This window comes from Arachis hypogaea, chromosome 2 (genome assembly GCF_003086295.3).
Source record: "Arachis hypogaea cultivar Tifrunner chromosome 2, arahy.Tifrunner.gnm2.J5K5, whole genome shotgun sequence".
Classification (NCBI taxonomy): Eukaryota; Viridiplantae; Streptophyta; class Magnoliopsida; order Fabales; family Fabaceae; genus Arachis; species Arachis hypogaea.
Window position 1 is genome coordinate 43,632,199 of NC_092037.1, and position 72,089 is coordinate 43,704,287.

A 72,089-nucleotide genomic window follows, 5' to 3' on the forward strand; every position below is an offset into this window, starting at 1 on the left:
CTATTCTTTCGTCTTTTGCTCGAGGGCGAGCAACATTCTAAGTTTGGTGTGGTAAAAGCATTGTTTTTTTGCTTTTCCATAACCATTGATGGCACCTAAGGCCAGAGAAACCTCAAAAAAAAAGAAGAAGAAAAAGGGAAGACAATTGCTTTCACCTCTGAGTCATGGGAGATGGAGAGATTCATCTCAAGAGTCCATAGCTCAGTAATAGAGCATTTGACTGCACATCAAGAGAGCATGAGGAATTCTCTCATCAAGAAATTCCTGAGATACCTCAGGGGATACATGTTTCTCCACATAATTATTGGGAGCAACTAAGGATAGGAGCACCAAAATCACTAGGGATCATGCAACAAAGGCAAGGAAGAGACATAAAGGAGCTCAAAAAGCATCATTGGCTCTTCAAGAAGAAAGCACCACCATCACTAAGGTAGACTCATTCCTTGTTCTTAATTTTTTTCTATTTTTCTGTTTTTATGCTTTATGTTTGTTTATGTTTTGTGTCTCTACTTCACGATCATTAGTATTTAGTAACTATGTCTTAAGGCTATAAATAATTCCATGAATCCTTCACCTCTCTTAAATGAAAAATGTTTCTAATTCAAAAGAACAAGAAGTACATGAATTTCAAAATTATCCTTGAATTTAGTTTAATTATATTGATGTGGTGACAATACTTTTTGTTCTCTGAATGAATGCTTGAACAGTGCATATTTTTTATCTTGTTGTTTATGAATGTTAAAGTTGTTGGCTCTTGAAAGAATGATGAACAAAGAGAAATGTTATTGATGATCTGAAAAATCATGAAATTGATTCTTGAAGCAAGAAAAAGCAGTGAAAAACAAAAGCTTGCGAAAAAAAATATTGGCAAAAAAAAGAAGAAAGAAAAAGAAAAAGCAAGTAGAAAAATCCAATAGCCCTTAAAACCAAAAGGCAAGGGTAAAAAGGATCCAAGGCTTTGAGCATCAATGGATAGGAGGGCCCAAGGAAATAAAATCCAATCCTAAGCGGCTAAATCAAGTTGTCCCTAATCATGTGCTTGTGGCATGCAGGTCTAAGTGAAAAGCTTGAGACTGAGTGGTTAAAGTCGTGATCCAAAGCAAAAAGAGTGTGCTTAAGAGCTCTGGACACCTCTAACTGGGGACTCTAGCAAAGCTAAGTCACAATCTGAAAAGGTTCACCCAGTCATGTATTGTGGCATTTATGTATCCGGTGGTAATACTGGAAAACAAAGTGCTTAGGGCCACCGCCAAGACTCATAAAAGTAGCTGTGTTCAAGAATCAACATACTTAACTAGGAGAATCAATAACACTATCCAAAATTCTAAGTTCCTAGAGAAGCCAATCATTCTGAACTTCAAAGGAAAAAGTGAGACGCAAAAACTGTTCAGAAGCAAAAAGCTACAAGTCCCGCTCATCTAATTAGAATTAATATTCATTGATATTTTGAGATTTATAGTATATTCTCTTCTTTTTATCCTAATTGATTTTCAGTGGCTTGGGGACAAGCAACAATTTAAGTTTGGTGTTGTGATGAGCGGATAATTTATACGCTTTTTGGCATTGTTTTTAGGTAGTTTTTAGTATGATCTAGTTACTTTTAGGGATGTTTTCATTAGTTTTTATGCTAAATTCACATTTCTGGACTTTACTATGAGTTTGTGTGTTTTTCTGTGATTTTAGGTATTTTCTGGCTGAAATTGAGGGACCTGAGCAAAACTCTGATAGAAGGCTGACAAAGGACTGCTGATGCTGTTGGAATCTGACCTCCCTGCACTCGAAATAGATTTTCTGGAGCTACAAAACCCAAATGGGGCGATCCCAACGGCGTTGGAAAGTAGACATCTAGAGCTTCCCAGCAATATATAATAGTCTATACTTTATTTGAGGTTTGATGACGTAAACTGGCGCTCAACGCCAGTTCCATGCTACATTCTGGAGTCAAACGCCAGAAACATGTCACGAACCAGAGTTGAACGCCAAAAACACGTTACGACTTTGCGTTCAACTCCAAAAGAAGCCTCAGCTCGTGTAAAGATCAAGCTCAGCCCAAACACATACCAAGTGGGCCCCGAAAGTGGATTTATGCATCAATTACTTACTTCTGTAAACCCTAGTAGCTAGTCTAGTATAAATAGGATAGTTTACTATTGTATTAGACATCTTTGATCAGTTTATGCGATCTTAGACATTGGGGGCTGGCCATTCGGCCATGCCTGGACCTTCATCACTTATGTATTTTCAACGGTGGAGTTTCTACACACCATAGATTAAGGGTGTGGAGCTCTGCTGTACCTCAGGTTTTAATGCAATTACTACTATTTTCTATTCAATTCGATTTATTCCTGTTCTAAGATACCATTTGTACTTCAAAGTAATGGATGTGATGATCTGTAACACTCATCATCATCCATCCTCATGAACGCGTGCCTGACAACCACTTCCGTTCTACAAGCGAGAGCTAGGATGCGTATCTCTTGGATTCTTGATACACGACGCATGGTTGCCCCTCGCCTGACAACCGAGCCTTCCATTCCGTGAGATCAGAGTCTTCGTGGTATAAGCTAGAATTGATGGCAGCATTCATGAGAATCCGGAAAGTCTATACTTTGTCTGTGGTATTCCGAGTAGGATTCTGGGATTGAATGACTGTGACGAGCTTCAAACTCGCGATTGTTGGGCGTGATGACAAACGCAAAAGAATCAATGGATTCTATTCCAACATTATCGAGAACCGACAGATGATTAGCCGTGCCGTGACAGAGCATTTGGACCTTTTTCACTGAGAGGATGGGATGTAGCCATTGACAACGGTGATGCCCTACATACAGCTTGCCATAGAAAGGAGTGACAAAGATTGGATAAAAGCAGTAGGAAAGCAGAGATTCGGAAGGAACACAGCACCTCCATACACTTATCTGAAATCCCCATCATTGAATTACATGAGTATATCTATCCTATTTTATTTATTTTTGTTTACTATAATTTCTTAATACAGTTGAATCCGCCTGACTGGGATTTACAAGATGACCATAGCTTGCTTCATACCAACAATCTCTGTGGGATCGACCCTTACTCACGTAAGGTATTACTTGGACGACCCAATACACTTGCTGGTTAGTTGTGCGGAGTTGTGACAAAGTGTGATTCACGTTTGAGAGCGCTACCAAGTCTTTGGAGCCATTGTTGATGATCAAAATTTCGTGCACCAGTGCGCATCACGCACGCACACGCGTGACCCTGCAAAATCAACGTAAAAGATGTATGGACAGAGAGTTAGGATGGAGTGGTGTTGGAATGGTGCTGGAAGCACAAAGCCATATCACGCGTACGCGTCCCTGGCGCTTTCGCGTCATTTTCTAGATCAAACCATCTACGCGTGCGCATCCCTCACGCGGACGCATCAGTTGAATTTTTGGCAATAAATACGCATGAGACAGAGAGTTGCACGGGCACAATGCTCCTCTCAGGCCAATGGCACAAATCAAGTCACGCGTACGCGTGGCCCACGTGTACGCGTCTTCAGAAAATTTTGCAACTCACGCGAACGCATGCTCCACGCGTCCGCGTCGCCTGCGCTGCATAGCTTATCCAAATCAGCGCCAGAAATCTTATCTTTTCTTTACCAATCCTAATTTTTCCTTCCTCCTCTCTTCCTTACTTCTTCTTCCTTTCTTTCACTTCTCATTCTTCACTCTCATTCTATTTTATTTAATTTATTTGCATACTTTCATTCAATATATTTTAATTTTGTGCATATTTTTATTTTCTTTTCTAACTTTGTTACTTTTCCATTGGTGTTAAATTTTTTTTTCAACTGTTGTATCTTTTCTGGTATTCTTTTGGTGCTTCATGACTTGTTTTATTCTGATTGGGTATTATTATTCATAAGTCAATGATAACTTTTATAATACTAGTATTTCTTTTGCATTGATATGCACTTATACTACCTTTCATTACCCACACTCTCTTCCCCATTGTTGAATTTTTGCACTCTTGATATGCCATGTGCCTCTACTATTTTTTCACTTGCATGTTGTAGCTACCATGTAATTGAGACTCTCATTATTTGGCATTAAGCCAACCATATTTTATCTGTTTCTAATCTTTGTTTTTGGGTTACTTTTCTTCTTTTTCCTCTTCTTTCAGGATGGCCACCAAGAAGGGAGAGGAAAAACTTCTTAATGGGAAGACAAACAAGTCCATCTGCATAATCTTTGGAAAAAAGCGTCAGTTGGAGAAACCCGTCCACTTGCACATCTTAGCATGCACCGAGGATGGTACAATCTTTAAGTGTGGAGAGGTCGATACCGACTTCCGTGGGTTAGTTATTTCCTTCTCAACACCAATGTTTTATTTTCTTTGTTTGTTCATTATTGCATTTGCATGTTTGATTGCATATTTGTTTGATTTTCTGCATATTTTACCACCACTTGGTTAAATTAATAATATTTTCTTTTTTAAGAAACTTTTTATAGCATTTCACTAATTTGAATTAAAATTTTTATTGAACTTGTTTGAAGAAATATTATTTTGGAACATGGTTTTAGAGCTCGAACACACAAAACCTGTGAGATTTTTGAGCCTATTTGATTGGTTGCATTTTATCAACCAATATTTTATTTTTGGTGTGTGTTGTTCTCTTTAAAATTGTGATCTATATCTTGCTTAATTCTATATTTCCATGGTTTAATGTATGCATATACTTATATGATTGAGGCCTTGTTTCACTCAGCTTACTGACGTTAGGATTTTTGCCAGTAAAGAATGTCATAAAAACAGTCGCGTTGTAGATATAGTCTCTAAACCGTCAAAAATCCCTTCGTACAAACGTTTTGGTTGTCACAAGTAACAAATCCCTAAATAAATTGATAACCGAGTATTTAAACCTCGGGTCGTCTTCTCAAGGAATTTTAGGGAGGTATGTTCTTATTATTGGTTATGAGTTGTAAATTGGGGTTTTGGAAGTAAGGTGTGAATATATTATATGATAAGTAAAATAAAATAATACTAATAAAATCTCTTGGCAAGGTATAAGAACTGGAGATCCTATCCCAGTTATCCTTATCAATTGTGATAAGAATTGGATTTTTCTCCCACTTTGTTAACCTCTAACTATGAAGGTAAGTTAAGTGGATGAATTCCAATTTTCAGTCAACAATGAGTTTGATAACTCTAGAGTTACCAATTATTTAAGCAAGACCAAAAGGAAAGAAAATTGTAACTGCTGGAATAAAAATGCCTTCAGATGGAAAGCAATAATCATGTAAATAAAAGAAAGCAATATTAAACTGAAATACCACAAATATCATTAAATAAAAATGTCAATTCTAACACGGAAAATATCAACAGCCAATTGGGCAACATCAATCAAACATAATAAAAGCTTCAGAGTAATCAAAATATAAAAGAGAGATTTAAATAGAAAAAGGAATATTGAACCTGGATCGAGTGTCACTCTAGAAAGCTAAGAGAAGTCATAAATCCTAGTTTCTAAAAATCCTAATTTCTAATCCTAATCCTAATCCTAAGAGAGAGAGGAGAGACCCTCTCTCAAAACTAATCTAAATCATGAGAAGTGAATTATGAGTGAATCATTATGAATACATGCATTCCCCCACTTTATAGCCTCTAATCTGTGTGTTCTGTGCTGAAAACTGGGTCAAAAGCAGCCCAGAAGTCACTTCCAGCGCTTTCTGGTCCGTACAGGTCGCGGAAAAGTGACGCGGCCGCATGGCCCACGCGGCCGCGCGGGTTGCATTCCTGCCAAGTCACGCGTCCGCGTGACTCACGCGTTCGCGTCACCTGGCGTCGAGGCAGCTATGGCAAATTATATATCAAATCGAAGCCCCAGACGTTAGCTTTCCAACGCAACTAGAACCGCGTCATTTGGACCTCTGTAGCTAAAGTTATATCCGTTTGAGTGCGAAGAGGTCAGGCTGGACAGCTTAGCAGTTTCTCCAACTTCCTGTATTCCTTCCACTTTTGCATGCTTCCTTTCCATCCTCCAAGCCATTCCTGCCCTATAATATCTGAAAACACTTAACACACATATCAAGGCATCTAATGGTGATAAGAGAGGATTAATAATAAGCAAATATAAGTCCAAAGAAGCATGTTTTCAATCAAAGCACATAATTAGGAGGGAAAATGTAAAACATGCAAATAGTATGAATAAGTGGGTAAAGAGTTGATAAAATCCACTCAATTGAGCACAAGATAAACCATGAAATATGGGTTTATCACTTACATACCTATATGGCCTTACCCTTTCATTATCCTTTGCAAACCAAATTTGAGCCTATTTTATCCCATTCGCTCCTTATTTTATCACATCACTAACTCTAAGCGGAAACCAATAATGTCCCTAATTTGAATCCTTGGTTAGCTTAGACTAGTGAGAGTGCTCATGAATTAAGTGTGGGGAAAGTGGTTTGAAAACGTTTGGTTTGGGAATTGAGTATGTTAGACTTTCTGTGAAAATGTGAAAAATATTGAGAACATGTTTATGCATTCAATACCTTAATCATATGCATTGGAAAAAACAAAAGAAAAGGAAAAAAATAATACAAGAAAATCAAAGAAAAAGAAAAGTAAAAGAGCAAATAAATAAAAAGGGGGCAAAATGCCCCAAGTTAAAGTAATAATATCAATGCATATAAGTTGTACTTAAATTTGGGATGCATGAATATGTGGTAAATATAGTTAATGAGCAGTTAGATCTTGTATTGTGATTACATGGATTGTCTTAAGTTAGGTGGGAAAAGTTTAAGTTAATTAAGGATTCAGATTTTAGTCCACTTGGCCAAATACAATCATATACCTTGGCCCTAACCCCATTACAACACTTAAAAGACCTTTTGATATGTGTATCTGTGCATTAATTCTTTGTTGATTGGTAGAAGAAAAGCAAGCCTTAGAAGGCAAGATTAGTAGAGAATTGAGAGATCGAACCTTAAATACCTGAGCGATTAGAATGCATACACTTCTAGTGAGGGTTCGATGCTCGATTCCTTGTTCCCGGCTTTCATGAGCTATTTTCTTCTACAAGTCCACTTGTACTTTACTTTATGATTTGAATTAGTGAAATCCAGTTCATGTCTGTTCTTGGAGAATTTGATTTACTTTTAACCAAGTAGAATCATTTTTGCATGTAGTTGCATTCATATAGATAGGTTGCATTTCATACATCTTACCATTCCTCTTCATTCTTTTTGTTCTCTTGAGCTTAGCATGAGGACATGCTAAAGTTTAAAATGTGGAGAGGTTTATAAACCACTATTTCATGGTTTATCTTGTGCTCAATTGAGTGGTTTTTATCAACTCTTTACCCACTTATTCATACTATTTGCATGGTTTTACTTTTTCCTTTCGGATTTTGTGCTATGATTGAAAACATGCTTCTTTGGGCTTTAAATTTGCTATGTTTAATCCTCTCTTATTACCATTCGATGCCTTGATATGTGTGTTAAGTGATTTCAGGGATTACAGGGCAAGAATGACTTAGAGGATGGAAAGGAAGCATGCAAAAGTGGAAGGAATACAAGAAGTTGAAGAAATTGCTAAGCTGTCCAGCCTGACATCTTCGCACTCAAACGATCATAACTTGAGCTACAGAAGTCCAAATGATGCGAATTCAATTGCGTTAGAAATCTAACGTTTGGTGCTTCGATTTGATATATAATTCGCTATAGTGGCCGTACAGCAAAATGACGCGCACGCGTGAATCACGCGGACACATCGTTCTGCAGAAAAATCAGCGACCTGCACATGGCAAAATTCGCCCCCAGCGATTTTGGCCAACGTTTTGACCCAGTTTTCGACCCAGAAAACACAGATTAGAGGCTATAAAGTGGGGGAATACATCCATTCATACAACACAACATTCATTATTCACATAATTTTAGGTTTTAGATGTAATTTTCTAGAGAGAGAGGCTTTCTCCTCTCTCTTAGTTCTTAGTTTTTAGGATTTAGGATTTCTTCGTCTTTTCAATTCCAGGTTCAATGTTCCTTTAATTTCTCTTCTACTTTTAATTATTCTATTACTTTAGTTTGTTTATTTTCCAATTTGGTTTAAGGATTCCTATGTTTAATTTGCTTTTCTATTTAATACACATTGAGGTATTTCAGATCTATGATTGCTTTCTTTTATTTATTATATAAATAATTTGGATTTTTCTCCTTTTGGCTTTGGTTGAGTAATTGGTGACACTTGAGTTATCAAACTCAGTTGATGATTGAAAATTGAAATTTGCTGATTGATTTGGATCCCTCTAAAGCTAGTCTTTCCATAGGAGTTGACTAGGACTTGAGGAATCAAATTGATTAGTCCACTTGACGTTCCTTTATTTAGTAAGGTTTAACTAAGTGGGAGCAATAAATAATTCTCATCACCACTGACAAGGATAACTAGGATGGGATTTCCAGTTCTCATACCTTGCCAAGAGCTTTTCTAATTATTAATTTATTTTTCTTGCCATTTAAATTACTTGTTCCTTATTTCAAAAACCAAAAAATATACCTTTTTCCATAACCAATAATAAATCATACTTCCCTGCAATTCCTTGAGAGACGACCCGGGGTTTCAATACTTCGGTTATAAATTTTATTGGATTTTGTTACTTGTGACAACCAAACTTTTGTACGAAAGGATTCTCTGTTGGTTTAGAAACTATACTTACAACGTGATTATTTTTGTGAATTCTATACCATCATTTAATCCGCTCGTCAGGCTCCTCCCCTCAACCTAGGAGGTTTAGAAACTCATACTGATAGAAAACACAATGATACACGAAAATATGGCATAAAGTCCTTTAAGATTATGTAAAATATCCTTTAAATACTAAACTAATGACTAAGGATTACATAAGAAGGGAAAAACAGTCTTTTTAGTGCTAAAATCCACTTCTGAGGCCCACTTCGTGAGTGTTTGGGCTGAATTTGAATGAGATCCACGTGCTATGAGGCCTCTAGCGTGTTGAACACTGGCTTAGGGGACCCTCTTTGGGTGTTTAGACGCTAGTCTCTTCCTTTGGGCGCTGGACGCTTGGACTAGGGCAGGAGGCTGGCGTTGCACGCCAGTTTTGGGCCTTCAATTCTGAAGAAAAGTATGAACTATTATACATTGCTGGAAAGCTCCGGAAGTCAGATTTCCAAAGCCGTTTAGAACGCTTCATTTAAACTTCTATAACTCCAGAAAAGCTCTTTCGAGTGCAAGGAGGTCAGATCCGGACAGCATCTGTAGTGCTTTCTCTGCCTCTGAATCAGACTTTTGCTCCAGCTCCTCAATTTCAGCCAGAAAATACCTGAAATTGTACAAAAACACACAAACTCAAAGTAGAATAAAAAAGTGTGAATTTTACGCTAAAACCTATGAAAACTTAGTCAAAATTAAACAAAACATACCAAAAATTATATGAAAATGATACAAAAAAGCGAATAAAATATCTGTTCATCAGTTGATAAGGCCGTAATTAGGTGTAGGGCAGGCAGAAGATACCAAACTGATGCGTCGACCGGAGTCTCTGGTACAAACTTCTCCTCATCATCATCTTCAGAAGAACTACTATCGTTGCTATCGACAACATACTCCTCATTGGACTCCTCACCATCCACATCCATGTCTTCCATTGGACTAGCACAGTGTAGCGGTGGTAGTGCAAGAGGTGGGTCATCCTACACGAAATTTGAGTGGCAGATCCACTGGCACCAACATCATCACCAACCTCCGTAGAAAACTCCATCACTTATTCCGCAATGATTCTCACATAGATGTCAAACATAGGACGCACATGCTCATCGCCATGGAGTCAAAACAGATGAAACCGAAAAACTCCATTTCTCATCGGTACTAGCAACCTATACCAAACTCTTTCAACCTCTTTTCTTCCGCTAGCACTAATGCTCCTTAATATCAGGGTCTTTAACTCGGACAAAGAACTTACTCGCCGAGTGTGCAACAGAATAAAATTATCACACTCAAATATCATCCCAGTGTCATTATTTCTCATGTGACAATTGGGATACACACTTACAACCACGTATTCACTGCCACTAGACATTTTTTATTAATTTTTAGAAGAAAAACATAGGAGAAGAAGTGAAATATTTGTGGAGAATATAAATGATTGAAGATTCTTTTATAGCTGTTGAAAATTTGTTGTACCATATCTCATATACAATGTAAAAGTTGTAATTTATCGCTTATCTCGTTTACAGTGTAAACAAAATAACATTTTGTATGTCTCGTTTACAATTTCGTTTATCGTAAACGAGATAAGTAATAAAAATACTATAAATTACCTATATTCGTAAATAAAAGATTTTTTTATTTATTAAAAAAAAATCCTTTGTGTTGGGTCAAGTTTATTTAATTATTGCTAAATCAAACAGTTCCATTAATTAAACCACTAATGCAATGATCCTCCAAAGTTGATTGCAGGTTTGGCTTTTACCAACAAAGATAAAGGAAAAAGCAGTTTCCTATCATAGTTCCCAACGGATCCAGTCCATGAAGTTAACTCCAGTCTACACACAATCAGAACTACCAACTCGGTCCTCTTCTTTGTGTGCTTGATTCTGGTGTTCCACCATAATCGGACCTCCCCTCTTTTGTCTTTTTTCTTTTTTAAAAAAAATTTGGAGCAACTGAATTTGGATACTTGAAGCTAAAAGTTGAAGTAATCCATGGTGATGCGAAATCCTGTGGTCGATCCACAAGATCAGAGGTAGGATTTTAACTGCTAAGTTTTGTTTATCTATTTTTTTTTCCTAATCTTTTTGCTCTCGCTAAGTATTACTTTGGATAACATCTGGTTTTGTACTAGTTTGCTTCGGGAAATCGAATTAACAATAATTTTTTTATGTTAAATTGTTAGAACACCCCCCCCCCCAAAAAAAAAAAAAAAAACATCCTTCTCTTCGTTTTTTGTCTTTCTGTGAATATTTTTTGGGAGGCATGGGAAATCAAAGATATTTTGGTTTGTATGCTGTTGCTAAAGTTTGTTATTTATGTTGGGAATTGATTGAACCCTATTCGGCTTAATTATGAGTTAAGAAGGATTTTCATGATCCAGAGAAAGATTTAGAATGTAGAGCTAATGACCAATTGAAGATTCTTGAATCTACTGAATGGTGCTCCAAATAAAAGTCCAAGTTTTATGTTTGAGGGGATTTCACACTTATTGGATCTTGTCTTCCATTCAGTTATGTCACCAACCAATGGGTTAGAAACTTAGAATGCCCCATTTCAGAAGTGGAAGATTGATGCGTTAAGGTTTGGATATATTATGATGGAAAACTAGGGATTCTCATGGATATTTATAGTAGACAAATTTGAATCAGTGAATCATCAGTTCATCTATAATGATGACAAATGCATTAATTTAGCTGCAAGTTTTCGTTATTTTCTGAGTCTCCTCGGGTAGAGTTAGTAAGCGTTAGTCTTCCGTTTTCAGTGAGACATGCTAGAGCCTTTCTTATGTAAAATCATCAGTTTTCATATTGCTTTTGGAATTGTCTTTTTCATATGATAAGAGGATATATATTTTTTAGTTTAGAGTTTTATTTAGTATGTTACAAAGAGAACAGAAATTTTATGATTCATAGTTGAAAGGTAGATAGAGCATAGTTTGGTTAATTTTGCTCTGGGTCTACACAACGCTATTTGAATTACAAGCTTATTTGTAGATTACTTAACTCACTAAGCCTTCAAAGTTGTTTAGTATGTTCTGCTATTTATCCACATGTAGGCATTAATTTTGTTAATTTGTTTCAACGTTTAAATTACTTAAGTATGCCTTTGTATATTTCTTTATCTTGTTTCGTTTTCTTTTTTTTTTTACTGGATTCAGATCTTCTAAGCTACATTAATCATTTATGTGTTTGTCACATAGGAAAACTTCCAACATGGAGGATTCCTCTGCAATGACTATTGAATTCTTGCGGGCTAGGTTGCTTTCTGAAAGATCCATATCAAGAAGTGCTAGGCAGAGAGCTGAGGAACTGGCAGAAAAGGCATGCAGTTTTATCAGTGCATGAATGAACCTTATTGATGTGTTTTACTACCTGTATATCTATTTGAGCTGTGTCTTTAATGCGCCAATCAGGTTATTGAATTAGAGGAAGAGCTGAGGAAAATCACTCTGCAAAGGAAGATGGCTGAGAAGGCGACAGCAGATGTTCTTGCAATTCTGGAGAATCAAGGGATTGGTGATATATCTGGAGAATTTGATTTGGGATCAGAAGGGTCAGACCATGATATTACTTGTGATTCCAGTGTAAGTAATGGTTATGCAAATGCTGCCGAGAGGTCTACGAGCTCAAAAGTGAGAAGACATGCTTCAGAAGAGCTTTCTGGTTCAAATGTGGATCCATCTCCATCACCCGGTAGAAGCTTGTCCTGGAAAGGGCGTCTGGATCCTTGCTGTTCCCTTGAAAAGTACAAGACTTCTCATGTGAGAAGACGAAACAGTTTATCATCAAGCAGCTCTTCTGCAAGGCATCTAGCAAAGTCATGTCGCCGGATAAAACATAAAGAAACTAGGTGAGTTATATTCTTTTTATTTTATCATTTCTTGTTCTTGGGACTTACTTTTTGCAGATTCATGAATAACAACGCTCTTGTCTTCTATATTTGCTAGATGGTTAACTGTTGTGCTTTTAAGGTTTATGCTAAACGTACTCTTTTCTAGTGCTCTATGAAGCACGGACACTTTGCTGAGTTGCCGTGTCTGCGTATCGGACACATTTTGGACACGACACTCACCGACACTCGTCCGACACGCGTGTTTGCTATGTCCAAACCGTGTCTCAATAAAAAATAAAAAATTCTTCTTCGGACACACTTGAACACACTTAAATACCATCACGTGTCAGCGTGTCCGGTCTTATTCTTAATATATATTCTTAAAATAAATTTAGATATAATATATATTATTATTTATTAAAACAAAAAATATTTTAAATACTTAATATAATTAAAATAAGACATTAAAAATAATTTAAAAAATTAATTTATATTTTAATATCAATAAAATATTAAATATCATTACGGTTTATCTAAAAAATACTTTATATTTTATATGTATGCGTGTCCCCGTGTCATGTAAGATTTTAAAATTCGCGTGTCGGCGTGTCCCGTGTCGTGTCGTGTCCCGTGTCCGTGTCAGTGTCCGTGCATCATAGCTAGTGCTTAACTTGGTTCCACTTGTTTCATCTAATATATGGGATGGGGATCTGCAAATGCATTGTAATTGAAGCCTAGTTTGGATATATGTTTACCAATTTATGACATTAAACATATGAAATAAATAAACTAAATAATGTTTAACATGAATTATTTGTGTGGATATTGAGATAAAGTAGAAGTTCTTTGTATGACATTTAGATTTAGTAAAAGCAAGGTATTAGGAAGATGTTCTCTGTATGTTTTGGTTTAGGGTTTATACCGATTTTGTTCTTTTGTTGAACATCCACCTTTTATTGTATTGTTAATTATAGGAAATGTAGTGTCCCAGTTTCATCTCTTTACGGAGAACATGAAAAATGATTCTCAGATGCTTGTAATGCACCTTGTATCATTATTTTCTATTGCAACCAACACCTTGCGAATCATCCCTGTACCTTCATAGCTTATTGTGATATATGATCCTGCTTGTGATCCGTTGATCGTTGGTCCACTTCCTCTAGATCTTGTATATATCTTCAAATCTAACTTGTTGGTGGTCCTTGAATCCAACACTTGTGCTTCTATTATCTAACACAGAAGTGGAATATAAGCCTATCCAGTAGCACAACAGAAGTCTTGTGGATTAAGAGTTTGCTTCATGAACCTTTTACCTTATGGTATATATGGCCTCTCACTGCATTTTATGTTTGGTTCAGATTCAAGAGGAGCTCATTTGTGTTTGCATTACCTTACATGTCATTTTCACTTCGGAACAGTGTGTTTGATATTTTGAAGATTTTGGTTTCCTCGGTGGATTCACAATTCACATCATTCTCTCCTTTCTAAAATTAGACATTTTGATACCAATGGATTTTTTGCTAGTTCAAAGGCAACATATGGTTATTTTTTTGAATGGGTTTGTTGTGTGTGGGTTGAATTCTAAATCAACATCACATTTGTGTTCTTTTATTTTTTCATTTTCCAATGGCTGACTTTTCATGGAATGCATTTTGTAGTATCTTTGGTTAGTGTTGAGTGTGTTCTAAAGATTTAGATCAATTCTAGTTAACTGGCTTTTCTTGGTTTTGGGAGGGCAAGAAAGCCAAATTGTGGTGATGTGTTATTTATGTTACTATTTGGCTGGAGTTTAACACTTGAGTCTGTAATGACAAATATTCTTATAAGCAAGTGCTGTTGGATAGAATTAGGAATCTTGCTTCTACTTTATGTAAAGAGCATGATGTTTTTGGGTGACATTTCACTTAAAGATGCAGACAGATTGGAAAACTTTGATCTTCTCATGTATTATTCTGTAAAGAGTATATCTTGTTCTGAATCTTCATATCTTCGTAATATCATTTTTTTTGTTAATAATACTTATTATTTTAAATGAAGAGGGGTAAAAAATAATAAAAAGAAAAAGAAAGAAAAACAAGATGTTTTGTTTATAAAAGCAAAGATGCAAATATCTTTTGGCATTTCTTGGTTTATGCTGTACTTTGGCATATTTGGTTTGAAAAGAGGACTATTTAATGATTTAATTTCTACTGCAGACTTTATTTGGGATAGATTTAACACTTTTGGCTTCCCATTGGAACTACTTATGATAGTGTCATTATCTAGCACATAAAGGGATTGGCTGGCTTCGTTAATGTGGCATGATTTATCTTGTTAGGATCTAGCTTTGTTATTTTTTCTATCTTTCTGTCTCATGCTCTTTTGAATACTTTCCTTCTCTTCTAAATTCTCTATGAAAGAAAATCGAAATAAAATAAAAATTCACAAAGAGGATCAATTTTCATAGTATTGTCCTTTTTCCATGTTTTTTGTGTACATCTTTTCCATATTTAATTTAGCTTGTATATACCTCTGTTTTTGTGTATTTAGGGCTCCCTAAATTATTAAAGACATACTTTTTTAGCTTTTTACTCTTAAGCAAATTTACTTTTGTCAATTAGGAGTAAAAAGGGTGTTTCTAATAATCTTCTGTGTATATTTAACATTAATCATTCTTCTATGTGATTAGTTTTCTAAAAGTTTTGGTTGGAAAAGATTTATTTTCTTTTGTATAATATATCTTTTATTTTAATCTTGCCACTAAACAACCAAATTATTGCCAAATTTGTTCACCAAAGATATTGAAGTTCACATTGTTAATGGGTTTCATCAGTATTACTTAAAAACTATTATAAAGATGAACTTACTAGCAAACTAAACCAATTTTTATAATGGACTGATTTCTCAATGCATTGATTATTTTAGGGCACTTTAAAAAACTATAATATCTTTTGTAATTGAGTTATTGATATTTTAATAATATAGGTACCAAATTAATAATTTTTTTTAATTAAGTATTCCCCGTACACAGAGGATCACAGAGGATCTCTTAAGATTGGTTTTCATACCTACTTTTATTTCTTCATTCTTGATAGATCTTTATTCTCTCTTTTATTCATTCATTTCCTACCTAAAATCCATAATCTCAACAAGAATCTTACTTTAATCTGGCTTGGTTCTGTTGTAATGTGCATGAACCTTTTTATATAGTTTATATTTACATTTCTCTTTGAACACTTATTCACTTGTTTCTTGTGCTAATACATAGTGTTGTAATTTCACAGCTCAGAGAATGAAGTTGCATCTTCTTCTGAAGGTTTTCCTAATGACTCCAATGGTGAGCCTTGTGTCCGTCTGAGAATGGAATCTAAAACTCAGGAAGAGGATGAATCAGACTTGATGCTAGCTATAAACAAAAATCATGATCTTGATGGATGTGAAAGGGAGGACATGGAAAAGGCTCTTGAACACCGGGCCCAACTTATTGACCAGTATGAAGCAATGGAGAAGGCTCAGAGAGAATGGGAAGATAAATTTAGAGAGAATAACACTAGTACACCTGTATGCTCACTAGAACTTATATAAGCCATGTTCCAAATGTTATTTCTGTGTTATTTTATGTTTGGTCTACATTAAATAAATGGCAAATACACAGACCTCCAATGGGATTTGGTGAAATTCATCATGACCACCCTTTATTTGTCTAGGTGATATTAACCTTTTCTAACCTCTCATTATATGTTTACACACATTATGAATACAAATGTGCTGGGTACACTATTACCTAACTATGAGAGAAGGTCAATTTATACATTTAGAGTAGAGGAGGAAAGTGGAATTTCACCAAACTTCAGGCAAGGTGAGTGTAATTTGCCCTTTCATTAAAGGTGATTTTAGGCGACATATGAATCAGTTTTAGTTTTGAATACATTGCTTATTTCATTATGTAAAACTGTTAAGAGTTCTTTAGGATCTTAAATCCGGATATCTCATGTTACTGCTTCAGATCTTTACCTGGTTTGCTATTATCTGTTTGCTATAAGAAAACATTTCTGATAGGTTTTCATTTGATTAGGGATTAAGATTCTTGTATTGTAAAGCCCCCTTGTTGGTCTGCCACTTCCTTCTAGGCCTCCTGCTGATAATATTTAACACGGCAGACTCTTAACAATTTATAGTGGAGAAATCTTTGGTGCATCTTATATTTTTTCTAGTTCTAAGCTGACCTCAGTTTTACACTTTTTTCCAATTTTAAGCCTTATACTATTATTTGAACTTCTAAAATCTTCACTTGGCTCGTAAATGCTGCAGGATTCTTTTGATATGGGGAATCATTCTGACATCACTGAGGAACGAGATGAGAGAAAGGCTCAAATTCCATGCTCTGCAAATGAGACCACCTCGTGTATACAACCAGATAAATCAGAAAACATAAGTGTTTATGCACCTGAAAAAACGATCAATGCTGAGCGCAGAGATGATATGCCAAAATCCTTTGATGATACAGGTTATAACAATCAAAGTAGCAAAACTGTCAGCACTTCTGGCATGATTCAAGAAAGTTCACATTCTCTGTTGAAGGCGATCCATAACCATAGCCAAGAAAACCAACATTCTCAAACTTCAGATAGTCATAATCAAGGTCCAAGTAAGCATGAATTCCCCAACTTCAAGCCGACAGATTCGTCAGCAACTGATGTTTATCAAGGTCTGCCCCTAAAAGATAGCCAAATGAACAAAAACGGCCTCTCTGAATGGGGTGTTCATAAGAAATTTCATGAATTTAGTGTACTGGAATCACTTAAACATGCTAAGCTCTCCTTACAAGAAGAGATCAGTAAGCTGCCTCTTGTGAAGAGTGGCAACCCTGGTAAAGACATTAATTCTTTGGCGACTATCAGTAGAGATGAGGATAATCGATATGACATCCCTGTTGGAGTTGCTGGTCTGTTCCGAGTACCAGCTGATATATCTTATGGAGCTATGGCTGGATACAGTGCTCATGATTCAACTGCCAGATTAAAGTTACATCGTGGGAGAGGCATTTCTGGAACTTGGGGTGGTCAACTTGGTGCAGATTCGTACCAAAGCGCAATGTTCTCTGCAAACAATCAATCACTTGCCACCCAATTCAGTGAAACATTCTCTACCACCCCTTCTGTTCCTTTAGGTAATCATGTGTTCCGTACGCATCCCATTTCTGCATCTTATCAAATTGCAACTCGACAGATGTCATTTGATGAAGGGCCTTCAAAACCCCATTCAAGTAGCATAGTTGATGTTCCTCCTGCATATGATTTCTCATTTCATGGTGATCATCTGAGATAAAACAAGCATTTATGGCTACTTTAGGTTGCTAGTAGCTTCACCCTTGCTGCTAAAAGAGATGGTTTTGGTCTATTGTGCCTTGTGTCTGGGTTGATAATGGAATGAGAGATTAATTGATGCTAAAATACTCTCAAAATGCTATGAGCACACTAAAAATTAGCTACCAAATTAGGCACTATGTATTTGTGTATGAATACATATGTAGTTTAACTCATTTTTAATGTGTATTTTGTATTTTAATGTGTATTTTACATTGATAGTCGATTTTAGTATACACTTAGCATGGTTGAAAATACCTGTAACTATTTCTCGTGTGTTGTACTATATCTCCTTTTTGAACACTACGGTTTGTATCAATTTATAGGACTTGAAAATAAACATAAAATTTTTAATACCTTGAGGAATTCTTTAACAGTTGTATATTTTATATATGAAATATCCCTAAACAAAAACATTTCTGCATTATGAATAAACTCAAAATATACATTTTTTACGTGAGAAAAATATAATTGAAATAGATCTACATTTTATATGTATAAAACTATCTAAAGAAAAGAAAAAAAAGGAATGAATCCTTAATTTATAAGGATATAAGGTAGCATTTGTTTTCGGAGACAGGACACAGACATATAGACATGTACACTAAACACATTGTCTCTGAGACAGTTTTTTACACTTTTATATCTACTCTTTTACGAAGGACAATGATGGACACGGGATTTGGAAGAGTAGACACGAATTTTTTTATAAATTTTGTTTTCCTTTTTGTCCATAGATATTTTTTATTATTCCACTATTACCCCTTCTTATTTTTCATATTGCGTTGTTCTCAAAGGGGTACTTTCTTCTTCGTGCTCTTTCTCTGTCTCTTTCTTTTTACTATTCTCTCCTTTTTGTAGAATTTTTTATAGGGGTGGATAATTCTTTCCTTCTTATCGTTTTTACTTTAATACCATTTTAACCTTGTATTATATTATTTGATTTGTAATAAAAATAATAATAAAAATAATTAGTCTTGAAACTTTTAAAAGATCAATATTATCAAAAATAAAACTGATCTTTTAAAATACTAAAAAATAATTTATAAATTGTAATTGATTTTATATAATCCATTCTATTATATAAAAATCGAATTTCTACATTTAATTATGGAACTAACGTGGCATGTTTCGGAGAGTGTTTCCCGATTTAATTATTTTAATTCATTCAATACAATTTATTGCAATGACTTAATTATTTCAGCTAATTGATTTGATTAAATATTTAAATATCAATATAATTTATTATAATTTATATTACTTAATTAATTATACTACATTAATTGTAATTCGTTATATTAGTTAATTAGTTTTTTTCTTTATAAAGTCTAAAATAAAATAAATAATTTATTGTTTATTCTAATTAAATTCAATTATATATTATATATGAATTAATGTTAATTTATAAATTATTTTATATTATAATATTCAATCGAATAAATTGTAAATTACTTTAAATTATATACGCATGGATTTAAATGTGGTTTATATAGTATAGATAGTATTTAATTAAGAACGGTGTATTTTTAAGTGTTTTGATATGATTTAATTATACCAGTTAATTGATTTGATTAAATATTTAAATATCAATATAATTTATTATAGTATATAATACTTGATTAATTTTACTACATTAATTGTAATTCCTTATATTAGTTAGTTAGTTTATTCATTTATAAAGTCTGAAATAAAATAAATAATTTATTGTTTATTCTAATTGAATTCATTAAATTTAATTATATTATATATAAACTAAAGATAATTTATAAATTACATTATTTTCTTAGCCTTTTATATTCCGTGGATTGTTAAGTTTTAAGTTTTATATTTCCAGCAAAAGTAATGTAAGACAAAACTTTCTTCATTTTAAACGGAATTATTCTATGTATTATTAACTAATATCATTAGATTTGATTTATTAAAAATATAAAATAATTCTATTCTATTATATAAAAATTGGATTTCTGCATTTAATGATGGAGCTAATGTGGTATGTTTCGAAGAGTGTTTCCCGATTTAATTATTGTAACTCATTCAATACAATTTATTGCAATGACTTAATTATTTCAGCTAATTGATTTGATTAAATATTTAAATATCAATATAATTTATTATAATTTATATTACTTAATTAATTATACTACATTAATTGTAATTCGTTATATTAGTGAATTGATTTTTTCCTTTATAAAGTCTAAAATAAAATAAATAATTTATTATTTATTCTAATTAAATTCATTAAATTTAATTATATATTATATATGAATTAATGTTAATTTATAAATTATTTTATATTATAATATTCAATCAAATAAATTGTAAATTACTTTAAATTATATACCCACGGAAAAATGGATTTAAATGTGGTTTATATAGTATAGATAGTATTTAATTAAGAATGGTGTATTTTTAAGTGTTTTGATATGATTTAATTATACTAGTTAATTATTTTGATTAGATATTTAAATATCAATGTAATTTATTATAGTATATAATACTTGATTAATTTTACTACATTAATTGTAATTCCTTATATTAGTTTATTAGTTTATTCATTTATAAAGTCTAAAATAAAATAAATAATTTATTGTTTATTCTAATTGAATTTATTAAATTTAATTATATTATATATAAATTAAAGATAATTTATAAATTACTTTATTTCCTTAGCCTTTTATATTCCGTGGATTGTTAAGTTTTAAGTTTTATATTTTTGTAAGTAAATATAATATAAGGCAAAACTTTATTTTAAACGGAATTATTCTATGTATTATTAACTAATATCATTATATTTGATTTATTAAAAATATAAAATAATTTTATATAACAAATTATTAATTAAACTCATTCTAAAACGTAAGCAAAATAAATTAATTTTCTAGGCGACCCAATGTAGATCCATGATTTATACAGCAAACAAACAAAGCATAGAACTTGTGAATGGTGATAAAAAGAGAATAAAAAAGTAGGGCCTACACTAAGGGTGTGCACGGCCCGGTCCGGGCTGGAAAATTTGGGTCATAAAGACCCGGACCCGAAGAGACCCGGGGTTGACGCGGGAGGAAAAAATGAAACCTTGAAGCTTAGTGAAACCGAGACCGGGCCATGACTCGGGTCACCAGGACTCGGTCCGGCGGCCCGGTAACTCAATGTCTCAATAGTATTGCACTTATACAATTTGAATCAGGGGGAAAGGGGGCTAGGGCATTCAGATCTCAGAAATTTAGCCTCACTCCCTCAACCATTCAACCTCACTCGCCTAGTCCTGAGTCCCCACTCCCCACAACCCCAGTTCGGCAGTCTCCACTCCGCCACTTCTCACGGCCGACGTTGACCCAGTAACCCCCGGCCTCATCCTCTCTCTCCACGACCCACTCTCAGAGTCTCAATCTCCCAGTAAGCAGCCACGGATGACGCACTCACAACAGCAGCAAGCACACATCACGCAGGCGCTCGCGACTCCGTCGTCGTCTTCCCAGCAAGCACGCAGCAGGTTTGGGGACCGGTTGACAAATTTAATCCATTGTTACTTGTTGTTGTTGTATTGGATCCTCGGTACAAACTAGATTATCTCTGTTGGTGTTTGGAGGATGTTTATGACAAGGAAGTGTCTACTAGCATGACTGATTTTGTTAAACTCACATTAGACACGTTGCTTAAGTTTTATGAAAAAGAGGTTGCCGATGATAAAGGGAGGGATGATGGTGGAGATTCATCTAGAGATATTTTTTATGACAATATTAATGTCTCAGCTGGTGCCAAGGGCGTTTCTGAAAATAGAGTGAATATGTGGAAAAAACAAAAAAGAGAGAAGGCTAATGCAGATAGCAAGACAGATGTGGAGAGATATTTGGCCGAGGATACTGTGGAAGATGAGAATTTTGATATATTGGCTTGGTGGAAAGTGAATGCTTCAAAATACATAATTCTTTTTCTCATAGCCCGTGACATCTTAGGTATTCCAATTTCAACTGTTGCTTCTGAATCATGCTTTAGCACTGGTGGACGTGTAGTTGATATCTTCCGTAGCTCTTTGTCACCATTAATGGCTGAAGCTTTGATATGCACTCAAAGTTAGTTGTGCCCTTCTAAACAAGAAGATGGAGATCAAGAGTTTGATTTATTTGATAACAGTCAGAAGATTGTTGAAGGTACATTTATGATATTTTTATTATTTGTGACTTATTTATTTCAAGTAATAATCTTTTATATGAAAAATGAGTAACTTTATATGTTTTGTAGGTTTCACTAATGCATCCACATCACAAGGAACAAGTTGACAACATTAATGGCTATTGATGGATGATGGTTAGTGATGACAAGTCATCATATACCCATTTTTCAAGCTAATTTCACTTGTTTTGTTAGCATTTATGCACTTTCTTGCATCCTAAGTAAGTGATTTGGAGTGAAAATGCACAACTTCTCTAAATCAATCAACCACCATGAAATTAATGTTAAATCATGAGGTTTAAGCTAATTTTAATTGCATTTTAATTGATTTATAAGCCTCTTGAATTTAGTAATACTTTGAGTGGTTGTTTGGTTTATTTTAGGTGAAGAAAAGAAAAGAAAATGAAAAGCGTGGCCTAAGAAGTGTGACACAAGAAAAGAAAAGCGTGGCAAAGGAAAGGGGAAGCGTGCCGCATGGCAATGGGGAAGCAACCTTGCCCTCCACAAGGGCAGACTGCTCTCTTGGAGGGCAGCATCAAGTGACCAAGCAAGCAAGGCAACCCTGCCCTGCCCAATTCAAAGGCAGAGCACAAAATGATGCCTTGGAGCCAAGAGAAGAAAACATTGCCCTGCCCTTGTGGAGGGCAGGATCGTGCTCCATGAGGAAAGAAATCCAAGGAAAATGACACCCATGCAAGCCACAAGTTTCGAACAAGGGACCATGAAGAAGCCAAGCTCTAACACACACTAGCGTGCCAAGAAATCAAGAGAAAAAGTGGCGTGTTTGCAAGCTCCCAGGATCGAACCCACGACATGAAGGAAGGGTCATTGCCCTGCCCTTGGCGCGGGCAGGGCAGAAATTTGAATGGCGCACCAACGTTGCTCCCTGGCGCACCAACGTTGCTCCCTGGCGCACCAAAATTACTTCCTGGCGCACCAACTCCTTCCTTGGCACGATCCTGGCGCACGCGTTCCTCTCTGGCCGCACCAAACCGATCATGCCCTGCCCTTGGCGCGGGCAGGGCAGCCTCCCACGCATCCTGGCACGCCAAACGCCCCCTGGCAGCACCATCCGAGCGCTCAACGCTCCCTGGCGCATCAATCCATTCCCGCCCTGCCCTTGGCACGGGCAGGGCAGCCTCTGGCGCACCAACCTTCGCACCACACGCACCAAGGCCGCACCAAACCACACCACCATGCATCAATTTTCTGCCCTGCCCTCCACAAGGGCAGGGCAGCCTCCTGGAAGTGGATTTTGGGCCAAAATTCAAATTAAAAATTAATTTGAACTCATTTCTTCACCAATCCAAAAGCCCATCCAAATCCCAAAATCCAAGAATAGAAAGTGTATAAATAGGACTTAGTTTGATGTAATTTGAGACTTTTGGATTTTTACCTTTTGCTACCTTTATGCTCATTTTTGAATTTTCACTTTTACCTTGGCTTTGCAATTTTACTTTCATCTTGCTTTCGAGCTTCCTTGAGAGACTGGACCGAGAACTAAGAGGATCAAAGGAGAGTCTCCTTCCTCACTTCTCTTGGGCAATTCTACTCTTCTGTTTTCTGAGTATTGGGTGTGTGAAATTGGGGAAATTCTGTCCCAATTCCCATTCAAGCTCTTTGCCTTTAATTTTCTGCATAATTCAATCCAAATTCTGTTATTCAATTGCTTCTTCTTTAATTTTCTGTCAATTGCTTAGTGAATCTAGATCTGGGAAGGAAATTGGGTTTTAGGCTCTGCTACCTAAGCCCTGGGGATCCTGAGATCACTTTTGGTTCTTCTGTGAACCTTTACTGCACTTTAATTTCCTTGCTGTTTAAATTTCTGTTTGCATCCAATTCAATTTTTGCTATCTTCATTACTGCAATTTACTTTTCTTTTGTTAAGATCTTGCAATCCCACTCCTTAATTCCCTTTTATCTTCTAGCAATTTATCTTTCTTGCCATTTAAGTTACTGCAATTTAAGTTTCTTGCACTTTAAGTTTCAGCCATTTACTTTCTTGCTCTTTAAGTTTCTGCACTTTTACTCTTCTGTTCTTTATTTTACTGCAATTTTCCCTCTCCCCTTTACATTTACTGTCATTTACTTTCTGTTAAACACAAATCACTCAACCAAAGCTTGATTCGCTTGACTAAATCACCCACTGAACTAAAATTGCTCAATCCTTCAATCCCTGTGGGATCGACCTCACTCATGTGAGTTATTATTACTTGATGCGACCCGGTACACTTGCCGGTGAGTTTTGTGTTGGATCGCTTTCCACACATCAAGTTTTTGGCGCCGTTGCCGGGGATTGAAATAGATTGACAATGATTAAGTGAAGTGGAGATCTAGATTAAGCATTTTTTTCCTTTTCTGTTATTTTAACCCTCACTAACACACTAATTGTTTGTATTTTTGCTTAAACTAACCGAAACCTCATTCTAGCAATAGATTGAAGTTTCATTGGCTTTCTGGGTTAGTGTGTTTATTGCTGTGTGTTTGTATGTCAGGTATAGGGAGATCCTCTCCTATTATCTCTGAAATTGATCCAAGGACTCTTCGGAGAATAAGAAGAGCTGAAAGAGGGAAGTTCATTGTTGGGGAAGAAGAAGAATCTGAAGAGGAATCTGAAGAAGAATTCCAAGAAATGGAAGGGGATACCAGTCAACCAGGAGGAGGAGCCAACAATAACCAACAGAGAAGTGTTTTGGCCTCATACACATTTGCAAATGCTAGGCATTGTGGGAGTAGCATTCTTCCTCCCAATGTCAATGCAAACAACTTTGAACTCAAGCCACAGCTCATCACTCTAGTGCAAAACAATTGTTCTTTTGGAGGAGGACCTTTGGAGGATCCAAACCAACATTTGTCCACTTTCTTGAGAATCTGTGACACAGTGAAGACAAATGGTGTGCCCCCTGATAGCTACAAGCTGCTGCTCTTCCCATTTTCTCTCAGGGACAAAGCAACCCAATGGCTAGAGACTTTTCCAAAAGAAAGCATCAACACTTGGGATGACTTGGTGAGCAAGTTTCTTGCCAAATTCTACCCCCCTCAAAGAGTCCTAAGGTTGAAGACAGAGGTTCAAACATTCACTCAATTGGACGCCGAGAACTTATATGAAGCATGGGAGAGATATAAGGCTCTATTGAGGAAGTGTCCACCAGAGATGTTCACTGAGTGGGATAAGTTGCAAAACTTCTATGAAGGTCTCACTCTTAAAGCTCAAGAAGCTCTTGATCACTCTGCCGGAGGCTCTCTACAACTCATGAAGACCACGGAGGAAGCTCAAAACCTTATTGAGATGGTGGCCAACAACCAATATTTCTTTGCTCATCAAAGACAACGCCAACCATCACAGAGAAGAGGAGTCATGGAGTTAGAAGGAGTTGATTCAATATTAGCTCAAAACAAGATGATGCAACAGCAGATTCAACAACAATTTGAACAAATGGCTAAGAGAATTGATGGCTTGCAAGTGGCAGCAGTGAGCACCACAAGCCAACCTCCAACCACTTGGGTGCAAAGTGAAGAAACTCAAGAAGAGCAACAACAAGAGCAAGTCCAATACATGCACAACCAAAATCCTGGAACAAATGAAGTTTATGGTGATACCTACAATCCATCTTGGAAGAACCATCCCAACCTTAGATGGGGAGACAACCACAACCAAAACCAATAACCATGGCAAAGAAACACAAGCCAAAACAATTGGAAAAACACAAACCACAACTCCCAGCCAAACACTAACCAAAACTCATACAGAAAACCACAAAACAACTACCCAAATTCTAACCAATATCCAACCAATAACTATCCTACCAACCAAAACACTTATCCTCATCCATCAACACCCCAAAACCAACCCATCACACAAGATTCACAGAGAATTACCAATCTAGAAGTACTCATGGAGAAACTAATGAAGAGCCAAGAATTAACAAACAAAAATCAAGAAGCCTCCATGAAGAACCTAGAAAGACAGATTGGACAAATCTCTAAGAAGATCTCTGTTGAGAAGCCATCAAGTTCACTACCTAGTGATACCATTCCCAACCCAAAGGAAGAATGCAAAGTGGTGCAACTGAGAAGTGGAAGGGTGTTGACAGATGGTAGCCAAGAAGCAACAAAGAAACTTATGGAGAATAACACTGAGCCAACAAAGAAGGATGAAACCATCAACCAAGACAAGATAAGCAAGAGTGCTTCAGAAAAGCTCACAGAGGAAGATAACAAGCCACAGAATTCAAAGAAAGGCAAGCAAATCATGGAGGAACCAATTCCAAAACAACATCAAGTAGTGAAGAGCTCAACACCACCACTACCCTATCCTCAAAGATTTCACAAGGAAACAAAGGACCAGCACTTCCACAAGTTTCTTGAAACTTTCAAGAAGTTGGAGATTAACATACCTTTGGCAGAGGCTTTGGAGCAAATGCCCCTGTATGCTACGTTTCTAAAGGAGCTCATCAACAAGAAAAGAGATTGGAATGAGAAGGAAACTGTGATGCTTAATGAGGAATGTAGTGCCGTGCTCCAAAAGGGAATCCCACCAAAACTCAAGGATCCAGGAAGTTTTGTAGTGTCATGCACTATAGGCAAACTATCCTTGGATAAAGCCCTTTGTGATCTTGGAGCTAGTATTAACTTGATGCCTTTATCCATGATGAAAAAGCTTGCCATAGAAGAACTCAAACCCACCAAGATGTCACTAGTCATGGCAGACAGATCAATCAAGGTGCCAAATGGGATTGTGGAGAATTTGCTAGTAAAAGTTGGAAAGTTTATCTTCCCTGCAGATTTTGTAATCCTAGATACTGATGAGGAAGGCAACAATTCAATCATCTTGGGCAGACCATTTCTAGCAACTGCAAGAGCTATCATAGATGTGGAAAAAGGAGAAATGATTTTCAGAGTACACAATGAGCAAATGATTATCAATGTTTTTAAATCAATGCAACATCCCCCAGAGCAGGAAGATCATTTGAGAGTGGATATGATAGAGAGCCTAGTGGAAGAAATGCTAGATATTGATCAGCATGAGCAAGAAAAAGACAACCAGGAAAGAATGGAGGAACATGTAGCTGAGATCCTCATAAGCAAAGAAGTAGAACCAAGCAAGAAAGAAGAGGTGCAAAAGCAAGAACTGAAGCCATTACCTTCCCACCTCAAATATGCATTCCTTGGCACCTCAGAGAGCTTCCCAGTAATCATCAATTCATCCTTGACAAAGAAGGAAGAAGGGGAGCTTCTTGATGTCCTCAGAACCCACAAGGATGCCTTAGGATGGACCATTGATGACTTGAAGGGCATCAGCCCTACAGTATGCATGCATAAGATTCTTTTGGAGGACAATTCCAAAGCTGTAATTCAACCTCAGAGAAGACTAAACCCTGCAATGAAGGAAGTTGTCCAGAAGGAAGTAATGAAGTTGTGGAATGCAGGAATCATATATCCCATCTCCGATAGCTCATGGATAAGCCCAGTACAAGTGGTACCAAAGAAAGGTGGGATGACAGTCATTGTCAATGAAAGGAATGAACTCATTCCCACTAGAACTGTGACAGGGTGGAGAATGTGTATTGACTATAGAAGGTTGAATGATGCCACACGCAAAGATCACTTCCCACTTCCTTTCATTGATCAAATGCTTGAAAGGTTGGCCGGCCATGCTTATTATTGTTTCTTGGATGGATATTCGGGGTACAATCAGATAGTAGTGGATCCAAAGGACCAAGAAAAGACTTCATTCACATGCCCAGTTGGTGTTTTTGCTTATAGAAGAATGCCATTTGGATTGTGCAATGCTCCAGCCACTTTTCAAAGGTGTATGCTTTCTATCTTCTCAGACATAGTTGAAAATTTTTTAGAGGTTTTCATGGATGACTTCTCTGTTTTTGGTGATACTTTCACTACTTGCTTAGACCATCTAACTCTTGTCTTGAAACGATGCCAAGAAACTAATTTGGTTTTGAACTGGGAAAAGTGCAATTTCATGGTACCTGAGGGGATTGTTCTTGGTCATAAAGTTTCAAGAAGAGGAATAGAGGTTGACAAGGCGAAAGTAGAAATAATAGAAAAACTCCCTCCACCAACTAATGTAAAATCTGTTAGAAGTTTCTTGGGGCATGCAGGTTTTTATAGAAGGTTTATCAAAGATTTTTCTAAAATAGCCAAACCTTTGAGCAATCTTTTGATGATTGATCAACCTTTTGTTTTTGATAAAGACTGTCAGCATGCTTTTGAGACTTTAAAACAGAAACTCACAACAGCACCAATCATCACACCCCCGGATTGGAACTTACCATTTGAACTCATGTGTGATGCAAGTGAAATTGCAATTGGTGCTGTACTTGGACAGAAGAAGGGAAACTTGCATCATGTCATATATTATGCAAGTAAGGTATTGAATGAAGCTCAAAAAAATTACACTACAACAGAGAAGGAATTGCTAGCTGTAGTCTATGCATTTGATAAGTTTAGATCATATTTGATAGGATCTAAAATTGTGGTTTATACTGATCATGCTGCTCTCAAGTATTTGATGTCAAAACAGGATGCTAAGCCAAGACTTATCAGATGGATTTTACTCCTACAAGAATTTGACATTGAGGTAAAGGACAGGAAAGGCACTGAAAATTTAGTTGCTGATCATTTGTCAAGGCTGCCACCAGAAACAATTCAAAAGGCCTCAGTACCTGTGAATGAAAGCTTCCCAGATGAACATCTCATGCAAATCCAACAAACACCATGGTTTGCTGATATAGCAAACTACAAAGTAGGGAGAAAAATACCATATGAATTCACCAAGCAACAAGTGAGGAAACTAATCAATGAAGCAAAGAAATTCTTATGGGATGAACCCTATTTGTTCAGAAGGTGTTCTGATGGAATAATCAGGAGATGCATTCCTGAGAATGAAACAAGAGATGTATTATGGCATTGCCATAGCTCAGCCTATGGTGGACACTTTGGTCCAGAAAGAACAGCAGCAAAGGTATTACAAAGTGGTTTCTATTGGCCAACCATCTTCAAAGATGCCAGGGAATTTGTCCACCAATGCAACGAATGCCAAAGATCAGGAGGACTAACAAAAAGGAATGAGATGCCACAGAACTTCATTTTGGAAGTAGAATTGTTTGATCTATGGGGCATTGATTTCATGGGACCCTTTCCCCCTTCTCATTCATTCAGATATATCTTGGTAGCAGTAGAATATGTTTCAAAATGGGTGGAAGCCATAGCCACAACAACTTGTGATGCACAAGTTGTTCTTCAATTCCTGAAGAAGCATATCTTTACTAGATATGGAGTACCCAAGGGTCTCATCAGTGATGGTGGTGGCCATTTTTGTAATAGACAGATGGAGAAACTCCTCCACAAATATGGAGTCATTCATAAGGTAGCCACACCATATCATCCCCAAACCAATGGTCAAGCAGAATTAGCAAACAGGGAACTAAAGAAGATCCTAGAAAAAACAGTTGGAAGCACAAGAAAGGATTGGGCTAGGAAGTTGGAAGATGCACTTTGGGCATATAGAACAGCTTTTAAAACTCCTATAGGGAAGTCTCCATTTCAACTATTATATGGCAAAGCTTGTCATCTCCCTGTAGAGCTTGAGCACAAAGCCTTTTGGGCCACCAAACTTCTAAATTTGGATTCTGAAGCAGCAGGAGAGAAAAGATTGTTACAGCTAAATGAGCTAGATGAGTTTAGGCTAGAAGCTTATGAAAATACAAAGATATACAAGGAGAAAGCTAAGAGATGGCATGACAGGAAGATTTTGAAGAAGGAATTCAAACCTGGACAACGAGTTCTCCTATATAACTCACGGCTCAAGATATTCCCTGGCAAGCTTAAGTCTAAATGGACTGGTCCATATTTGGTAACTAAGGTCTTTCCTTATGGAAGCATCGAATTACTAGATGAAGCAACAAAGAACCAATTCACTGCAAATGGACATAGAGCAAAATTGTACCTAGGAGGGCAACGGAACAAAGAGAAGGAGGTCCAAAACCTGAATCCCTCTTGAAACAAAAATGAAGATGTCAAGCTAATGACAATAAAAGAGCGCTTGTTGGGAGGCAACCCAACCTGAGGTAGTTTCTTTTCATAGCTTTTCAATAAAGATGTTGAGTAATTGTTGTGAATTGCAAGGAGCTAAGTTTGGTGTTGCACACCAATACAATTTAAGGGAGAATGAAAACTTCTAAGTTTGGTGTCCCGCCAAAAATATCATTTAACACATTCTCACCTCTTGCATAATTCTAGCTCCAAACAATCAAACACATTATTCAACTGTTTAGATGCTTTCTAGCTTTTGTTTCATTTAAACTTTAGCAAGAATACATGGTTTCACATATGGTCAACTTGGTACAGCTGAGACAGTGGCACAACAATTAAGTTTGGTGTTCACACACCAAAATCAATCCAAGAGCCACACTCAGTATTATGCCTACTAACCATATAATTAAGGGCTTGAGAATCAAGCAACTTTGAGAACTATGCAGGATATAAGCCAACATTTGAAGACATTATGCATTGTAACTCAAAGAGGACACAGCAGAAGGAAAAATCAAAGGGCTGCAACTTCAAAGGTTGTATCTGAACTTAATCCTTGCTGCTGTGTGATGTTTCGAATCTGGAAGTCATTGTATTTCTTGCTAAAGTGTTCATTTAGTTACAAGTGAAATTGTTTGTGAAAATGTCAAGTCTGCATAATGCTTGAATCCATCACTTAACTTTAAATATTGCCTTGTTTCCCATATGCTAAATAAAAGAGTTTGGTTTGAATTGAAAAGTAAAATATCCAATGTTGCTTGATTTTGAATGGAAGTTAGTGGTGGCACATGTGTTTGATTAAATGCATAACTCATGAAATAAGTGTTGCATAATACCATTCTCATTCAATTGTGAGTTAACTTGCTGTTACAAAGACTTTTATGAAGAAAGAAACACCCTTGGTAACAAAAACAGAAAGAAAAGAAAGAAAGAAAAAGCCAAAATGGCAAGAAAAACAAAGAATAAAGGTTGGACACCAATGGTTTGAACCTTAGGACAAATGCCTGTGGTGTTGTTGTACTGAGATCTGCTTGGATGAGTAAATTCTAAGGGGTATTTTGAAACCCGGTCACTTAGATCAACTGATTTGGGATGGCCAATTGAAAATCCACAATAAAGAGCAACTCAGATACAAAGCACTTAGTGATCCAAAGAGATGCTGGGCATCAATGATCCTAAGGAGAATTAAGCAAGCTAAGTGTCTGTGGTGGAAGGATGTTGAGCAAAAGAAAAGAAAATAAAGCCAAAGGCTATGCTGCAGCATTTGACACCCAACCTATAAAAGAGTAATAAGCTTGTTTGAGCCTTGTAAGCTAAGAAAAGTTATCAAGGGAGTGAGTAAAAAGTGAAGTCTTATAACAGCAAGTTTAGCAAACTTTTGATGCAAAATGTGTATTATGCAGCAGCAACAATAAATGAGTGTCATTGTCTGCATAAATGCTCCATAAACCAAGTTCTGCTATCTGCATAATAAGGATATATACACTTGTCTTATTCATTCCATTTTCTCTTGGTTTTGATGCTTGCTTGGGGACAAGCAAGGTTTAAGTTTGGTGTTGTGATGACAAGTCATCATATACCCATTTTTCAAGCTAATTTCACTTGTTTTGTTAGCATTTATGCACTTTCTTGCATCCTAAGTAAGTGATTTGGAGTGAAAATGCACAACTTCTCTAAATCAAGCAACCACCATGAAATTAATGTTAAATCATGAGGTTTAAGCTAATTTTAATTGCATTTTAATTGATTTATAAGCCTCTTGAATTTAGTGATACTTTGAGTGGTTGTTTGGTTTATTTTAGGTGAAGAAAAGAAAAGAAAATGAAAAGCGTGGCCTAAGAAGTGTGACACAAGAAAAGAAAAGCGTGGCAAAGGAAAGGGGAAGCGTGCCGCATGGCAATGGGGAAGCAACCTTGCCCTCCACAAGGGCAGACTACTCTCTTGGAGGGCAGCATCAAGTGACCAAGCAAGCAAGGCAACCCTGCCCTGCCCACTTCAAAGGCAGAGCACAACATGATGCCTTGGAGCCAAGAGAAGAAAACATTGCCCTGCCCTTGTGGAGGGCAGGATCGTGCTCCATGAGGAAAGAAATCCAAGGAAAATGACACCCATGCAAGCCACAAGTTTCGAACAAGGGACCATGAAGAAGCCAAGCTCTAACACACACTAGCGTGCCAAGAAATCAAGAGAAAAAGTGGCGTGTTTGCAAGCTCCCAGGATCGAACCCACGACATGAAGGAAGGGTCATTGCCCTGCCCTTGGCGCGGGCAGGGCAGAAATTTGAATGGCGCACCAACTTTGCTCCCTGGCGCACCAAAATTACTTCCTGGCGCACCAACTCCTTCCTTGGCACGATCCTGGCGCGCGCGTTCCTCTCTGGCCGCACCAAACCGATCCTGCCCTGCCCTTGGCGCGGGCAGGGCAGCCTCCCACGCATCCTGGCACGCCAAACGCCCCCTGGCAGCACCATCCGAGCGCTCAACGCTCCCTGGCGCATCAATCCATTCCCGCCCTGCCCTTGGCACGGGCAGGGCAGCCTCTGGCGCACCAACCTTCGCACCACACGCACCAAGGCCGCACCAAACCACACCACCATGCATCAATTTTCTGCCCTGCCCTCCACAAGGGCAGGGCAGCCTCCTGGAAGTGGATTTTGGGCCAAAATTCAAATTAAAAATTAATTTGAACTCATTTCTTCACCAATCCAAAAGCCCATCCAAATCCCAAAATCCAAGAATAGAAAGTGTATAAATAGGACTTAGTTTGATGTAATTTGAGACTTTTGGATTTTTACCTTTTGCTACCTTTATGCTCATTTTTGAATTTTCACTTTTACCTTGGCTTTGCAATTTTACTTTCATCTTGCTTTCGAGCTTCCTTGAGAGACTGGACCGAGAACTAAGAGGATCAAAGGAGAGTCTCCTTCCTCACTTCTCTTGGGCAATTCTACTCTTCTGTTTTCTGAGTATTGGGTGTGTGAAATTGGGGAAATTCTGTCCCAATTCCCATTCAAGCTCTTTGCCTTTAATTTTCTGCATAATTCAATCCAAATTCTGTTATTCAATTGCTTCTTCTTTAATTTTCTGTCAATTGCTTAGTGAATCTAGATCTGGGAAGGAAATTGGGTTTTAGGCTCTGCTACCTAAGCCCTGGGGATCCTGAGATCACTTTTGGTTCTTCTGTGAACCTTTACTGCACTTTAATTTCCTTGCTGTTTAAATTTCTGTTTGCATCCAATTCAATTTCTGCTATCTTCATTACTGCAATTTACTTTTCTTTTGTTAAGATCTTGCAATCCCACTCCTTAATTTCCTTTTATCTTCTAGCAATTTATCTTTCTTGCCATTTAAGTTATTGCAATTTAAGTTTCTTGCACTTTAAGTTTCAGCCATTTACTTTCTTGCTCTTTAAGTTTCTGCACTTTTACTCTTCTGTTCTTTATTTTACTGCAATTTTCCCTCTCCCCTTTACATTTACTGTCATTTACTTTCTGTTAAACACAAATCACTCAACCAAAGCTTGATTCGCTTGACTAAATCACCCACTGAACTAAAATTGCTCAATCCTTCAATCCCTGTGGGATCGACCTCACTCATGTGAGTTATTATTACTTGATGCGACCCGGTACACTTGCCGGTGAGTTTTGTGTTGGATCGCTTTCCACACATCAGTTATTCATGTGGAATTATTGTTTTGTAAACTTTAATATTTTGATTTGTTTAGTTATTATAAGACTAAGTTAATGTTTTATATTTAGAATGCATAAGACTTTAAGACTAATGCATAATATTGTGTTGTTTGTATTGACTTAAATATTTAGTACTATTAGACAATATTAGTATTGATTATAGTTATGTTTTAATTTTAGAAAAGACAAGGTAATCTGAATGGCCCGGTTTTCACCCGGTATAGTCGTGGCCCGAAAGGGTATAGGTTTCATCAGGTCTAGGATCGGGTTCGAGTCTCATAAATGGACCCGGTACATATTTCGGGTAGGGTCTGGGTCACGTCAAATCTGGTTTCACCCGGTCCATGCACACCCCTAGCCTACACCATGTTGGTTTGCTTGCCTCTATTGCATCAATAAAACATGGGCCTACGGAGACTAATCCTGATTCCAAGTTGGGCAGATAGAAAACCTATCTAGATCTCATACAATTAATTTCAACCCACACCCAAAGTCCTCTTTTAGTCTTTTTGGGTCTTCTTTCTCCCAGCAAGCAAGCATATACGCCAGCAATGGAGAATGGCGTATATGCTTTTAAATTTTTGTTTTTAAATTTTAGAGTGTGATATTACATGTCGTGGAAGTAAAATTATAAGTACTGTATTTTGTGTTTTAATACTTTTGATCATGTAGAATTACAAGTGAAATTATAGAAAACAGTAATAACAATTCCGACAAATGGTTGGTGCTCTAGAAATTAAAATGTGAAGTGATAATAAATATTATTATATACACGTAAATAAATCATATCACCATTTTTTTATTGTAAATTCTATATTGAATTACTCAACAATTAATTAATCAATATATAATTTCAAGCTATATTTTTTATTATTTTATATTTGCAATAAATATTTTTTGTATAGTTCATTGCTAAAATAAAAAATTTTTACTAATTAATTAAGTTCACAGTTGATTATAGTTATTTTTTTTAAATCTAAGAACACTTTTGGTTGTTTTTCATTCGATAATTTTTCTGTCATGTATAATTATACAATTCATTTAAGCAATTATTATTGTACATAGGTACCAATAGTTTACAGAACATTATGTATGGTACCAGGCTCTTGATAAATCCAGATATTTCTGAGGCTGTGATGCTTCGAAAAAGGTATTGTACAAATATTGTGAATTATTTATGGTTGTGCATATTGACTGTATTTTTATGGCATTGTGATTGATAAGTAGCGTGTACTATAGAGAGATCTCGTATTACCTGTCTGTACTTTCTATCAAACTGGCGTATGTTAATTAGGATGAAGTTGTATATTCCACTGAGAGGAAGACAATAAAGGAGTTACGTGCGGCTGCGGATGTGAGTGCCTTATAGAAAACTACTTTTTTTTATGTTTGGTTCATTGTTTGTTTTTTTAACTTTCAAATTGTTCCTATGTAGGTTGGATTCTATGTTGTTCTGGCCACTGTTCTTGATGTTGAACCTGTTCTAAGTTGGTGGTATAAATCTTGTGTTTGCAGCGTGAGGGCAGAAGCTAATGCGGATACATACTTCTGCGATGGCTGTAATAAGGACGCGAATAATGTGGTTAACAGGTACGACTCTAATTGGACTTATTTGTGTAATCTTTTCATAAAAAAGCAATTTAGTTATGTAATTGATTATATCTCTTTTTAATTTATTTAGCAATATCTAGCTTAATACCAACAATTAGTAGATAACAAGAGAACAATTTATTAAAAATAAAAATTGCTTTGATTGATGGAAATATTGTCTATCCACAAAAAAAATTGGCAAAATGAGATAGAGTGCACAGAAAAAATTTATATACCTACAACAATTTTATACCAAAGTCTCCTCTACTAGACTAAAATCTAAAAAACCGATAAACCTAAAAAATTGTATTTGAGCATTTAAATTGTGTTGAATATAATTTTTATAATTTTATTGTAACTAAAATGTGACAGGCCAAGTGTTAATTGGTATTTTTGAATAAAAAAAATAGGTATAAGTTGAATTTGTTGGTTTTTGATGGTACTGCTACAACAACTTTTGTTGTGTTCAATAAGGAGGTCGCAGCTCTATTCGGACGGACCTGTACTGAGATGGTGAAAGAGTTGAATGTATGTGGTTTCTACTGTTGAAACTATTTGAATGGTTATGATGATTCAATGTCAGATGTGAATATAGAAGATAATTTTATAACATCCTCAGAAACTTTAGATGGTATGTAAAAATTTTATCTGTATGTTTATTTGCATTTTTGTGTACATCATGGACTAAACTGCATCGGTATGACAACTTAGTATTTAAAAAGAGTTCATTTGGCAGATGTATGGGATATAGAAAATCCTATTTATCAATGTCAACACTGTAAACCATGGATGTGGTCTAAAGAAAGGCTTGCTAAATTCAAATAGTCGCTCCAACCAAAGTTTTTATTATGCTGTATGGAAGGAAAGATCGAGCTTCCTCTACTTTTTGTGCCTCCTGATGAGCTCATTCAGCTTCATACTAGAGAAGATCAAAAAAGTATTCATTTCCTAAAAAATATAAGGGCATTTAATTCAATGTTTTGTTTTACATCAATGGCCGAAAAAATTGACCGTGGAGTAAACAATGGGACTGCTCCTCCAATTTTTAAGCCTGGGGTCAAAACTACCATAGCATTGGTAGCTTACTTCCTCAGGATAGTCTGCGACCAACATTTGCCCAGCTATATATCTATTACACAGAAAATGAGATTGATAATAGAATAGGCACACTTCAGTAATTTTTATGCAACCAGTCAAATATTTTAATTATTTTTTATCTGTGAGAGAAAATAACATAAAATTTATTGTATTTTTTTTGGCAGTTCCAATGAAGCTATAAATAAGCGGGATAAGAAAATTGTGGCGATATTAAGAAACATGCTAGATAAATATAATAGTTTGGCAATGAGTTTTCGCTATGCGAGAGATAGGTACCAACAGAAAAGTTGCACAAACATAAAGCTTAAGTTGATTAGTAAAATTACTACAGATGGCAAAACATACAACATGCCATCTGTATCTGAAATGGCTGCATTGATTGTTGGTGATGTCGAACAACTAAGTAAAGATAGAGATATTATTATAAAGAGTCTAACTAGAAACCTCCAACAGATTGATGTTTGTCACCCATCTTATTTAGCCTTGCAATATCCATTGTTGTTTCCGTATGGGGAGGATGGATTTCGTTTGGGTATTGCAACATCAGATTCTATCTCCGCTAGGCCTACAAAGAAAAGCAAAACAATCACTTTGCGATAATTCTTTGCTTTTCAACTACGTATAGAAAAGGACGGGTGAATATCCGTTAATTCTGATATCAAGGAGATTATTCCAACAGTTTCTGGTAGATGCCTACACAATGGTAAAATCAGAGAGGTTAAAATCTTTTAGGTGTAAACAACCACAGTTGAGGGTTGATAAATACAAATGTCTGCATGAATGTCTTATAAACGGGGATGTAGATGCTGCAAGGCTTGGCAAAATAATCATTCTTCCCAGTACTTTTACTGGTGGACCTAAGTACATGATGAATAATTGTAAAGATGCATTTGTAATTTATAGATATGCATAATACCCTAACTATTTTATCACTATGACCTGTAACCCTGAATAGGATGAGATAAAAAGAGAAGTGACTCCCTTTGGATTAAAGGTAGAAGATCGCCCTGATATATTGTGTCGAGTTTTCAAGATCAAACTTGATGGATTGATTGATGACCTAACAGAGGGAAAAATATTTGGCAAAATTTTGGGAAGTAAGTCTGTGTTTATGCAACACCTTATTAAAATCTTAAGTTGTAATCATTTGTCTTTTTCAATTTTCAGATGTTTGCATTATAGATTTTCAAAAGAGAGGGCTTCCGCATGCATATATCCTTTTATTCATGAGTAATGAATTCAAGCCACAAACACCAAATGACATAGACAAACATATAACAGCTGAGATTTCTGATGAAAATAAAAGGCCAAATCTACATGGAACTGTTCAAAATTACATGGTACATAGTCCATGTGGTCCGTACAATAAGAATTCACCATGCATGAAGAATGGATCATGTTCAAAGTTTTATCCCAAACAGTTTAGACAGTGAACACTCATTGATGAAGCCGAATTTTCCAAATATAGTCATACTGATAACGGTCGAATAGTGAAGAAAAGGGAATGTGTACTAGACAATAAGTTCATTGTTCCTTATAATCCAGAATTGTTGCTCAAGTTTGGGTGCCACATAAATGTGGAATACATATGCCAAACAAGTTCTATTAAGTATTTGCTTAAGTATGTACACAAGGGCAATGACCATGTAACAACTACCCTATACAACACTGGTGATCTGTCAGAAGCCACACAAGTTGTTGACGAAATTAGGAATTACTACGATTGTAGGTACATTTTGGCATGTGAGACAGTCTGGTTTATTTGGATATGAAATCCAAGAGAAAGAAGCATTTGTGATTATACTTTCATTCCATTTGGAAGATGAGCAACCTGTGGTTTATAGTGAAACTTCTAATGTGAATGATATCATCGAAAGAGTAAAATCTCAAGTCCATGTTTTTGGGATGGATGGCGGCGAACATGTCATATCCCTATGCTCGAAGTCTGACTTATCCTGAGTTTCTAACCAAGTTTGTTTGGAAGGACGATGCTTTAAAGTGGTTTTCTTGAAAGCAAGGCTTCGCAATTGGAAGGTTGACTCATGTACCTACAGGTAATGACGAGTTTATATTCAATTTTGATCTTATTTGATGGCTTAAATTTAAAATCTTAACAGCATGTACCCTGGTGGACGAAATTGTGATACAAGAGTTCCAGGCACTGTTAGAGAATCTTTTTCTTTCCACAACTCCGTTCAACTTAACCAGCAAGTGTACTGGGTCATCCAAGTAATACCTTACGTGAGTAAGGGTCGATCCCACAGAGATTGTTGGTATGAAGCAAGCAATGGTCACCTTGTAACTCTCAGTTAGGCAGATTAAATGGTTATGGGTTTCGAAAATTAATAATAAATAGAAAATAAAAAGGGATAGAAATACTTATGTAAATCAATAGTGGGAATTTCAGATAGGCGTATGGCGATGCTGTGCTCCTCTCGAATCTCTACTTTCTTCTTACATTCATCCAATCCTTCTTACTCCTTTCCATGGCAAGCTGTATGTAGGGCATCACCGTTGTCAATGGCTACATCCCATCCTCTCAGTGAAAATGTTCCTATGCTCTGTCACAGCACGGCTAATCATCTGTCGGTTCTCAATCAGGTTGGAATAGAATCCCTTGATTCTTTTGCGTTTGTCATCACGCCCAGCCTTCAAGAGTTTGAAGCTCGTCACAGTCATTCAATCCCAGAATCCTACTCGGAATACCATAGACAAGGTTTAGACTTTTCGGATCCTCATGAATGCCGCCATCTATCTAGCTTATACCACGAAGATTCTGTTGGAGAATCTAAGAGATATGCGCCCGGCCTAGAGTAGAACGGAAGTGGTTGTCAAACACGCGCGTTCATAGGTGAGAATGATGATGAGTGTCACGGATCATCACATTCATCAAGTTGAAGTGCAACGTATATCTTGGAATAAGAATAAAAGAGAATTGAATAGAAAGTAATAGTAATTGTATTGAAACTTGAGGTACAACAGAGCTCCACACCCTTAATCTATGGTGTGTAGAAACTCCACCGTTGAAAATACATAAGTGAAAGGTTCAGGCATGGCTGAATGGCCAGCCCCTAAATGATCAAGAGACCGAATAGTCAAAAGATTAAACTCTCAAAAGATGTCTAATACAATAGTAAATTATCCTATTTATACTATACTAGCTACTAGGATTTACATGAGTAAGTAATTGATGCATAAATCCACTTCCGGGGCCCACTTGGTGTATGCTTGGGCTGAGCTTGATCTATCCACGAGCTGAGGCTTTTCTTGGAGTTGAACTCCAAGTTATAACGTGTTTTGGGCGTTCAACTCCGGATCATGACGTATTTCTGGCGTTTAACTCCAGACAGCAGCATGTACTTGGCGTTCAACGCCAAGTTACGTCGTCAATTTCCGAATAAAGTATGGACTTTTATATATTGCTGGAAAGCTCTAGATGTCTACTTTCCAACGCCGTTGAGAGCGCGCTATTTGGAGTTTTGTAGCTCCAGAAAATCCATTTCGAGTGCAGGGAGGTCAGATTCCAACAGCATCAGCAGTCCTTTTGTCAGCCTTTTTTAGAGTTTTGCTCAAGTCCCTCAATTTCAGCCAGAAATTACCTGAAATCAGAGAAAAACACACAAACTCATAGTAAAGTCCAGAAATGTGAATTTAACATAAAAACTTATGAAAACATCCCTAAAAGTAGCTTTAACTTACTAAAAACTACCTAAAAACAATGCCAAAATTCAGAGTTTTGCTCAAGTCCCTCAATTTCAGCCAGAAATTACCTGAAATCACAGAAAAACACACAAACTCATAGTAAAGTCCAGAAATGTGAATTTAACATAAAAACTTATGAAAACATCCCTAAAAGTAGCTTTAACTTACCTAAAAACAATGCCAAAAAGCGTATAAATTATCCGCTCATCATACCCCACATCCATTTTATTCGATTTATCTACACTACAAAACAAATGTTCAAATAACTTTCAGCAGTTATAATCTGTAGATTATACAATTTTAGAATTGTTTTGTATTTTCTAGAAAAATTAATCTTATGCGGATGTGTAGCTACATAATAATTGAAATCGCATAGCCTAATCCATTTAGCAATTTAAAAGAGGGATTTTAACAAAATTTTTTGCAGCAAATACCAAAAAATATTACCAATGACTTCTCTTGAATACTCAAATAGGATGTATGAATTTTTGAGATATAAAAATAGTAGGAGGAACAATTTATGCTACGAATAAAGATGAATGCTTCATCCTTTGACTCTTGCAAGATGGCAGAGAATTCATGGATGCAATTAAGGAAGCATGCTCGTGGGTCTCAGGATCATATGTTAGAAGGTTATTTGTCATTCTATTAACATCCAACAATATCTCAAGACCAGAACATGTCTGGGGTAGATGTTGGCATGAACTCTCAGATGATATTTTGTATCGACAAAGAATCGTGATGAACATGAGGGGCAAGTTTTTATAATTGAAATTATAAAAGTTCTTCATTATTGATCATTTTTAGTTTGGTTGAATTTTTACAATATCGTGTAATATGTATAGTTAACCATGTCATATGATGAGATTAATCAGTTATGCTTAATGGATATAGACAAGATCTTACATTCCTATGGCAAAATCTTAAAAGACTATCCTCCTATGCCTTTAGCAACTGAAGTTGATAGTTCTTTGTTAACCGAAAGGGTTATCAGGGAAGAGCTAAACTTTAATAGGTATGATTTAAAGAAAAATGTCTCAGACATATTAGCCATCGCAACACCTGAGTAGAAATATGCATTTGACAAAATTGTTACAACTGTGTATTGTGATGAAGTGGTTTTTTCTTTGTGTATGGTCATGGGGGTACTGGAAAAATATTTCTTTAGAATCTTATGTTTGCTGAGATTCGCTCAAAGGGTAATATTGTGTTAAACATTGCTTCAAGTAGTATTGCATCTTTACTTCTTCCCAATGGAAGAACAACACACTCAAGGTTCAAAATACCGCTGAATATAACTAAGGATTTTGTATGTAACATCAAACCCGGTTCCCCTCAAGCAATGCTACTGTTAAAAGCCAAACTTATAATTTGGGATGAAGCTTCAATGGTTAGTAGGTACTGCTATGAAGCACTTGATAAATGCTTATGTGATATCATGAGGTTTTCTCCAACATATAACAAAGATTTTCCCTTTGGAGAAAAATTGATTGTACTAGGTGGAGACTTTAGACAAATTATTTCTATCATTTCACGAGGATCAAGACAAATTAGTCTTACCTTTGGAAGTTTTGTTAGGTGCTCAAACTAACAAAAAATATGAGATTCTCTATAGGGACGACTACTTCAGATCAAGATGAGACAGAACAATTTGGTGAGTGCTTATTGAAAGTTTGTTATGGTCTAATATGTGACAATATGGATGGTGAATCTGAGATATGTCTTCTAGAAGATATTGTTATTTCTTCTTCAGACCAGGTATTTGATGAGTTGGCTCATTTTTCTCATCCAAATATTTTGGATAACATGTCCTTAAAGGATTTTTTCAAAGCAAGAACTATACTAGCTCCCACGCTGGACATCGTTGAAGAAGTCAACAACCATCTTATGGCTATCATTCCTAGAGAAAAAAAATTATATCTTAGTTTGGATTCAATTTGTATGGATGAAGGAAATATGGAGAGTCAACTAGATCTCTGTGGTCTTGAATTACTGAATAACATAAATTGCTCTGGTTTGCCTCCACATAAATTAATATTCAAGGTTGGTGTTCTGGTGATGTTTTTGAGGAATATTGACCAATCCAATGGTCTTTGTAATGGTACAAGGCTAGAAGTTAGGAAATTTGGAAATCATGTCATAGAATGTGAAGTTTTAACGGGTAACAATGTTGGTCATATTGCTTTGATTCCAAGAATGAATATGGTACCAACAAATGAAACCGTCCCAGTTAGATTCCAACGAAGACAATTTCCCATAATAGTATCATTTGCCATGACAATTAATAAGTCTCAGGGACAAACTTTATCTCATGTTGAATTGTACTTGTCCAAACCAGTTTTTACACATGGCTAACTATATATGGCACTTTCAAGAGTTAAGAGTAAGAGAGGTTTAAAAGTTTTACTTATGAATCACGTAGGAATGTCTGCAAATTCAACCATCAATGTTGTTTATAGAAAAATCTTTGAAAAAATAGGATTTTAATATAAATATTTTAATTTTATTTTAAATTTTGTATCAATGTATAATTATTTTACTTAAAAAAGTGTAAAATTATTATTACTCACTATTTTTAAGTTAAACTTTGATTTTGATAATAATTTTATAAATTTCTTAACATAATAATTATTTTATGTTTTTTTTAAATATCTAAACATATAAATTTTTTTTACTTTTATAAATTTTTTCGTGCTAAACACGGGTTCATACACTAGTTTAAAGAAAAATCAGTTTTTTGAAAAGAAAAATCAGTTTTTAGATTAAAAAATTAGTTTTCTAAATAAAAATAGATTTTTATGTGCAAAAACTAATTTTTTTCATGTAAAAACGGATTCTTTTATAAAACTAATTTTTTATTTAAAATTAATTTGGCTTATTAACCTAAACAAATCTTTTTATTAATCAAATTCAGATTTATTTTTTTTGTTAATCTTAACCATATGTATTCCTACATATTAATAATAAATTTAAAAATAAAATAATTATATTTATAAATTTTATTTTAATATAAATATTATTATATATTTTTTTATTAAAATTTTTGGCTTCTTCAAACATTTTTTTTAAGTTCCGTGTGTACTTTTGCACACTCTTATTCTCTATTAAATTAGTTTATGCTTGATATAGAAAATTTGGAATCACATATCTATTTTTATCATTTTATATAATATTTTAGTCTTGTCTATATTCAAATACATTAATGTCTCAGTGTCATATTCTCTCCTATCTTTAAAAACAAATGCAGTCTAATAATTGAAGAAATAAATCACCGGCAAAATTAATGTCGTCCATGAATTCATTCAAAGAGATATAACTTTAAACTATCATACTATGTATACAAAAACAGAAAAAATCAATCACTTTTTAACTATTATGTGAGGTATAGAAACATATATTTGACATCTCATTAAAAAATTTATTATACTAATATTGATCAAGAGTTTATGGCATAAGCTTCAGAACAAACAATGAAACATTCGAAGTTTTTTTTTTACCATTTTAGTTACTATTTTACTTAATTGTAGAAGTTAAATTATAAAAAACTATTAGAATTTGGATTGTGGAAGGCAATGCAAGCGTCCATTATATTATAAAGATTGTGGAAATGAAGAATGAATGCTTCTCACATGAAAATGTTGAGTAATATATATTATTTTTAATTGTTAAATTGCTTGATGTTTATTAGAAGCCATTAAATTTCACATTTGTTCTTTTAATACCTGAATTTTGAATAAGGTGTTTATCAACGATATTTCGGGATATTGAGGCAGAAACACAAGGAAGGAAAGTGTTTGGTAGCTCGGGTACCGGACGGTTCGGAGGAATCCTCGGGTTGATAGGTGGGGTGTAACCTGGAACCGGGTCGCGAAGGTGAAGTTGGAGTAGCCAACGTCTCAAGCTCCTGATGTGGAGGGAGTGTCACCTGCAAAGACACTCCGACGCTCTAGTCAGTTGAGTGTGCAGGGGAGAAAGGGATAAAGGGATATGTGTCGTACCTCAGAGGAGGGGTAGGACCCTCCCCATATATACCGTGTCAGAAGTGGGCCCCGCCAGGACAGACCCACCTTCCTCAAAGCTTCCTCACACAGCTGTAGCGGGGAGCCAAGGACGCGTGTCCGAGTCGTTGGTTGAGCTGCTCCTAATCGACCGTTCGGGTCAGGTGATCAATGGGTCGGCTCGGCCCGCAAACGGTCTGGGCCAGACCGTAACAGTGCCCCCAATGCGCTAGCAATGGTCGTGAGGGCCATTGGTGGCGTGTTATGCCCTCCCTCGAGCGTTATCACTAAATCGGCCGCTCGTGGAGAGGACGCATCTCTTGCACGCGTGTCTGTTTGTTGCTGGAGGTAACCGTTCGTCGCCTCGTTCTTTGCGCCGGACATTTAATGCTCATAATGGGTTGTTTTAAACCCTGTGAGTAAAGACTCTTCTACCCTACCTTTCGCGCTTCAAGTCAGTTTCTTAATTCCCCAGTCAGTTTCACGCCTTACTTTCATTCCATTTCCCTGCTCATTTTCATTCCACCCTCTTGAATTTCCTACTGTTATCTCCGTGTTCCTTAGCATTTACCCTTTCTTGCTTTCTTCTCAGTCAACACAATCAATCAGGTAAGCACTCATCTTCTCCTTTTCTGCTTCATGTTCATTTTACCTTCATTATCAGTTCTTCTATATGCATGCTGCTTGTTTGATCTGTATGTTAGATGGCCTTAGTGTTAAGTAGGTGCGTTAGGGGGTCACCATTCCAGGGCATTAGTTTTTTAGGCTTTTGCTTGGATTCTGCTTCAACCATGCTCAATTCTAGTTACTGAATAGGCTAAGTGTGGTTTCTGGGCTTTTTCCGAGCTCCCGACCTCGTAGACTAACCGAGTGGTGCCCCCACTGTAGGTATACCTCGTATCGTCTCACGAGCTTCCACCTCAGGCGCGGGTTACGATCGGTATGCTTGGGTGACCTCCGACGTGAAGGACTCCCCGAACCAGATGGGTGAGGAGGACCTCACAGAGTTTCGTCAAGCCGAGTATTTGTATGGCAGAACTGACGAAGAGGCCAACTACGACGTTTTCGTTCCCGCTCCCAACGAGTGGTTGTACGAGATCAAGCTTCACTCCTCCCGAGTTGTGGTGGGCGAAATTGTGAACAATACTTTTTCACAACTCTCATAATCCCCGGTAATGGCTCCAAAAAAACGTGGTAGCTCAATACCATGGCATTACACAACTTCGCACAACTAACCAGCAAGTGCACTGGGTCGTCCAAGTAATAAACCTTACGTGAGTAAGGGTCGATCCCACGAAGATTGTTAGTATTGAAGCAAGCTATGGTCATCTTGTAAATCTTAGTCAGGCAAACTCAAATGATAATGGTGATGAACGAAAATAACATAAAGATAAAGATAGAGATACTTATGTAATTCATTGGTAGGAACTTCAGATAAGCGCATGAAGATGCCTTCCCTTCCGTCTCTCTGCTTTCCTACTGCCTTCATCCAATCCTTCTTCCTCCTTTCCATGGCAAGCTCGTGTAGGGTTTCACTATTGTCAGCAGCTACCTCCCATCCTCGCAGGGAAAGCTAATGCACACACTCTGTCACAGTGCTGCCAATCACCGGTGTGGTTCCCTCCCCTACCGGAATAGAATCCAGTGATTCTTTTGCGTCTGTCACTAACGCCCGGTAGGTTACAGGTTTGAAGCACGTCACAGTCATTCAGTCATTGAATCCTACTCAGAATACCACAGACAAGGTTAGACCTTCCGGATTCTCTTGAATGCTGCCATCAATTCTTGCCTATACCACGAAGATTCTGACTTCACGGAATGGCTGGCTCGTTTGTCAGGCGAGCACTCGATTGTCAGGCGATCAACCATGCATCGTGCAATCAGGAATCCAAGAGATATTCACCAAGCCTCAAATGCTTGTAGAACAAGAGTGGTTGTCAGTCACTTTGTTCATGGGTGAGAATGGTGATGGGCGTCAATCATCACCTTCATCAAGTTGAAGAACAAGTGATATCTTGGATAAAGAATAAGCGGAATTGAATGGAAGAACAATAGTAATTGCATTAATCTATGGTGTGTAGAAGCTCCACCGTTGAAAATACATAAGCATAAGGTCTAGGCATGGCCGAATGGCCAGCCTCCCAATGATCTAAGATCTAAAGTGATCAAAAGATATAAAGATCCAAAGATTTCTAATACAATAGTCAAAGGTCCTACTTATAGAAAACTAGTAACCTAAGGTGTACAGAAATGAGTAAATGACATAAAAATCCACTTCCGGGCCCACTTGGTGTGTGCTTGGGATGAGCAGTGAAGCATTTTTCGTGCAGAGACTCTTCTTGGAGTTAAACGCCAGCTTTAGTGCCAGTTTGGGCGTTTAACTCCCATTTGGGTGCCAGTTCCAGCGTTTAACGCTGGGATTTCTTGAGGTGACTTTGAACGCCGGTTTGGGCCATCAAATCTTGGGCAAAGTATGGACTATCATATATTGCTGGAAAGCCCAGGATGTCTACTTTCCAACGCCGTTGAGAGCGCGCCAATTGGGCTTCTGTAGCTCCAGAAAATCCACTTCGAGTGCAGGGAGGTCAGAATCCAACAGCATCTGCAGTCCTTTTTGGTCTCTGAATCAGATTTCTGCTCAGGTCCCTCAATTTCAGCCAGAAAATACCTGAAATCACAGAAAAACACACAAACTCATAGTAAAGTCCAGAAAAGTGAATTTTAACTAAAAACTAATAAAAATATACTAAAAACTAACTATATCATAACAAAAACATACTAAAAACAATGCCAAAAAGTATACAAATTATCCGCTCATCACAACACCAAACTTAAATTGTTGCTTGTCCTCAAGCAACTGAAAATCAAATAAGATAAAAAGAAAAGAATATGCAATGAATTCCAAAAACATCTATGAAGATCAGTATTAATTAGATGAGCGGGGTTTTTAACTTTTTGCCTCTGAACAGTTTTGGCATCCCAATCTATCCCTTGAAATTCAGAATGGTTGGCTTCTTTAGGAACTCAGAGTCCAGATAGTGCTAATGATTCTCTTAGTAAAGTATGATGATTCTTGAACATAGCTATTTATTGAGTCTTGGCTGTGGCCCAAAGCACTCTGTCTTCCAGTATTACCACCGGATACATACATGCCACAGACACATAATTGGGTGAACCTTTTCAGATTGTGACTCAGCTTTGCTAAAGTCCCCAATTAGAGGTGTCCAGGGTTCTTAAGCACACTCTTATTTGCCTTGGATCACAACTCTTATTTCTCTATTATTTTTTTTTCTTCTTTTTTTTTCGGTTTTTTTTTTTTGAAATGCTTTTTCTTGCTTCAAGAATCATTTTATTGATTTTTCAGATCCTCAATAACATGTCTCCTTTTTCATCATTCTTTCAAGAGCCAACATTCATGAACCACAAATTCAAGATACATATGCACTGTTTAAGCATACATTCAGAGAACAAAAATATTGCCACCACATCAAAATAATTAACTGTTATAAAATTCAAAATTCATGCAATTCTTCCTTTTCAATTAAGCACATTTTTATTCAAGAAAGGTGATGGATTCATAGGACATTCATAACTTTAAGGCATAGACACTAAGACACTAATGATCATAAGACACAAACATGGATAAACATAAGCATAAAATTCGAAAAACAGAAGAACAAATAACAAGGAAATCAAAGAACGGGTCCACCTTAGTGATGGCGGCTCTTTCTTGCTCTTGAAGATCCTATGGAGTGTTTGAGCTCCTCAATGTCTCTTCCTTGTCTTTGTTGCTCCTCCCTCATGATTCTTTGATCTTCTCTAATTTCATGAAGGATGATGGAGTGTTCTTGATGCTCCACCCTTAGTTGTCCCATGTTAACTCAACTCTCCTAGGGAGGTGTGTAGTTGCTCCCAATAGTTTTGTGGAGGAAAATTCATCCCTTGAGGAATTTCAGGGATTTCATGATGAGTGGGATCCCTTGTGTACTCCATCCTTTTCTTGGTGATGGGTTTGTCCTCATCAATGGGGATGTCTCCCTCTATGTCAACTCCAACTGAATAACAGAGGTGACAAATGAGATGAGGAAAGGCTAACCTTGCTAAGGTGGAGGTCTTGTCCGCCACCTTATAGAGTTCTTGGGCTATAACCTCATGAACTTCTATTTCTTCTCCAATCATGATGCTATGAATCATGATGGCCCGGTCTATGGTAACTTCGGACCGGTTGCTAGTGGGAATGATTGAGCGTTGTATGAACTCTAACCATCCTCTAGCCACGGGTTTGAGGTCATGCCTTCTCAATTGGATCGGCTTTCCTCTTGAATCTTGCTTCCATTGTGCGCCCTCTTCACATATGACTGTGAGGACTTGGTCCAACCTTTGATCAAAGTTGACCCTTCTAGTGTAAGGATGTTCATCACCTTGCATCATAGGCAAGTTGAACGCCACCCTCACACTCTCCGGACTAAAATCCAAGTATTTCCCCCGAACCATAGTAAGGTAGTTCTTTGGATTCGGGTTCACACTTTGGTCATGGTTCTTGGTGATCCATGCATTGGCATAGAACTCTTGAACCATCAAGAGTCCGACTTGTTGAATGGGGTTGGTAAGAACTTCCCAACCTCTTCTTCGGATCTCATGGCGGATCTCCGGATATTCACCCTTTTTGAGTGAAAAAGGGACCTCGGGGATCACCTTCTTCAAGGCCACAACTTCATAGAAGTGGACTTGATGCACTCTTGAGAGGAATCTATCCATCTCCCATGACTCGGAGGTGGAAGCTTTTGCTTTCCCTTTCCTCTTCTTAGAGGTTTCTCCGGCCTTGGATGCCATAATGGTTATGGAAAAACGAAAAAGCAGCGCTTTTACCACACCAAACTTAAAATGTTTGCTCGTCCTCGAGCAAAAGAAGAAAGAAGAGAGTAGAAGAAGAAGAAATGAGGAAGAGGGGGATGGTGGTGTATTCGGCCAAAGAGGGAGAGAAGTGGTGTTTAGGTTGTGTGAAAATGAAGGGTTGAAGAGGGGTATATATAGGAGAGAGGGGATGAATGGTTCGGCCATTATGGGTGGGTTTGGGAGGGATAGTGGTTTGAATTTGAAGGGTGAGGTTGGTGGGGATTTATGAAGGATGGATGTGAGTGGTGAAGAGAAGGATAGGATTTGATAGGTGAGGGGTTTTTGGGGAAGAGGTGTTGAGGTGATTGGTGAATGGGGGAAGAAGAGAGAGAGTGATGGTAGGGTCCTGTGGGGTCCACAGATCCTGTAGTGTCAAGGAAAAGGCATCCCTGCACCAAATGACATCAAAATCCACGTTTTGAGCCATTTCTGGCGTTAAACGCCGGGCTGATGCCCATTCCTGGCGTTTAACGCCAGGTTCTTGCCCTTTACTGGCGTTTAACGCCAGTCTGGTGCCCCTTTCTGGCGTTAAACGCCCAGAAGGGTGCCAGACTGGGCGTTAAACGCCCAACTGCTAGGCTTACTGGCGTTTGAACGCCAGCAGCATCTTCCTCCAGGGTGTGCTGTTTTTCTTCCTGTTTTTCATTTTGTTTTTGTTTTTTTCATTGTTTTTATGACTTCTTATGATCATCAACCTACAAAAAAGATAAAATAACAAAAGAAAATAATTAAGTATAAAACATTGGGTTGCCTCCCAACAAGCGCTTCTTTAATGTCATTAGCTTGACAGAGGACTCTCATGGAGCCTCAGAAATGCTCAGAACCGTGTTGGACCTTCCCAACACCAAACTTAGAGTTTGAATGTGGGGGTTCAACACCAAACTTAGAGTTTGGTTGTGGCCTCCCAACACCAAACTTAGAGTTTGACTGTGGGGGCTCAGTTTGGCTCTGTTTTGAGAGAAGCTCTTCATGCTTCCTCTCCATGAAGACAGAGGGATATCCTTGGGCCTTAAACACCAAGGATTCTTCATCCACTTGAATGATCAACTCTCCTCTATCAACATCAATCACAGCCTTTGCTGTGGCTAGGAAGGGTCTGCCAAGGATGATGGATTCATCCATGCATTTCCCAGTCTCTAGGACTATGAAATCAGTAGGGATGTAATGGTCTTCAACCTTAACCAGAACATCCTCTACAAGTCCATAGGCTTGTTTTCTTGAGTTGTCTGCCATCTCTAGTGAGATTTTTGCAGCTTGTACCTCATAGATCCCTAATTTCTCCATTACAGAGAGGGGCATGAGGTTTACACTTGATCCTAAGTCACACAAGGCCTTCTTGAAGGTCATGGTACCTATGGTACAAGGTATAGAAAACTTCCCAGGATCCTGCCTCTTTTGAGGCAGTTTCTGCTTAGACAAGTCATCCAGTTCTTTGGTGAGCAAAGGGGGTTCATCCTCCCAAGTCTCATTTCCAAATAACTTGTCATTTAGCTTCATGATTGCTCCAAGGTATTTAGCAACTTGCTCCTCAGTGACATACTCATCCTCTTCAGAGGAAGAATACTCATCAGAGCTCATGAATGGCAGAAGTAAGTCCAATGGAATCTCTATGGTCTCATCTTGAGCCTCAAATTCCCATGGTTCCTCATTGAGGAACTCATTGGAGGTCAGTGGGCGTCCAGTGAGGCCTTCCTCAGTGGCGTTCACTGCCTCTCCTTCCTCCCAGAATTCGGCCATGTTGATGGCCTTGCACTCTCCTTTTGGATTTTCTTCAGTATTGCTTGGGAGAGTGCTTGGAGGAAGTTCAGTAATTTTCTTGCTCAGCTGACCCACTTGTCCTTCCAAATTCCTAATGGAAGATCTAGTTTCAGTCATGAAACTTTGAGTGGTTTTGATTAGATCAGAGACCATGGTTGCCAAGTCAGAATTATTCTGCTTAGAACTCTCTGTCTGTTGCTGAGAAGATGATGGAAAAGGCTTGCTATTGCCAAACCTATTTCTTCCACCATTATTGTTATTGAAACCTTGTTGAGGTCTATGTTGATCCTTCCATGAAAGATTTGGATGATTCCTCCATGAAGGATTGTAGGTGTTTCCATAGGATTCTCCCATGTAATTCACCTCTTCCATTGAAGGGTTCTCAGGATCATAAGCTTCTTCCTCAGATGAAGCTTCCTTAGTACTGCTTGGTGCATTTTGCATTCCAGACAGACTTTGAGAAATCATATTGATTTGTTGGGTCAATATTTTGTTCTGAGCCAATATGGCATTCAGAGTGTCAATCTCAAGAACTCCTTTCTTCTGACTAGTCCCATTGTTCACAGGATTTCTTTCAGAAGTGTACATGAATTGGTTATTTGCAACCATTTCAATCAGTTCTTGAGCCTCAGTAGGCGTCTTCTTCAGATGAAGAGATCCTCCAGAAGAGCTATCCAAGGACATCTTGGACAGTTCAGAGAGACCATCATAGAAAATACCTATGATGCTCCATTCAGAAAGCATATCAGTGGGACACTTTCTGATCAATTGTTTGTATCTTTCCCAAGCTTCATAGAGGGATTCTCCTTCCTTCTGTCTGAAGGTTTGGACTTCCACTCTAAGCTTACTCAATTTTTGAGGTGGAAAGAACTTTGCCAAGAAGGCATTGACTAGCTTTTCCCAAGAGTCCAGGCTTTCTTTAGGTTGAGAGTCCAACCATGTTCTAGCCCTGTCTCTTACAGCAAAAGGGAATAGCATCAGTCTATAGACCTCAGGGTCTACCCCATTAGTCTTGACTGTGTCACAGATTTGCAAGAATTCAGCTAAAAACTGATGAGGATCTTCCAATGGAAGTCCATGGAACTTGCAATTCTGTTGCATTAGAGAAACTAATTGAGGCTTAAGCTCAAAGTTGTTTGCTCCAATGGAAGGGATAGAGATGCTTCTCCCATAGAAGTCGGGAGTAGGTGCAGTAAAGTCACCAAGCACCTTCCTTGCATTGTTGGCATTGTTGTTGTTTTCGGCTGCCATTTGTTCTTCTTCCTTGAAGAATTCGTCCAGGTGCTCTAAAGAGAGTTGTGTTTTGGCTTCTTTTAGCTTTCTCTTCAAGGTCCTTTCAGGTTCAGGATCAGCCTCAACAAGAATGCCTTTGTCTTTGCTCCTGCTCATAAGAAAGAGAAGGGAACAAGAAGATGTGGAATCCTCTATGTCACAGTACAGAGATTCCTTTAGATGTCAGAGGAAAAGAAGAGTAGAAGACAGAAGTGGAAAATTCGAATTTATCAGAGAGAATGGAGTTCGAATTTTGCATTAAAGGATAGTGTTAGTCCATAAATAGAAGGATGTGTGAAGGAGGGAAGTCATTTTCGAAAATTAAGTGAAAAATTTTGAAAACATTTTTGAAAAACATTACTTAATTTTCGAAAATGAAAATGGAAAAGAGATCAAGTGATTTTTGAAAAAGATTTTGAAATTAGAAATCAAAAAGATTTGATTGAAAACTTAATTTGAAAAAAAAATGTGATTAAAAAGATATGATTTGAAAACAATTTTAAAAGATATGATTTGAAAACATTTTGAAAAGATATGATTTTAAAATTAATGACTTGCCTAACAAGAAAAGATATGATTCAAACATAAAACCTTTCTCAACAGAAAAGGCAACATACTTGAAATGTTGAATCAAATCATTAATTGATAGTAAGTTTCTTTGAAAAAGGAAAGAAGTTAATTTTGAAAAAGATTTGATTGAAAAATTGATTTGAAAAAGATTTGATTTTGAAAAGATTTTGAAAACTTAAAAAAATCTGATTTGGAAACAAAATCTTCCTCCCCTAGCCATCCTGGCGTTAAACGCCCAGAATGGTATCCATTCTGGCGTTTAACGCCCAAAATGCTACCCTTTTGGGCGTTAAACGCCCAACCAGGTACCCTGGCTGGCGTTTAAACGCCAGTCTGTCCTTCTTCACTGGGCGTTTTGAACGCCCAGCTTTTTCTGTGCAATTCCTCTGCTGTGTGTTCTGAATCTTCAATTCTCTGTATAATTGACTTGAAAAGACACAAATTAAAAATATTTTTGGATTTTTAATAATAAGGAAAAATCAAAATGCAACAAGAATCAAATAACAATGCATGCAAGACACCAAACTTAGCAGTTTGTATGCTACTGACACTAACAGGATGAAAATGCAAATGAGACACACTAGACATTCAAGTCAATAGAATTCAAAGATCAGAGCAAGTAAATCATCAAGAACATCTTGAAGATCACCAAGATATATGAATGCATGCAATTGACACCAAACTTATGATGAGACTCTAGACTCAAACAAGAAATATTTTTGGATTTTATGATTTTTAAAATTTTTTTTTTGTGTTTTTCGAAAATAAAATGGAAAAAGATATCAAAATTCTCAATGAGAATTCCAGGAATCAGTGCAATGCTAGTCTAAGACTCCGGTCTAGGAATTAGACATGGCTTCACAGCCAGCCAAGCTTTCAAAGAAAGCTTCGGTCCAAAACACTAGACATGGCCAGAGGCCAGCCAAGCCTTAGCAGATCACTGCTCCAAGAGCAAGATTGATAGAAATCAACAAGCTCCTGTGGTGATAAGTTGAAACCTCGGTCCAATGAGATTAGACATGGCTTTTCAGTCAGCCAGATTTCAACAAATCATCATGAAACTCTAGAACTCATCTTCAAGAATTTTGAAAAAAAAAGATGTTGTTGCCGTCAGTTGTCCAGCCTAAACAATCCCGGGCAATAACACCAAAACTTGATGTTGTTGCCGGATCTTGGCACTGATGTTACCAAAGCTTGCTCAAAACTTGAACAATCCCCGACAACGGCGCCAAAAACTTGGTACTGTTGCCGGATTTTGGCATTAATGTTACCGGACAAAAGGCTTGCTCAAAACTAGAACAATCCCCGGCAACGGCGCCAAAAACTTGGTGGGCGAAATTGTGAACAATACTTTTTCACAACTCTCATAATCCCCGGTAATGGCTCCAAAAAAACGTGGTAGCTCAATACCATGGCATTACACAACTTCGCACAACTAACCAGCAAGTGCACTGGGTCGTCCAAGTAATAAACCTTACGTGAGTAAGGGTCGATCCCACGAAGATTGTTAGTATTGAAGCAAGCTATGGTCATCTTGTAAATCTTAGTCAGGCAAACTCAAATGATAATGGTGATGAACGAAAATAACATAAAGATAAAGATAGAGATACTTATGTAATTCATTGGTAGGAACTTCAGATAAGCGCATGAAGATGCCTTCCCTTCCGTCTCTCTGCTTTCCTACTGCCTTCATCCAATCCTTCTTCCTCCTTTCCATGGCAAGCTCGTGTAGGGTTTCACTGTTGTCAGCAGCTACCTCCCATCCTCGCAGTGAAAGCTAATGCACACACTCTGTCACAGTGCTGCCAATCACCGGTGTGGTTCCCTCCCCTACCGGAATAGAATCCAGTGATTCTTTTGCGTCTGTCACTAACGCCCGGTAGGTTACAGGTTTGAAGCACGTCACAGTCATTCAGTCATTGAATCCTCCTCAGAATACCACAGACAAGGTTAGACCTTCCAGATTCTCTTGAATGCTGCCATCAATTCTTGCCTATACCACGAAGATTCTGACTTCATGGAATGGCTGGCTCGTTTGTCAGGCGAGCACTCGGTTGTCAGGCGATCAACCATGCATCGTGCAATCAGGAATCCAAGAGATATTCACCAAGCCTCAAATGCTTGTAGAACAAGAGTGGTTGTCAGTCACTTTGTTCATGGGTGAGAATGGTGATGGGCGTCAATCATCACCTTCATCAAGTTGAAGAACAAGTGATATCTTGGATAAAGAACAAGCGGAATTGAATGGAAGAACAATAGTAATTGCATTAATACTCGAGGTACAGCAGAGCTCCACACCTTAATCTATGGTGTGTAGAAGCTCCACCGTTGAAAATACATAAGCATAAGGTCTAGGCATGGCCGAATGGCCAGCCTCCCAATGATCTAAGATCTAAAGTGATCAAAAGATATAAAGATCCAAAGATTTCTAATACAATAGTCAAAGGTCCTACTTATAGAAAACTAGTAACCTAAGGTGTACAGAAATGAGTAAATGACATAAAAATCCACTTCCGGGCCCACTTGGTGTGTGCTTGGGCTGAGCAGTGAAGCATTTTTCGTGCAGAGACTCTTCTTGGAGTTAAACGCCAGCTTTAGTGCCAGTTTGGGCGTTTAACTCCCATTTGGGTGCCAGTTCCAGCGTTTAACGCTGGGATTTCTTGAGGTGACGTTGAACGCCGGTTTGGGCCATCAAATCTTGGGCAAAGTATGGACTATCATATATTGCTGGAAAGCCCAGGATGTCTACTTTCCAACGCCGTTGAGAGCGCGCCAATTGGGCTTCTGTAGCTCCAGAAAATCCACTTCGAGTGCATGGAGGTCAGAATCCAACAGCATCTGCAGTCCTTTTTGGTCTCTGAATCAGATTTCTGCTCAGGTCCCTCAATTTCAGCCAGAAAATACCTGAAATCACAGAAAAACACACAAACTCATAGTAAAGTCCAGAAAAGTGAATTTTAACTAAAAACTAATAAAAATATACTAAAAACTAACTATATCATAACAAAAACATACTAAAAACAATGCCAAAAAGTATACAAATTATCCGCTCATCAAGTTGCCGACTGGATCTGGTTCTATAAGGCGATGTTTACCCAATTGGGGGTTTGCATTCCTTTTTCTTCCTTTCAAATGTCGCTCCTAAACCGGATTTCTGTGGCGCCATCGCAGTTGCATCCGAACAGTTGGGCTTCCATCCGCTGTTTCGAGATGGTCTGTGAATACTTGGAGCTGCCGGTGTCGGTTGACGTTTTTCTTTATCTCTTCAACCTCACGAATCCTTCCAAAGAAGGGAAGGCGAGGAAGGGGTTCATGTCCTTCCGATTTGCCCAAGGTCAGAGGATTTTTGGTTTGTTCGAGGACTCTTACCATCGGTTCAAGGACAAGTACTTTAAAGTGCGCCCAGTCAAAGGTCGCCACCCCTTTTGGTTATCGTTAGAAGGGCAGCGCCTCATCCCGACATATTGGAGCTTCGCGACGGGGTCCAATACTTTTATTAAGGTGACCTTGATAAACCACTATTTCATAGTTTATCTTGTGCTCAATTGAGTGGATTTTATCAACTCTTTACCCATTTATTCATACTATTTGCATGGTTTTACATTTGCCTTCCTAATATTGTGCTTTGATTGAAAATATGCTTCTTTGGCCTTAAGTTCCCTATGTTTAATCCTCTCTTATTATCATTAGATGCCTTGATAGGTGTGTTAAGTGATTTCAGGGATTACAGGGCAGGAATGGTTTAGAGGATGGAAAGGAAGCATGCAAAAGTGGAAGGAATACAAGAAGTTGAAGGAACTGCAAAGCCGTCCAGCCTGACCTCTTCGCACTCAAATGATTATAACTTTTGCTACAGAGGTCCAAATGACGCGGTTTCAGTTGCGTTGTTTAGCTAACGTCCGGGGCTTCGATTTGATATATAATATGCCATAGTTGCCCTGGCGCTAGGCGACGCGATCGCGTGATCCATGCGGCCACGTCGCAGTGACGAAAAACCAACGTGGCAGATTTCTTCTCCAGCGATTTCTGGGCTGTTTTCGACCCAGTTTTTGGCCCAGAAAACTTATATTAGAGGCCATAAAGTAGAGGGATTGCATCCATTCATAATGATACTTTCATAATTCACAATTTAGGTTTTAGATGTAGTTTTTAGATAGAGAGGCTCTCTCTTCTCTCTTAGGATTAGAATTAGGATTCCTCTTAAAGGACTTGGGAATATTTTCATCTTCTTCAATTACAGGTTCAATGTTCTTTTATTTATTTTTCACTTTTATTTATCACTTTAGTTGATTATCTGATGTTGCCAATTTGGCTTATGGATTTCTATGTTCAATCTAACTTCCTATTTGATATAATTTGAGGTATTTCAGACTTATGATTGTTTCCTCTAATTTATGTTATTGATACTTGTGCTCTATCCAAATTATTTTCATTCAAGTAGATTTTATTCCCTTTTGGTCTTGGTTAAGGAATCAGTAACTCAGGAGTTATCTTAGCTCAACATAATTGATAACTGTTATCTTTGCTAATTGAACTGACTTCAATAATCCCAACCTTTTCTTAGGAAATAAATAGGATTCGAAGGTCAAACTAACTAGTCCCTTGACTTTCCTTTACTTTAGTAAAGGTTAACTAAGTGGAATTAAGATTTAACTTTCATTATTGTTGATAAGGGTAATTAAGTCTGGACTTCTAATTTCTCATACCTTGCCAAAAGGTTTGCTTTACAGTATTTATTTATTTTAATTGCTATTTAAATTAATTGCCATATTCATTCCTCATTCTCAAAACCCTAATTTACAATCTCCATAACCAATAATAAGAACATACTTCCCTGCAATTCCTTGAGAAGATGACCCGCGGTTTAAATACTTCGGTTATCAATTTATTTAGGGGTTTGTTTCTTGTGACAACCAAAATGTTTGTATGAAAGGACTTTTGTTGGTTTAGAAGCTATACTTGCAACGGAAATTTATTCTGAATTCTAGACCACGCAAAAGTTCTCTCATCAAAATGGCGCCGTTGCCGGGGAACTGCAAACGTGTGCCTTATTATTGGTTATTGTAAATATTTTTTATAAAGAAAAAAAATATATTTTTTCTTTTACTTGTTTATTTGTTTTCTCTCTTCCCTCTTATTTTTGATAGCTATTATGAATTATCACCCCTCTCGCTTTGAGTTTGGTTCTAATTTTGTTGCAAGGAATGGAAGCTATAACAGGACTATGCATCAAGGTCTAAGCAATCAAAGATGGATGGAGCCACGAGGATCTGATCAACCCTTTAGGCAACAACATCCTCCTAGATATCACGGACAAAGACCATTTTACAATGCATGCCCAACTGATAGATTTGGTGGACCGCCTTGTAGCTACCAACAAGCCCCACCCTGTGCTCAGAGACCATCCTTTCAACACAACCTCAATCCACCATACTCACAAGCTTCTTTTCACCATTCACTACCATATGATCCTTATCCACCCCAATGCCAATCCAATTACTCCCAAGAACCACCACTCCCCCATACACCATGCCCATATCCATCAAAGCCAGAATCACAGGTTCGCCTCGAAGAATCAGTAAACTGATTTAATGCAACCCTTCATGAACTAGAGCAAGCAATAAATCAATTATCTTTCAGACGTTTGGACACTCAACAGACTCCCATGATTTCATGTGGAGAATCTAATAAAGAATGTGTTGTGGAGAAGACACGAGAAGCTCCAGTGGACAGCATAGAGCATAACTTCGTACTGGAACAAGTAGAGGACGCTGTCATTATAGAAGAAGAAGAGTTGGTTGAAGATTTAGGAGATGCTGAACCTCCATGGAAATACAGAGTCATGGAAGACCCCGTCAAGGATGTTACAACTGACGCTAAAAAGGATGTTGCACAACCTCCAATGCGGATATCTTATGAAGAATTGGACGGAGTAACTCAAGACGCATGTTTCTTTGATGATGATAGTCACCAGTCAAGTCCTCCTAGTGATGAACTTTCAGCCGCGAGTGAATTCTCTGAGACAGAAGAATCTTCCCCATGTGAATACGAAAATGATGCAGAGGTCGACTTTTCTCAACCTCCTATTTATGACTCAAGTGATGAGGAAGATATGGAAGACTTTGACCAGGACATGGCTGGAACGGAAAAAGTTTGCAAGGAAGTGGAGGAATTCACTGAAGACCACAAAGGAGTAGAGCTTGGAGAACCACTAAAAACACTGATCCCAAGGCCACTACCAACCAACATAGACTTCAAGTGGGTAAAATCCTTGACTCTTATCTTTATTTTTCCACTTGAATACGGTTTACTTGAAACAGATTGCCAGCTTAGAGTTCTCTGCGGCTTTAAGAGTAAAAGGGAAATGGCTCGCACTCAAAGCTGGTATACAAGGTTCAATAAGGTTCCACGCTTCAACTCGAAGTGCACGGATTGGTATCATGTTCAATCGAATGGATCTCGAAAAACGTTTGGTCATCTTGGTGAGAATCTAATTTCCAAACCGCCCGGATGGAAAAGTATAGATCAAAACGAAAGCGGATTTGGAACCAAAGTTTGGGATCCTGGAATATATTCTGATATTCATCACCCCGGGAGCCTGAAAATCTGTTTGAAGCTGCTCAGAAGCTTCACATGCCTAGTTTGGGACCTCGGAGGCTATTGGCATTCCAAGCATTGGTGGAGATTTCTGGACGAATTCAAGCATAAGCCACCATAGCAGGAAGCTCATCTAATGTCCAACTTAAGGACTTTAACTAAAAGTGCTAGGTGGGAAACAACCTACCATAGTATGATCGTTTCTGTTTCCATTTTATTTCGTTTTTGTTTATTTTATATTGTTTATTTCTATTGAACCTGGATGCTATTCATAACATTTGCCTTTAGCACTGCCTACTGCATAATTACATACCTGCATAAAAAAAAAAGCCACGCGACGCGACCGCATCAACGACGCGTCCGCGTCGGAAGGAGAGGGGAGAAAATAAAAACGAACAGAGAGTCACGCTGGAGCGTGGCTGGAGGCGTGCCAGTGGCACAAATTGTCCCACACGACCGCGTCGCTGACGCATCCGTGTCACATGGGAATAATGGCCTCCCACACGACCACGTGCCTCCCGCGGCCGCGTGCCCTGATTTTCGACGTAAAAAGGGTGCACAACAAATTATTGTGCGAGAGTGGTGCTGGATTGATGCTGGACGCACAATCCCTATCACGCGACCGCGTTGCCAACGCGTCCGCGTCATTCCTTTCTGAAGCCCACTCACGCGATCGCATGCCCCACGCGATCGCATCACCCCAAATTTGGCAAAAATAAAAATTCGAACAGAGAGTTGTGCGAGCGCGAGGCTGCCCTCGCACCAGCAGCATAACCTTAGTCACGCGTCCACGTGACCGACGCGACCGCGTCGACTGAATTAAAGCGCAATCACGCGAACGCGTGCCCCACGCGGCCGCGTCGCTTGCGCCGCACAGCTCAATCCTAATTTGCCAAATATCTTATCTTTTCTTCCCCCAATCCTAATTTTTCCCTCCCTCCTCTCTTACTCACTTCTTTCCCTTCTCATTCTTCTTATCTTTCATTTTATTTATTTGCATATTTCATTCATTGCATTTTAAATTAGTGCATATTTTTCTTTTCTTTTCTAAATTTTTTATTTTTCCTTTGGTGTTGATTTTCTTATTTAACTGTTGCATCTTTTCTGGTATAATTTTTAGTGACTTGTTTTACAATGTTGGGTGATGCTATTTTTCTGTCAATGTCAATCTTTTATGATACCTGTATTCCTTTTGCATTGACATGAACTTACATTGTCTTTCATTACCCACTCTCTTCCCCATTGTTGTACATTTTGTACCACTGGCATACCATGGCTTCTATTATTTTTTCACGTACATGTTGAAGCTTCCATGTAAATGAGACCCTTATCATTTGGCATTAACCCATCCATACTTCATTTATTTTCTTATCCTTATTTATGGGTTACTTTTCTTCCCGTTTTCTTTCAGGATGGCCACCCAGAGGGAAACCGGAAGACGTTTACATGGGGAGACAAGCCAAGTCCATCTGCACAATCTTTAGAGAGAAGCATCAGTTGGAACAACCTCCGCCCACCTGTACATCTCAGCATGCACCGAGGACGGTGCAACCTTTAAGTGTGGGGAGGTCGATACCGATCTTTACAGGTTAGTTAGTCCTTTCTCAACACCAATTTTTGTTTTTCATTGTTGCATTTGCATGTTTGTTTCTTTTTGTGCATATTTTACCACTTGGTTAAAGTAATATTTTCTTTTTCAAGAAATTTTTATAATATTTCACTAATTTGAATAAAACTTTTTGAAAAACTTGTTTGAAGAAATCTAATTTTGGAACATAGTTTAGAGCTCGAACACACAAAACCAGTGAGATTTTGAGCCTATTTGATTGGTTGCATTTTATCAACCAATATTTTATTTTTGGTGTGTATTTTTCTCTCTAAAATTGTGATCTTTGTCTTGCTTAATTTTATATTTCCATTGTTTGATGTATGCATGCACTGATATGATTGAGGCCCTTGTTTCACTAAGCTTACATACCCATATGGCCTTACCCTTTCATTATCCCTTGCAAACCAATTTGAGCCTAATATACCCATTTGTTCTTTACTCTAGCTCATTACTAACTCTAACCGGAAAAACAATAATGTCCTTAATCTGAATCCTTGGTTATCTTATACTAGTAAAAGTGCTCATGATTTAAGTGTGGGGAAGTTGGGTTTGAAAATATTTGGTTTGAATAATTGGGTGTTGTATATTTTACTGAAAATGTGCAAAATAATGGTTGAGCACATATTATTGCATTCAATACTTTAATCATATGCATTGAAAAAAAAAGTGAAAAAAAAAGAAAAAGAAAAAGAGCAATTAATAAAAGGGGACAAAATGCCCCAAAATAAATAGTGAAATCAATGCATATGAGTTGTACTCAAAACTTGGAATGCATAACGGGAAGTTAGATTTTGTATTTTAATTAAATGAATTGTCTTGAGTTAGGAGGAAAGTTTATGTTAATTAAGGATTCAGATTTTAGTCCACTTGGCCAAATACCATCCTACCTTGACCCTAACCCCATTACAACCTTTAAAAGACCTCTTGATTTGTGTATTGGTACATTAAATTTTAGTTGAATGTTAGATGAAGAGCAAGCTATAGAAGGCATGATTAGTAGAGAATTGAGAGAATTGACCCTAGACACTTGAGAGTTAGAATGATATACACCACCAAGTAAGGGTTCAATGCTTGATTCTATGTTCCCTGCTTTCATGAGCTATCTTCTTACAAGTTTACTTGTTTTTTATTGTATAATTTGAATTAGTGAAATCTGATTTATGTTTGTCTTGAAGACCTTATTTATTTTTAACCAAGTAGGTAGAAGCATTGCACATTTAGTTGCATTTATATAGATAGGATTGCATTTCATACTTTCTATCATTCCTCTTCATCTTTATAGCTTCTCTTGAGTTTAGCATGAGGACATGCTAATGTTTAAGTGTGGAGAGGTTGATAAACCACTATTTCATGGTTTATCTTGTGCTCAATTGAGTAGATTTTATCAACTCTTTACCCACTTATTCATTCTATTTGCATGGTTTTACATTTGCCTTCCTAATATTGTGCTTTGATTGAAAACATGCTTCTTTGGCCTTAAGTTCCCTATGTTTAATCCTCTCTTATTACCATTAGATGCCTTGATAGGTGTGTTAAGTGATTTCAGGGATTACAGGGCAGGAATGGTTTAGAGGATGGAAAGGAAGCATGCAAAAGTGGAAGGAATACAAGAAGTTGAAGGAACTGCAAAGCCGTCCAGCCTGACCTCTTCACACTCAAATAGTTATAACTTTTGCTATAGAGGTCCAAATGACGCGGTTTCAGTTGCGTTGTTTAGCTAACGTCCGGGGCTTCGATTTGATATATAAGATGCCATAGTTTCCCTAACGCTAGGCGACGCAACCACATGATCCATGCGGCCGCGTCGTAGTGACAAAAAACCAGCGTGGCAGATTTCTTCTCCAGCAATTTCTGGGCTGTTTTTGACCCAATTTTTGGCCCATAAAACTCATATTAGAGGCTATAAAGTAGAGGGATTGCATCCATTCATAATGATACTTTCATAATTCACAATTTAGGTTTTAGATGTAGTTTTTAGAGAGAGAGGCTCTCTCCTCTCTCTTAGGATTAGAATTAGGATTCCTCTTAAAGGACTTAGTAATATTTTCATCTTCTTCAATTACAGGTTCAATGTTCTTTTATTTATTTTCCACTTTTATTTATCACTTTAGTTGATTATCTGATGTTGCCAATTTGGCTTATGGATTTCTATGTTCAATCTAACTTCCTATTTGATATAATTTGAGGTATTTTAGACTTATGATTGTTTTCTCTAATTTATGTTATTGATACTTGTGCTCTATCCAAATTATTTTCATTCAAGTAGATTTTATTCCCTTTTGGTCTTGGTTAAGGAATCAGTAACTCAGGAGTTATCTTAGCTCAACATAATTGATAACTGTTATCTTTGCTAATTGAACTGACTTCAATACTCCCAACCTTTTCTTAGGAAATAAATAAGATTCGAAGGTCAAACTAATTAGTCCCTTGACTTTCCTTTGCTTTAGTAAAGGTTAGCTAAGTGGAATTAAGATTCAACTTTCATTATTGTTGATAAGGGTAATTAAGTCTGGACTTCCAATTTCTCATACCTTGCCAAAAGGTTTGCTTTACAGTATTTATTTATTTTAATTGCTATTTAAATTAATTGCCATATTCATTCCTCATTCTCAAAACCCTAATTTACAATCTCCATAACCAATAATAAGAACATACTTCCCTGCAATTCCTTGAGAAGACGACCCAAGTTTTAAATACTTCGGTTTTCAATTTATTTAGGGGTTTGTTACTTGTGACAACCAAATCGTTTGCACGAAGGGATTTCTGTTGATCTAGAATCTATACTTACAACGCAATTTTACAAAATTCTTTAGTAGTTAAAATCCTAACGTCAGACCTACAAGGGGATGTCCGCTGTGGACAAAAAGATTGCCGACGTGTTGTTGGCCGTCTTTGGGAGAAACTATGTAAACCCCTATCTCCTTTTGGGTGACCGGGAGGTCGCTAGAAATTATGTTTGTGAGTAACTTTAACTTCGCATTTCTCGCGTTACTGTTCTCTGGATTTGTCATGCCGACTTCACGACTAACCTGTTCATTTATTTTATTGTAGTGGGAATGTCTGCCGAGGTGACAGGCCTTGAGAGTTTGTACAAGACTTTTTTGGAGGAGAGTGATGAAGAGAAGGCTGATGGGAAGCCGGAGGCCCCTCCCGAGAATAAGGAGGATCAGGTGGTGCCTTTAACTCGTGATGTCGAGATGTCGGACAAAAATTCTGATGGGCCGCGCGTCTCTCCTGTTCGTGAGGAGGTGGCTGATACCAGGCATTCGACCTCCGCTCAATAGGATGAGGAAGATGACTTGAAGATTATCCCCACCCCCAAGAGGCAGAGGTCATTTTCCAGCCCTGAAGGAGCCCTCACCGCGATGGAGAGGAACTTTGACGTCGGGACCTTCATAGACTCCCAGTTGCTTCCCGGCACGAGGAACACTTCCATGGATCCGACCTCACCGGGCAGGCGAGGTGGATGTATCGTACCCTCCTCCGTGGTGCCGCTATAGCTCGGAAGCCCGAGTTCGAGTTGTCGGGAATGCAAACGCTGCGTAGGAAGCTCGAATCTGCTACTATAGCCAATAATCAATTTAAAACTCAAGTTGAAACGCTTCAGGAGCAGCTGTCCAAGTCGGGGGAAAGCTTTAGGCTGCCTAGGAGAAGGCCGCGTCTGCCGAGGAAAAATTGAAGACCTCCGATGCTACCGTATCCCGTCTGACCGAGCGGGAGATGACTTTGGAAAGCCAGCTCAATGCCGCGCAAGGTCGGGTGGTCGCTTTGGAGAAAGAACGTGATGCGGCCATCTCGTCGGCTAAGGTCGCTCAAGCTGAAGCCAAAGAGTTTAAGAAGAAGCATAAAGAGACTGTGAAGCAGGGAAAAAGCACGATCTTGATGACTGAAGAGGCTCTTAAAGCCCAGGTGAAGATCGTGGCCCCTGACTTCAACACGTCGGTGATCGGGGTCTTTAAAACAATCAAGGATGGCAAGATTGTTGATATGCCCAAGAAATGATCTCTTATACCTTTGTATGGAGTTTGTGATTTCGTTGTGGAACTTTCTTTTTGATATACTTCAGAAGTCGCTTTTTCGGCTTGTGATTATCATCTTTCTCTGCTTATCCGGTAGCATTTTTGTATTGTTTTGTTACCGTTTTTTTTATATTGGCTTGTCGCTCGTGTTTGTTTACCGTTATGTTGGTAATTTGGTGAAGCCAAGTCGTGGCTTTACTATAGCCGTTTGTTATGGCATTAACTTAGTCGGCACCCGGGGTGATCAGTCCTGAGGCGCCCGTTGGTCCGTTTAACATGTATTATAATGAACTTGTTATCGTAGGATGCGTAAATGGGAAAGTAATTTTGACGAGTAAACATTAATTGATAGTTGAACAAGTCTATTGTCATAATAAGTAAACAAGAGTAAATCATTGAGCTCGTCGGATCACCTAATCGGCGTGTTTGGGCTAGGAATAAAATCTTCTCAAGTTACCTGCATTCCAAGTTCTCGGGACTTCCTTGCCATCGAGCTTCTCCAATTTGTAGGCACCCTTGTCAATCACCTCTTTGACTCTGTAGGGGCCTTCCCAGTTTGCCGCCAGTTTACCTTCCCGTTGAGTCGGTAGCCCGATATCGTTGCGCCGCAGGACGAGGTCATTTTGTTCAAATTCTCTCTTTAGCACTTTGGTGTTGTAGCGCAGGGCCATTCTTTGCTTTAGTGCTATTTCTGACAAATGGCACATCTCTTTAGCCTCTTCTGCTAGGTCCTTTTTCACAGCTTCCTCTACTCCCTTCAGAAGTAATCGTGGGCTCGGTTCGTCAATCTTAACGGGTATCATTGCGTCCACCCCGTATGTCAGGTGGAAAGGGGTTTCTTCTGTGGACGACTGCTCGGTTGTTCGGTAAGATTAGAGAACCGAGGCGAGTTCGTCGGCCCATGCACCTTTTTTGTTAACCAGCCACTTCTTGAGGCCCAGCAAGACAACCTTGTTTGCGGCCTCAACTTGACCGTTCGTCTGGGGATGCTCTACAGACGAGAATTTCTGCCTTATGCCCAGACCAGTGAGGAATTCCGCGAACCTCTTGTTAGTGAACTGTGTCCCGTTATCGGAGACAACGACTTCCGGGATGCTGAATTGAGTTATCACTTGTCTCCACATAAACTTTTGACAATTGGAAGAGGATATACTGGCCAGTGGTTCAGCCTCTATCCATTTGGTGTAGTAATCGATAGCAACTATGAGGTATTTGACTTGTCCCGGGCCCACCGGGAAAGGTCTCAGTAGGTCGATTTCCCACTGTGTGAAAGGTCAGGAGGACGTCAATAGGCTTAGTTCGGTTGCTGGTGCTTTGAAGAAGTTGGCATTCTCTTGGCACTTGACGCATTTCCTTACGAATTCTTTGGAGTCCATCATCATTGACGGCCAGTAATATCCAGCTCGGATGAGCTTTCTTGCTAGGGCTTTGCCCATGATGTGGTGACCACAGCATACCTCGTGGACCTCTCTAAGTACGTAGTCCGTTTGGTCGGGATGTAGGCGCTTCAGTTAGGGTTGGCTAAGTCCCTTTTTAAACAGTTGGCCTTGTATGATTGCATATTTGGCCGCCTCCCTTCTCAACGCTTTAACTTCCTTCTCGTCGTCAGGGAGTTTGTCGTTTTCTAGGAAGTTAATATTGGGGTCCATCCAGGAAGAGCCTATTTTTGTCAGGTGGAGGGCAACTGCTGGTTCTTTTATCATGCCTTGAATGAGAGACCGGTTGCCAACTCCTGGTTTCGTGCTTGCTAGCTTAGATAGGAGGTCTGTCCGTGTGTTCCTTTCCCTTGGAACGTGTTGGACTGTGACCTCCTCGAATTTTTTGCTCAGTTCTTTGACCTTCCCCAAGTACTTCTGCAACAGCGAGTCTTTGGGTTGGTAGTTCCATTTACTTGCAAGGTGATGACCTGTGAGTCGTTGCACACTTCCAGCCTCGTAGCCCCGACTTCCCGAGCTTGGATCAAGTCGCCCAAGAGGGCCTCGTACTCCGCTTGGTTGTTCGATACGAGAAACTCAAACTTGATTGATTGTTCGTATATGACCCCGGTAGGACTTTCCAAGATGATTCCGGTGCCTCCAGACATTTGGTTGGAGACCCCGTCCACATGGAGCCTCCACCGTATGCCCGCCTCCTCGGTCGGGTCCCCCGTTACCTCTACCAAGAAGTCTGCCATTGCTTGTGCCTGAATCGCATGTTGGGGCTCATATCACAGATCATACTGAGATAGCTCGATGGCCTAAGTCATCATTCTTTCTGTTAAGTTGGGTTTCTGGAGCACTTGGCGGATTCCCTGGTCCGTTCTCACAACCACTTGGTGACCCTGGAAGTATTGTCGTAGTCTCTGGGAAGAGGTTAGCAGTGCCAGAGCCAGCTTCTCTAATTTGCTGTATCTCAGTTCTGCTCCTTGCAGTACTCTACTCACAAAGTAGATTGGTTGTTGAACTTTCCCTTCTTCTCGTACAAAAACTGTCGCCAGCGCTTCCTCCGTTATGGCCAGGTATAGGTAGAGCGGTTCTCCGACCTTGGGCTTCCTGAGCACGGGTGGTGTTGCGAGGATCTCTTTGAAGTGCTTAAATGCTTCCTCACACGCTGGGGTCCATTCAAACACTATTCCCTTTTTCATAAGGTTGAAAAATGGTAGCGCCCTAGCGGCCGACGCTCCGAGGAAACGGGATAGGGCAGTGAGTCTGCCCGACAACCTCTGCACATCATTGACACAGCCCAGACTCTTCATTTGGAGTATTGCTTGGCATTTTTCTGGGTTGGCCTCGACCCCCTGGTGGACGAAATTGTGATACAAGAGTTCTAGGCACTGTTAGAGAAGCTTTTTCTTTCCACAACTCCGTTCAACTTAACCAGCAAGTGTACTGGGTCATCCAAGTAATACCTTACGTGAGTAAGGGTCGATCCCACAGAGATTGTTGGTATGAAGCAAGCTATGGTCACCTTGTAAATCTCAGTTAAGCAGATTAAATTGGTTTATGATGAGTTCGAAAATTTATAATAAAAAGAAAATAAAAGGGATAGAAATACTTATGTAAATCAATAGTGAAAATTTCAGATAGGCGTATGGAGATGCTGTGCTCCTCTTGAATCTCTAATTTCCTATTACATTCATCTAATCCTTCTTACTCCTTTCCATGGCAAGCTGTATGTAGGGCATCACCGTTGTCAATGGCTACATCCCATCCTTTCAGTGAAAACATTCCTATGCTCTGTCACAGCACGGCTAATCATCTGTCGGTTCTCAATCAGGTTGGAATAGAATCCCTTGATTCTTTTGCGTTTGTCATCACGCCCAGCCTTCAGGAGTTTGAAGCTCCTCACAGTCATTCAATCCCAGAATCCTACTCGGAATACCATAGACAAGGTTTAGACTTTCTGGATCCTCATGAATGCCGCCATCTATCTAGCTTATACCACGAAGATTCTGTTGGGGAATCTAAGAGATATGCGCCCGGCCTAAAGTAGAACGGAAGTGGTTGTCAATCACGCGCGTTCATAGGTGAAAATGATGATGAGTGTCACGAATCATCACATTCATCAAGCTGAAGTGCAACGTATATCTTGGAATAAGAATAAAAGAGAATTGAATAGAAAGTAATAGTAATTGTATTGAAACTTGAGGTACAGCAGAGCTCCACACCCTTAATCTATGGTGTGTAGAAACTCTACCGTTGAAAATACATAAGTGAAAGGTTCAGGCATGGCCGAATGGCCATCCCCCATGGTCTAAGGACTAGGCATCCAGAGCTGTCTAATACACTAGTAAAAAGTCCTATTTATAATAAACTAGCTACTAGGGTTTACATGAGTAAGTAATTGATGCATAAATCCACTTCCGGGGCCCACTTGGTGTATGTTTGGGCTGAGCTTGGTCTATCCACGAGCTGAGGCTTTTATTGGAGTTGAACTCCAAGTTATAACGTGTTTTGGGCGTTCAACTCCGGATCATGACGTATTTCTGGCGTTTAACTCCAGACAGCAGCATGTACTTGGCGTTCAACGCCACGTTACGTCATCAATTTCCGAATAAAGTATGGACTATTATATATTGCTGGAAAGCTCTGGATGTCTACTTTCCAACGCCATTAAGAGCACGCCATTTTGAGTTCTGTAGCTCAAGAAAATCTATTTTGAGTGCAGGGAGGTCAGATTCCAACAGCATCAGCAGTCCTTTTGTCAGCCTCTTTTCAGAGTTTTGCTCAAGTCCCTCAATTTTAGCCAGAAATTACCTGAAATCACAGAAAAACACACAAACTCATGGTAAAGTCCATAAATGTAAATTTAACATAAAAACTAATGAAAACATCCCTGAAAGTAGCTTAAACTTACTAAAAACTACCTAAAAACAATGCCAAAAAGCGTATAAATTATCCGCTCATCACAACACCAAACTTAAATTGTTGCTTGTCCCCAAGCAACTGAAAATCAATTAGGATAAAAAGAAGAGAATATACTATAAATTCCAAAATATCAATGAATATTAATTCTAATTAGATGAGCGGGACTTGTAGCTTTTTGCTTCTGAACAGTTTTAGCATCTCACTTTTTCCTTTGAAGTTTAGAATGATTGGCTTCTCTAGGAACTTAGAATGTCGGATAGTGTTATTGACTTTCCTAGTTAAGCATGTTGATTCTTGAACACAGCTACTTATGAGTCTTGGCCGTGGCCCTAAGCACTTTGTTTTCCAGTATTACCACCGGATACATAAATGCCACAGACACATGACTGGGTGAACCTTTTCAGATTGTGACTCAGCTTTGCTAGAGTCCCCAGTTAGAGGTGTTCAGAGCTCTTAAGCACACTCTTTTTTCTTTGGATCACGAATTTAACCACTCAGTCTCAAGCTTTTCACTTGGACCTCATGACACAAGCACATGGTTAGGGACAGCTTGATTTAGCCGCTTAGGCCTGGATTTTATTTCCTTGGGCCCTCCTATCCATTGATGCTCAAAGCCTTGGATCCTTTTTACACTTGCCTTTTGGTTTTAAGGGCTATTGGCTTTTTCTGCTTGCTTTTTTTCTTTTTCTTTCTATTTTTTTTCGCCAAATTTTTTTTTCAAGCTTCTTCTTTTTCACTGCTTTTTCTTGCTTCAAGAATCAATTTCATGATTTTTCAGATCATCAATAACATTTCTCTTTGTTCATCATTCTTTCAAGAGCCAACAGTTTTAACATTCATAAACAACAAGATCAAAATTTATGCACTGTTCAAGCATTCATTCAGAAAACAAAAAGTATTGTCACCGCATCAATATAATTAAACTAAATTCAAGGATAAATTCGAAATTCATGTACTTCTTGTTCTTTTGAATTAAAACATTTTTCATTTAAGATAGGTGAAGGATTAATGGATTTTATTCATAGCTTTAAGACATGGTTACTACATACTAATGATCATGAAGTAGAGACACAAAACATAGATAAACACAACATTAAAAACCGAAAAGCAAAAAGAAATAAAGAACAAGGAATGAATCTACCTTTAGTGGCGTCTTCTTCTTGAAGGACTAACAATGTCCTTAAGCTCTTCTATGTCCCTTCCTTGCCTTTGTTGCTCCTCCCTCATTGCTCTTTGGTCTTCTCTTATTTCATGGAGAATGATGGAGTGCTCATGATGTTTCACCCTTAATTGTTCAACATTGTGGCTCAAATCTTCTAAGGAAGTGTTGAGTTGTTCCCAATAGTTGTTGCGAGGAAAGTGCATCCCTTGAGGCATCTCAGGGATTTCTTGATGATGAACTTCCTCATGCATCTCTTGAGAACCTTGAAGGGTCTCTCTTACTTGCTCCATCCTCTTCTTGGTGATGGGCTTATCCTCTTCAATGGAGATGTCTCCTTCTATGATAACTCCAGCTGAGTAACATAGATGGCAAATAAGGTGAGGAAAAGCTAGCCTTGCCATGGTGGAGGGCTTGTCGGCTATTTTGTAGATTTCATTGGAGATGACCTCATGAACTTCTACTTCCTCTCCAATCATGATGCTATGAATCATGATGGCCTGATCCACAGTAACTTCGGATGGGTTGCTAGTGGGAATGATGGAGCGTTGAATGAACTCCAACCATCCTCTAGCCACAGGCTTGAGGTCCAGTCTTCTTAGTTGAACTGGCTTGCCTTTGGAGTCTCTCTTCCATTGAGCTCCTTCCACACATATGTCCATTAGGACTTGGTCCAACCTTTGATTAAAGTTGACCCTTCTAGTGTAGGGGCGTTCATCTCCTTGCATCATGGGCAAGTGAAACGCCAAACCTCACATTTTCCGGACTAAAATCTAAGTATTTCCCCCAAACCATTGTGAGATAATTCTTTGGATTCGGGTTCATACTTTGATCATGGTTCCTAGTGATCCATGCATTGGCATAGAACTCTTAAACCATTAAGATTCCGACTTGTTGCATGGGGTTGGTTAGGACTTCCCAACCTCTTCTTCGGATCTCATGTCGGATCTCCGGATACTCATTTTTCTTGAGCTTGAAAGGGACCTCAGGGATCACCTTCTTCTTTGCCACAACATCATAGAAGTGGTCTTGATGGCTCTTGGAGATGAATCTTTCCATCTCCCATGACTCGGAGGTGGAAGCTTTTGTCTTCCCTTTTCCTTTTCTAGAGGATTCTCTGGCTTTAGGTGCCATTGATGGTAGTGGAAAACAAAAAAGATTGTGCTTTGACCACACCAAACTTAAAATATTGCTCGTCCTCGAGCAATAGAAGAAAGAAGAGAAGAAGAAGAAGAAGAAAATATGGTAGATAGGGAGAGATGTATGTTCGGCCAAGGTGAAGAAGAGGGGGTTGTGTTGTGTGAAAATGAAGTAGAATGGAAGGGTATATATAAGGAGAGGGGGGAGTGAATGTTCGGCCATTTAGGGTGGGAATAGGTGGGAAAATGTTTTTGAATTGTTGAAGGTAGGTGGGGTTTATGGGGAAGAGTGGATGGATGTGAGTGGTGAGGGAGGTGATTGGGAAGAGGAATTGAGGTGATTGGTGAAGAGTGTTGGGAAGTGTGACATGGGGAATAGTCACCACAAAAATAGGATTAGGAGGTAAGGTAGAAATATAGTAGGTGGGGATCCTGTGGGGTCCACAGGTCCTGAGGTGTCAAGGAATTCCATCCCTGCACCAAAAAGGCATGTAAATTGCCTTTGCACACCATTTTGGCGTTTAAACGCCGTGTGGTGCACATTCTGGGCGTT

General features: G+C 38.1%; 3 protein-coding genes and 1 non-coding gene across 4 annotated transcripts; all 4 read left to right on the plus strand.

Annotated features, from left to right (window-relative positions):
* Positions 1–10,355: 10,355 nt before the first annotated feature.
* On the plus strand, positions 10,356–18,229 carry LOC112743622 (uncharacterized). Its single transcript, XM_025792906.2, has 5 exons — positions 10,356–10,729; positions 11,897–12,017; positions 12,110–12,546; positions 15,792–16,068; positions 16,819–18,229. The coding sequence occupies exons 1-5, from the start codon at positions 10,689–10,691 to the stop codon at positions 17,833–17,835; spliced, it is 1,893 nt and encodes a 630-aa protein (XP_025648691.1). The 5' UTR covers positions 10,356–10,688; the 3' UTR covers positions 17,836–18,229.
* An 18,942-nt stretch (positions 18,230–37,171) lies between these two features.
* LOC140176961 (uncharacterized) lies at positions 37,172–38,430 on the plus strand. Its single transcript, XM_072208729.1, has 5 exons — positions 37,172–37,363; positions 37,427–37,568; positions 37,639–37,831; positions 37,940–38,196; positions 38,294–38,430. Exons 1-5 carry the CDS (start codon positions 37,172–37,174, stop codon positions 38,428–38,430), a joined length of 921 nt encoding a protein of 306 aa, XP_072064830.1.
* A 3,342-nt stretch (positions 38,431–41,772) lies between these two features.
* On the plus strand, positions 41,773–42,528 carry LOC140176962 (uncharacterized). Its single transcript, XM_072208734.1, has one exon. The coding sequence runs from the start codon at positions 41,773–41,775 to the stop codon at positions 42,526–42,528; it is 756 nt and encodes a 251-aa protein (XP_072064835.1).
* Positions 42,529–51,563: 9,035 nt separating this feature from the next.
* Positions 51,564–51,671, plus strand: LOC112764940 (small nucleolar RNA R71). Its single transcript, XR_003183412.1, has one exon. It is a non-coding gene; the product is annotated as a small nucleolar RNA R71 (small nucleolar RNA).
* Positions 51,672–72,089: the final 20,418 nt, after the last annotated feature.

Coding starts and splice junctions, on each gene's coding strand:
- LOC112743622 (XM_025792906.2), top strand. CDS start 10,689: ATGGTGATGCGAAATCCTGTGGTCGATCCACAAGATCAGAG. Junction 12,018..12,109: donor CTGAGGAACTGGCAGAAAAG/GCATGCAGTTTT, acceptor TGCGCCAATCAG/GTTATTGAATTAGAGGAAGA. Junction 16,069..16,818: donor AGAATAACACTAGTACACCT/GTATGCTCACTA, acceptor TAAATGCTGCAG/GATTCTTTTGATATGGGGAA.
- LOC140176961 (XM_072208729.1), top strand. CDS start 37,172: ATGGTAAAATCAGAGAGGTTAAAATCTTTTAGGTGTAAACAACCACAG. Junction 37,364..37,426: donor ATAATTGTAAAGATGCATTT/GTAATTTATAGA, acceptor AACCCTGAATAG/GATGAGATAAAAAGAGAAGT. Junction 37,569..37,638: donor ATTTGGCAAAATTTTGGGAA/GTAAGTCTGTGT, acceptor TTCAATTTTCAG/ATGTTTGCATTATAGATTTT.
- LOC140176962 (XM_072208734.1), top strand. CDS start 41,773: ATGAGATTCTCTATAGGGACGACTACTTCAGATCAAGATGAGACAGAA.